General features: G+C 35.7%; 3 protein-coding genes and 2 pseudogenes across 6 annotated transcripts; 3 read left to right on the forward strand and 2 right to left on the reverse strand.

Annotated features, from left to right (window-relative positions):
- The first annotated feature begins 23,812 nt into the window (after positions 1-23,812).
- HCF136 (photosystem II stability/assembly factor, chloroplast (HCF136)) lies at positions 23,813-40,690 on the forward strand. Of its 3 annotated transcripts, none has more exons than XM_011076999.3 (9): positions 23,827-24,340; positions 24,653-24,888; positions 27,652-27,782; positions 29,515-29,647; positions 29,884-30,006; positions 33,955-34,029; positions 35,266-35,381; positions 35,699-35,783; positions 40,259-40,690. In XM_011076999.3, the coding sequence occupies exons 1-8, from the start codon at positions 24,010-24,012 to the stop codon at positions 35,763-35,765; spliced, it is 1,212 nt and encodes a 403-aa protein (XP_011075301.2). In that variant the 5' UTR covers positions 23,827-24,009; the 3' UTR covers positions 35,766-35,783; positions 40,259-40,690. The 3 variants fall into 3 exon arrangements, with proteins under 3 accessions (XP_011075302.2, XP_011075301.2, XP_011075300.2); XM_011076998.3 differs by having other exon boundaries at positions 23,828-24,340; positions 40,342-40,690; XM_011077000.3 differs by lacking the exons at positions 27,652-27,782; positions 29,515-29,647; positions 29,884-30,006; ... (2 more) ...; positions 35,699-35,783; positions 40,259-40,690 and adding an exon at positions 26,295-26,982 and having other exon boundaries at positions 23,813-24,340.
- A 1,444-nt stretch (positions 40,691-42,134) lies between these two features.
- Positions 42,135-44,127, reverse strand: LOC148788387 (uncharacterized). Its single transcript, XM_088879481.1, has 2 exons — positions 43,983-44,127; positions 42,135-43,897 (listed from the first exon to the last, which is right to left on the reverse strand). The coding sequence occupies exons 1-2, from the start codon at positions 44,113-44,115 to the stop codon at positions 42,267-42,269; spliced, it is 1,764 nt and encodes a 587-aa protein (XP_088735607.1). The 5' UTR covers positions 44,116-44,127; the 3' UTR covers positions 42,135-42,266.
- A 1,418-nt stretch (positions 44,128-45,545) lies between these two features.
- LOC148788388 (uncharacterized) lies at positions 45,546-48,119 on the forward strand. 2 transcript variants are annotated; one of them, XM_088879908.1, is made up of 4 exons: positions 45,546-46,482; positions 46,573-46,775; positions 46,857-47,300; positions 47,384-48,119. In XM_088879908.1, the coding sequence occupies exons 3-4, from the start codon at positions 46,878-46,880 to the stop codon at positions 48,002-48,004; spliced, it is 1,044 nt and encodes a 347-aa protein (XP_088736034.1). In that variant the 5' UTR covers positions 45,546-46,482; positions 46,573-46,775; positions 46,857-46,877; the 3' UTR covers positions 48,005-48,119. The 2 variants fall into 2 exon arrangements, with proteins under 2 accessions (XP_088736034.1, XP_088736035.1); XM_088879909.1 differs by lacking the exons at positions 45,546-46,482; positions 46,573-46,775 and having other exon boundaries at positions 46,838-47,300.
- Positions 48,120-59,443: 11,324 nt separating this feature from the next.
- Positions 59,444-60,063, forward strand: LOC148788389 (secreted RxLR effector protein 161 pseudogene; annotated as a pseudogene).
- A 10,984-nt stretch (positions 60,064-71,047) lies between these two features.
- Positions 71,048-71,763, reverse strand: LOC148788390 (secreted RxLR effector protein 161 pseudogene; annotated as a pseudogene).
- Positions 71,764-72,089: the final 326 nt, after the last annotated feature.

Genomic DNA, 72,089 nt, shown 5'->3' on the forward strand with positions numbered 1-72,089 from the left:
AAATTTTATGAAATTAAGGAGTTTAATGCCAATTTTAGGAGAATTATTAATTTTGATGCAAATTTAGGAAAATTTTAATTTTATACATAATATAATACAATTAATAGTTTTTAATATTATCATTTTTTAAGTTGTAGATCCATGACTATCGGTGTTCGAGAAGTACTATAAAAAACAGGAGGACAGGCAGTGGGCAGCGATGGTCGCAGTAAGTATATTATAATTATATTTTTGAATTTAAATTAATTTTTTTATTTTACTAATCAACTAATCTGTTCACAGGAACTATTTCAAGGGATGACAGAGGAACAACAAACCCAAGAACAACAAGGACCAAGCAACCTCCAACTGATTCCTTGAACAGACCAAGCAACCTCCAACTGATTCCTTGACACCAGACGACAAGGTCGACGACTGTACAGATGCTACCGATGGGGAGGCCGATTTAGATTAGTTTTTCTTAAAATTTTTTTGTATTTTATAAATACAATGTTTAAATGCTATTTTAATTTTTCTAATTATATTGTTGTTATTTTATTTTTATGTTATATGGTTTTTTATATAATGTTTCAGATTTAACAAATTCAACTATATACTTGTAAAAACAATTCAACAAATTATTATTACAAAAATAAATATTATAATAAATTAAATACAAATAAATACTATAAAAAATATATTTAGTTTGTAGGGGTTGTTGTGATGGTTGTTGGAATAGGGATCACTAGCACACAACCACGAAAGTCGTTCCAATGACCATTACAATAGGTGTTAAAACGATTATTTCACAAAGAGCGACAAAAACTGTTACAAAATAAGGCACGACCAAAAGACCGGTCGAACATGGATATACTCTCATAACTATATGTGTTACAATGGTCATTCCAACAATATATTCATCAAATTCAAATTGGCCGTTCTAAAAATAGCTCCAAACTCATTTTGTACATTTGATCAAGCGTTGAAACGACTTTTCTGACTGGTACAAAGTCCGTTACAATCTATAACGGCCAAAAAAAGATGAGCCGTTATAAATACTTTGTAACGTCTAAATAGCCATGAATGCCTATCCATTACAAAAGCCATTCCAATTATTTAAAAGCGGTAACAAAATTTTAAGTTGGTCGTTACAAAAACTGTTACAATATAATATTGTTTTGTAGTGAATCAACAACACGTTATTGAACTAACAGATTGATCTTTCTTTGATCCAAGATCAAAAAGAGAACTAGGCTTTCTGGAGAGATGTTTTGGTTGGGAGAGAGAAAGATGGCTGAAAATCTCTTTTCAAAGAGATTGAAAAAATGTGTGTGAGGTGTTGGTTAGGATAGACACATGTATATCAAAGACCTAGTCTATTGTATACATTTGATCTCATCCTATCCTCAATCTACAAACACATGGCTGAATTTTGGGACTTATTTTAAGCTAAAAGTCATCCAAAAATCTGAAAGGGCACAGTGAAGTGCGAGTGGATTGGTCCGGGAACGCGCAAGTGGAAGTGATTAAAATAAAGTGCGTAAATTAAAATGAAAACGCGATAAAATGAATGGGGCTAATGGTTGAATGAAAAATGAGAGGTACGTAAATGTAAATCAAGAATTACCTTTGATTTGATTTATTTCGAACCTTGTTCGTTTGATCCTTTCACGCAAGGCTTCAACATAGAACCCCTCTATAGTTGCGTCCACACTACACCGGAACTTGGAATTCCTCAACTCAATTTGCTAGAAACGAATTGAGGATAAAAACACACCAAGTGTACACAAAAGGGGGTTCGGCCGAGTGGAGTGATCACGAAAGATGAAATTATTTTCTTGCTTTGTTATGTATTCATTAATTATTTCAAATAACTAATATATATCTTGTATGGATGAATTAAAATATGTTTATGTTCATTTAACCATCCATAAGGTAATACGATCCTTTACTCCAAATAAAGGATCACTAACATGACACTTTCTAAAAGTGAATTTGTTAATCAATAATTTTCTTTTCTAAAGGTTTCCACCAACTTAATTAATGGGCTTGGGCCAATTTTAATTAATTTAAATACACGGCCCAATCAATTAATTAAATTCAATTTAATTAAAATCCACTTAATTGAGTCCATCATATTTAATCCAATTAAATATATGAACCAAATAAGCCTTTATTAAATAATAAGTCCAAACTTATTAAATAATAAGGGCAAGTCCAATATAAATTAATTCAATTAATTTATCCTTGGGCTTATCCATCCAATGGATCCTTCTCATATAGAAGTAATTCAATTACTTATGGAATTAATTCTCAATTAATTCCTCGTCCCTTCTCGATGATTTGTGTGCGACTCTTTAGGTTCACCTTTCAGCTAGACTTGCGCTAGTGTTCAACACTATTATTAATTAAATCTAATTTAATTAATAATTCTTGATCAATCTTTGATCAAGAAATTTTATTACCACAGGTGGCCGTCTAGCAACGGTCCATGGCATTAGAGACTAGGTGAATATCCATGTAAATTTTTAGTCTCCCGAGTCCATACGGGTATAGTGCTTCCGTCTACCATGTCCAGAACTTAGTCTAGGGCATGGAATGGGGTGTCGATTTTTATCCTGGACTAGGTGTCTATGCTTAATACTTGAGATTGAGTTACACCAAATTGGTCGATCTAGGAACTTCTTTTTCCTATTCGACCAACGATTGTGCCACAGTTTTATAGATTGTCGATGCATCTCCAAGTGCATAAGAGATACCTCTGTCACGTCTTGACAGGGGACGGATCCTCTTCTCGAAACTCACCATCATCGCTACATACTTTGACTGCACTAGGCAAGGCTTCTGATAACCATGTCTAAGAAACAATCACCTATCGCACAAATCTAAGATACAGTCATCGCATGCATGTGATTGTCGTGATTCTTCAAGTCTTAGGACTACTACTGTGCTATCGGGATCGGGAACTCAAGTCATATAGACCAAGTTTCTAAAGCTTCCATGTACAATCCCCGAGAGTCAATTCAGTCGATTCGACGCCCAGCCAATCGACCCATTAAGATCGCATCGACGTCCCATGACTGTCGCCTATGAAACATGGCACTCATCAAATGAATGCGACTCTTAATGCCACTCTCAGTAGGACTCTCAATGCCTAGTCTTAAGGTCCTTGACTTGGAACATTTCAAATCATAAATAGTTGGTTTCATGACAGCATGCGCAGTCAAACTGTTCCACGGTTGTTAAAGTGGTCTGTGGGCATCTGTTGTGATGTCCAAGTAGTGCTTGACGTAATTTGGTAAGCACGTCTGCTGAAGATGAATACTTACCTTATTCGTCAACAATACTAAAATAAAGATTGCTTGAATGGTTCTCAAAACCACCAATCCAATTGACTTTTGGTCACCTATTCCAACAATCTCCCACTTGACCTTAATGCCAATTACTCATGTTTTCAGATTAAATTGATTATGAGCAATCTGCGATATCAGTTAGGTCTTATGTGTCTACTTTTCATTTCTGCCGATGTTCTGTTGTCCAAACGCATGTTACATTTTTCTATCATCGCTCCAAGCAGATGATGGTGTCTAAGATTTTTTCTTGGCCCTGTGATGAGATCTCGGGCCTTTTACCTTGTGCCATAGCCTAGTTGTCATCCTCCAAGGTTATGCTAGGTAGCACACCAACAATTAGGCGTTGTTTTTTTCTTTTTTGGTCCTAACCGTTTTCCAATATAACTTTAAAATTGCCATACATTCAATTTTTCATGATAAGGTTCCTTGTGGTATTTCAATTGGAACCCTTCCAATGTTACCACATTATCATAAATCTAGAATGTACATTCGTTTTGAGATTAAATGTTATTGATATGATCTTGGAAGCTACTATTGCTACAGCCTTCCAGAATCAACTCTCCATTAATGTGCGTCAATGGCTCTTCTTCAATCTTATTCAGGTATTAAAGATAACCCTTCTACAGCTGTCTGTTGCCTCGTCGATACAAACTCGATATCTATTGTTATGCTAAAAAAACACAAGCAACATCGGGTTCGGTGCATAGAACAACATTCCATGCTGCTTACAACAAATACGTAGGGGATGTCAAACATCTAAGCTCCTTATTAGTCTATCACGATTGAATCTTGGACAGCTTATCCCTAGATAGGAATCCAATTCCTATTATGCAGAATCTTATGAACAACTTTCATGTTCTAAACTTCCACAATATCTTTCTATCATTCCAAGTAATCAAAGACTTTTTAACATCTAAAACACTTGGAACAGAATTGAGCTCCCACGGACGTTCCACCTTGTTCTTGACCAAGTCATGTACCTCATGATCTTGTTAAAACAAGTATGTAGGACGTTCAAAACTAGTTTGAACTCCATAACGGATTTTAGGGCTCCAAGCCATTTATCCGGATCGATGTCCTACATCGCTTCTCCTTGTCCAGTTTTACAAACTTGTACCTTTCAAGTAACCGAAGTTTCTTTATCGTCCTTTGGAGAACTTTAAATATGGTCAGTTAAAGTTTTGGTTACTAGTGATGTTTGCATTATTCTATACTTTGACGTATGCAGGACTATTCCTCATACTCAAGATTTTTGTAGGACACAAATTGTTTGCTTTATTCCATAACGAAACTGCATAAATTAGACTCGAAGCTTAATTTCTCCCACTAGTCCTTTGATGTATGCAAGACCATTCCTCATACTCAAGACTTTTGTAGGACACAGTTTCACCAATCCATATCAAATATGGTGTTTGGATTGCAACTTAAGAAAATACCACATTTTACAACTGGATTATTTTTCAATAATCCACATCCATACGGCCCAACTGGTTTAGTGAATCACCGCTCAAACCATGTTCATCGAGGTCTCAATTTCTTCCTTACCAGAGATAGTTCAACATTGTCTTTTCCGAAGGAATTTCACTGAATGAGAATTCCATTCTCATTTTGGATGCTTCAAGAACTCCCATTAAATACGCACCACCTCGATCCAATCGAAGGGTTTGTCTCCATTACTAGTTTGGTTCTCCACCTTAAGTCTAATTTATCTGAACTTCCCAGAAGTCCTTACACTTGTGAACCCTCTACTGGTATTCGCGTATTTAGTAACTTACAGATACCTATTTTGGATCCAATCCTATAGTTCATTTTTTACAAGCATTCTTTGTCCTATAAAGTGCTTTCATTGTTTATTTCCTTCTCAGAAAGGATTAATAAGTTAGTGAACTCAAATCATCTATTGCTAGACTCTTTGAGTCTACCAACCTACTCATCCTAGCTAGAGGGATATGACCCTAGCTGATGCATGTCATTCTCTATTAGTTATGTTCTTGGCCGTCCATTTTGTCATTTGTTTTGAGCATCCACAATCCAATTATGTATTATGACAATTTAATAACTCAGCAAACTTAAAAGAATCTTTTATTGATCAAGTTTGAAGTCTAATTTGTCCAATAATTGACTAACGATTTGATCATGCTTGGTTACATAATCGTATACTATTTTAACATGAATACTAACAGCTAAGTTACTTAAGCTTATTGCCTTTCCAGTAATAGACCAACCATTCTTAGCTTTAAGACTAGTTGACTTAACGTTCTATTCCTTTTTATTTCTACAAATTATTTGCAAAAATGCATTTTGACAGCAAGTGTCCAACACTTGAGAATAAGAATAGTAGTCATGTTTTCTCAACAAATACTATAGTAAGGTGAAAAGGAGTTCACGACACTCGCTCTTCTAATGCCCTTCGCAATTGTTGTTCTATTTTTCCTTTTACCCTCGCCCATCAAGGCAATAGGAGTGCTCAAAGCACTTGCAGTGACTGACTTAGCTTCATCTTTCTTTCTCATTAGGCATCCGGTTCCCTTACCTTTTGCTTTTGAGGTTGAAGCCTCCAAGTCCAATACCGACGCCGCAGATTCTTCAATCGTTGCCTCATATTGGTCCAACTATTTTATCAACTCATGACATGGTCTTCTCAAGTTTATTTAGAGTTTATGACAAATAGGTCGAAGGAGGGATGAAGGGACTTGAAGGATCACGTCAATGTACATCTCCTTTCGAGATCAACATTGAGGTTATCGAGCTCTTCGTCAAGGGATAGCATCTCAACCCCATGTTTATGTACAGACGTTCCTCAGTCATCTTGACTTCAAAAAATGCCTCCGTTCCAACATATCAATATGCCGGTTCGGTGCTGCATAAAGTTGATTTATGTGAAGCATTTATCGAATGAAGAACGTCCAGCCTGTCGTATCGCTCATGAGTGACAGAATTAGCTATAATGTTGTGGGCCTTGCGATTGTCCTTATGCCTTAATCCAGAATGTCTAACATTCCTTAAGCAAGTGCTTTCTTTCCCAAGTTCGATGGAAGTGGCTTTTCCATGACATAAGCCTAGGTTCGAAAATCAAGGATAGTCCTTTAATTTTTCGCAGTCAATTTTAATCTTTAGTGTTCCATTTAAATAAATCTCAAAATAAATAAAATTAAAAAACGGTATCTTAGACATGCATTATGAATGCAAAGCAGAAACAACAAATAGACTATACCAATATTGAGTTGAGTTAAGACTCGGTCTTTAGTCATTAACTTCTCCCACTATTTCTACAAAATCCCACCACTCTCAAGTGGGGTTTTTGGAAATCCTTTCCTAGTGGGCTTGGGATCTACAATCGAATTTACCATGCTCCGCTTTTACGATTCACATGGCAAAAGCCTCGTGGGAGGTATCCAATACCATTCTCATCCCATTAGCTTTCCAAGATCTTTTGCCTCACCTCTTCACATGATTCCGAGGACTCCAAACGAATCATGCTACTCGGTGTTAAGCCCAACCCATCAATCAAATCATATGGGACAGGAAAACAACGAGCATATTCCTTTGTTCATAACAATAATGCAGCTTGCCTACTATTCCAAATGTGCCACGACTCGTGAAACCACATTTGAATAGAGGTAGCTTCCTCATGATATTGCTATGGATGGAAGGCCTGGACATATCGAAATGCCATTTCGATCCAAGTCCATTTATGGGCTTAATATTTGCCTAGTGTTGGGCTCAACCCATCAATCAAATCACACCTCAACTGTCACGCCCCACAACTTGTGAGACAGAAAAACATTGAGTATGTTCCTTTGTTCACAATAATGGTGCAGCTAGCCTCTAATCCAAATACCACGATTCATGAGACCACATTTGGATAGTGCCAGTTTTCCATATTATTGTGGATGGAAACCTTGGACAGATCAAACCATTTTGATCCAAGTCCATGTATAGGCCTAACACTTCAACTTGGTCCAACAAAGTGAGTGTTAATTATGAGTGGTTTGACCAAGACCTCATCACATATAAAACATTGCATGTATAAATATCAAATATTTAAAGCATTTAAATAATGCATCACATGCAATGAAACCTAGAATACCCCTATTGGATGATCACGAGCCCAACCTATGCGACCCACTGAACCCGTAGTGAGTATACGCTCAGTGTAGGGTGGCTTTATGCTATTACAAAATATTTTACACATCAACATATAGATGGGCCTTGTGATATCTCTGTGGGCCCCCTTCTCTGTGGGCCTCCTCCTTTGTGGGCCTTCTTCTCCATGGGCTTGCTTAAAATAAAAAAAATCTCACCAAAGGCCTTATACTACTCTCATTAGAATTTGAATAAGAAACCCCAATAAGAAGTCAGGGGGAGTACATTGAGAGAGATAGCAAGCGTTATTATGCCAAGACTAAAAACGAGAAGGGAGGTGAAAATAAAATCAGAAGGGCACACGGGCCCACCCAACAATAATTAAAAGATCTACACGTAGTCTAGGGCTCCATGATCATCCTTTCACATTCATTCTAGCACATAATAACAATTAATCATGTTAGAAAAGAAAATAAACATCCCAAAAATATCGTGATATCCAATATCATGACAAATAATTATATGCAGAAAAGAATAATTTTAAAATTTGCAACTCATATGGATGATTAAACCTCGTGCATCTAATGCATGCAAGTAAATCAAATTAATTAAAGCATTTAATTCTAGAAAAATCCAATTTTCTCCAAAATTAATTCAGCAATAATTAATATTTTTCAGAAAATATGTAGAAATTAGAAAATCTAATTTTTCTGATAAAATGGCAAACAAAACAACCCAGTCGTCGGCCGTACATGCGCGCGCCTCACTGCCTGCGCGCACCTCCTGCGCAATGCGCACTGCTTTCCTACGGACCGGAAGCGCACGGCTACAGTGCCAGTTTTTTTTTTATTTTATTTCCACACATTAAACTGAAATTAAAATAAGGATTTTATCAAAAATTCAATTTTCGTAAAATACTTAAATCATCTAAAATTGCAAAAATTAAACAAATTAATTTTCTCATATAATTATCAAAGAATAAGCAAAAAATATATCATTCTTCAAAAGTAATAAAGAACATATTACCATACTTATTCACACAATACATAGCCTCTACATCGAACTGGGCTCTGATACCACTTAAAAGGGCACTATGAAGTGTGAGTGGATCCGCCTGGGAATGCGCAAGCGGAAGTGTTTAAAGTAAAGTGCGTAAAAAAATAAAAATGCAATAAAACTATAATTTCAAGGGGTGTACCCTTGGAGTTCCTAGCCGTTCAATGTGGTTAATAAAAATAAATGATAATAAAATTAACGGGTCTAATGGTTGAATGAAAACAAGAGGTACATAAATGTAAATCAGGAATTACCTTCGATTTGATTTATTTCAAACCTCGTTCGTTTGATTCGTTCACGCAAGGCTTCAACGTAAAAGCCCTCTAAAGTTTGCGTCCACACTACACCGGAACTTGGGATTCCTCAACTCAATTTGCTAGAAAAGAATTTAGGATAAAAAACACACCAACTGTACACAAGAGGGGGTTCGACCGAGTAGAGTGATTAAGAAAGAGGAAATTATTTTCTTGCTTTATTGTGTATTCATTAGTTATTCCTAATAACTAATATATATCTTGTATGGATGAATTAAAATATGTCTAGGTTCATTTTGAAAGAATCGGTATGGCCCGACGAAGCGTTAAATAAAATTTTAAAAACGGTTCAAAGGGGTGTTCCCTTTGAAATTTTCGGGCTTTCGGTGTTTGTCAAAAGTATAATAATAAACAAATAACAATGCTAGACAAGTGGCTAGAGGATGAAACAAAAACATAAAAACAAAATTGAAATCTTACCTTTTTTTTTCTATAGTTGAGCAGTAAAGTACATTGTTCCCTTTACGTTCTCCCGTTCACTTTAGGATCTAATTAGAACCCCTCATTTGTCCACACCACACTAAGGAAGATATATAGTTCTTGTTCTATTGCTAAATAGAATAAAAAACTAGAAGAAAAAATAACTCCAAACAAACACTATTGATTAGTGCTTTTGGAATGTTTTATGTTCTAAATTGAATCTAATTCAGTATAAAAAAAAAAGGAAAACATTTTGGAGAGAAAAAGGAGAAACATTTTGTGGCTTTTGTTGTTGGTTATGCATGATATTTGTGTAGTTTTTGTATATTACATACAATTGAATTCAAAATTCAATAACCACCAAGTATGTCCCCAAGACAACCCATACACACACATGTACATAACCTTCAACCATGATGAAAATAACCACTCCATTATTTTCATCATGGTGAGGAGTTTCAATCCCTCCTTAACTTGCTCCAACCACCCTCAAATAGGCTTGGACTTCAAATATGCATCGGGCTCGATTTAATCAAATTAAATCAAGTCCAACCAAAGTCCATTGGATAATAATTAATTAAATTAATTTTAGCCCAACTAAGTCCAAAGATTTATTTAATCAAATTAAATAAATCTAAGCTCAAACTCTAATTAATTGATCCAATTAATTAATTAAGTCAAACCAATTAAATTAATTCAATTAATTAATTCTTGAGCCATCGATCAAATGGATTATTAAATAAATGATCTAATTATTTATATATATTCTCCTTGATTTAATTTAATTCAATTAAATTAATTCGTTTCTTCTCGAATTAATTCCACCAATTCCATAGTGATTTTTGTGTGACTCTTTAGGTTCACCCTCAGCTAGACTTGGGCATTATGTCTAACACAAATAATTAATTAAATCTAATTTAATTAATTATTTTCAATTAATCATTAATCAGAAACGCCACTCACCATGGGTGGCCGTCTAGCAACGGTCTATGGCACTAGAGACTAGGTGAATGTTGGTGCGAATATTTCGGCTTTCGAGTTCCATACAGATACGGTTCTTCCATCGACCATCTCTCGGCCTTAGTCTAGGGCATGGAATTGGGCGTCAGTTCCCATCCTGGACCAGGCAACTATGCTAAATACTTGAGATGTGTTTACTCTATTGATCGACAAAGGAAATCATTTCCTATTCGTCCAATCGCTATGACCATAGACTTAGAGAGTCTAAACCATCTCAAAGCGCATAGGAGATATATCCATCATATACTGATAGGGAATGGATTCTATCTTGAAATCCACCGTCCTCAATATATAATCCCTCTACAATGGAAAAAAGATTTATAATGACCATATCGAAGACACAATCATCTCTTTTCAGATCCAAGATATAGCCATCATATGCATGCGACTGCCATGATTCCTCAAGTCCAAGGACTAATCCTGTACTATCGAAGCCGAGAATTCAAGTCATACCGACTAAGCCTCCAAGGCTTCCATATGATGATTCCCACGAATCCGTTCTATTAGCTAACAACCTTCTCAGCTAATCCACTAAAATTGTATAGACATTCCATGTCTGTCGCTAGTGAAACACGACACTCATCCAATGAATGCAATACTTAGTGCAAGTCTCTATAAGACGCTTGATGCCCAGTCCCGAGGTCCTCGACTTGGAACGTTTCAGACCAACCCTCAAAAGTTGGTTTTATAGCTATCATCCAATGTGCAGCCCAACTACATGGGTTATTCAATTGGTTTATGGGAATTTGTTGTGACGTTAAAACACCGTTCAACGTAAATAGCAAGCACAACAAAGACACGGTGCCACAAATGAATACTTACTACATTCATCAAGATAATATCACATTCATAAAAATTGCTAACTGGTTTCCAAAACCGCCAATCCAATAGCTTTCTGGTCACCATTTCTAACACATTTAACCCTCCATAAGGTAATAAGATCGTTTACTCCAAATAAAGGATCAGTCACATGACACTTCCCAAAAGTTTATTTGTTAATCAATAATTTTCTTTTCTAATCATTTTCACCAACTTAATTAATGGGCTTGGACGGATTTTAATTAATTAAAATACAAGGCCCAATCAATCTCAATTAAATTCAATTTAATTAAAGCCGACTTAATTAAGTCCATCATATATTTAATCAAATTAAATATATGAACCCAATAAGCCTTTATTAAATAATAAGTTCAACTTATTAAATATATATTTAATCAAATTAAATATATTAAATAATAATGGCAAGCCCAATATATATTAATCCAATTTATTCATCCTTGGGCTTATCTATCCAATGGATCCCTCTCATATATAAGTAATCCAATTACTTATAGAATTAATTTCTAATTAATTCTTCGTCCCTTCTTGGTTATTTGTGTGTAACTCTTTAGGTTCACCTTTCAGCTAGACTTGGGCTAGTCTCCAACACTATTATTAATTAAATTCAATTTAATTAATAATTCTTGATCAACCATTGATCAAAAAGGTCCGTCACCATGGGTGGCCATCTAACAACGGCCCATGGCACTAGAGACTAGGTAAAAATTCATATGAACTTGTAGGCTCCCGAGTCCATACAGAAACGGTCCTTTCGTCTACCCTCTCTCGACCTTAGTCTATGGCATGAAACTGGGTGTCGATTCCCATCCTGGACTAAGTGTCTATGCTTAATACTTGAGATCACGTTATGCCAAATTGCTCGACCTAGGAACCTCTTTTTTCTATTCGACCAATGAATGTGTCCACAGCTTTATAGAGCGTAAACGCATGTCCAAGTGCATAGGAGATATCTCAATCACGTCTTAACAGGGGATGAATCCTCTTCTTGGAACTCACCGTCATCGCTACATACTTTGACTGCACTATACAAGGCTTATGATGACCATGTCTGAGACACGATCACCTCTCGCATAAATCTAAAATACAGTTATCGCATACACGTGGCTGTTGTGATTCCTCAAGTCTGTGGACTACACTCGTACTATCGAAGCCAGGGACTCAAGTCATACCAACCAAACCTCCAAAGTTTCCATATGATAATCCCCACGAGTTAGTTTAGTCGAATCGGCACCTAGCCAATCAACCCATTAAGATTGCATAGACGCCCCACGTCTTTCGCCGATGAAACATGGCATTCATCAAATTAATGTGACTCTCAATGCAAGTCTAAGTAGTAATCTCGATACCTAGTCTCAAGGTCCTCGACTTGGAACATTTCAGGCCCAACCCTAAACAGTTAGTTTCATGACCGCCATCCAATATGCAGTCCAACTGTTGCACGGTTGTTAAAGTGGTCTGTGGGCATCTATTGTGACGTCCATGCAGTGTTTGACGTAATTTGATAAGCACAACAGATATGTGTGCCGAAGATGAATACTTACTATATTCGTTGAGACAATATTGCTAAAATAAAGATTGCTTGGATGGTTTTTAAAATTGTCAATCCAATTGGCTTTTGGTCACCCATTCCAACAAAATCCCCCAAAAAGAAGTCATCTTTTCTTTTGACTTAAACTAGGTCAAATTGGGTCGTGGCATGGTTTAAATGGACTAAGCCTTAGTTAATGTATCACGCCAATGTTTATGGACTTAGATTAAATTCACTTTAATTCTAAGTCCATTTAGTAAATCAATGTCTTTTAATCCAATTGAAAGACCTAAATTCACTCTCTCCCTTAATATATAAATCCAATTTATAAATTAAATCAAGCTCAATTAAGTTAATTCAATTAACTTGGAAGGTCAAATTAAAAATTAATTAATTCAATTAATTAATCTTTAGGAAAATCCAGACCATAATTTTTTTATGCAAATGATCCAAGCATTTAAACTCTTCAAGAAATTAATTTAATTCAATTAAATTAATTCCTTTCTTCATAAATTAATTCTAAAATTTAATTCTATCACATTTCAGTGATAGGTACGTGACTCTTTAGGTTCATCCTCAACTAGATTTGGGAGTGTGACCAACATAATTTAATTTAATTAATTATTTCTGATCATCCCATAATCAGAAATAGCCCGTTACCATGGGAGGCCATCTAGGAACAGTCTATTGCATGAGAGACTAGCTGAATAGTGGCATGAACATTTAGGCTCCAAATCCATACGAGTACGGTTCTTTTGTTAATCGTTTTCTGGCCTTAGTTTAGGGCATGGAATTGGGCGTTAGTTTTCATCCTTGATTAGGCAACTATGCTTAATACTCAAAATGCATTTACTCTACTGATCCGATCTAGGAAACCTAAAGACTTTTAAATTTTAAAACCATCTGAAAGCGCATAGGAGAGAAGGATTGTGTGGTACAGCCCGGGAACGCGCAAGTGGAAGCGATAAAACGAAAATGCATAATAATTAAAATTAAAGCATAAAATAACGAATCCAAGGGGTGTACCCTTAGAGTTACCTGAGCGTTTGATGTATAAAAAATAAAATAAACATACATGAGGCTGATGCAAAAATACATAAACCGAAAAAAATTAAAGAAACTAGAGATACGATACCTTCATCTTTCTAGCGTTCGGTCGAAACGTTGTTCACTTGAGGCTCCAATGTAGGAACCCTCTAATTTTTCCACACCACATTGGAATTCGGATCTCAATGCTCTCTTTGGTAGAAGAGAATAAGAGAAAAAAGATTGCTCCAAGAGCAAGAGAGAGAGGCGGCCGAGAGGTGCTAAGAGAGGAGGAGGAATTTTTTTTTTTTTTTTTTGTATATTGTGTAATAATAATCTTCCTGTAATAAAATTATGCAAAATATAATATAAATACCTTGTATAGATGTAAATGAATGTGTCTAAAAGATGGCTAAAATTGCAATTTGCTAGCCATTTATTTCCTTCCATAAAATTTTTCAATGGGCTCAAAATAATATGCTGGCCGATTTTTATCAATAAAATTACAAGCCCAATGAATTTTTACTTAAGATCAAATTTTAATAAAAATCCATCCAACTGAGCCCAATATGTATTTAATCCAATTAATACATAAGCCCTCATTGTCTTTATTAATTACTAAGGTGCAACTTAGTATATAATAAGGACAAGCCTAATATAAATTAATTCTATTAATTTATCATTGGGCCTTCCATCCAATAGAGCTTTCATTTGTAAGTATCTAATTACTTGTGAAATAAATTCTAAATTAATTCTTTGTTCCTTCACTGTGATTTGTGTGTGACTCTTTAGGTACACTTTTCAGCTAGACTTGGGCAAGTATCTAACACTAGTAATTAAATCTAATTTAATTAATAATTCTTGATTAACCCTTAATCAAGAAAACCCATCACCATAAGTGGCCGTCTAGCAACGGTCCATGGCACTAGAGACTTGGTGAATTTTCGTGTGAATATTTAGGCTCTTGAGTTCATATGGGTACGGTCCTTCCGTCTACCATCTCCCGGCCTTAGTCTACAGCATGGAATTAGGTATTGATTCTCATATTGGACTAGGTGTCTATGCTTAATACTAAAGATCGCGTTACGCCAAGTTTCTCGTCATAGGAACCTCTTTTTCCTATTCATAAAGCGTGAATGCATCTCCAAGTGCATAGGAGATAACTCTGTCACATACTGATAGGGGATAGATCCTCTTCTTGGAACCTATCGTACTCGCTACATGCTTCGACTTCACTGGACAAGACTTATGATGATCATATCTGGACACAATCACCTCTTCTTCATATCGAAGATACATTCATCGTATGCACATGACTGCCATGATTTCTCAAGCTTGAGGACTACTCTTGTCATATCGAAGCTGGGAATTTGAGTCATAACGACCAAACTTCCAATGCTTCCATATGATGACCCCCGTGAGTCAGTTCAGTTGATTCGACACCTAATCAATCAATCCACCAAGATCAAATGGACGCCCGCGTCTGTCATTGATGAAACACGATTTTAACTAATTGAATTTTTAACAAATTGAATGCGACTCTTAGTCCAAGTCTCCATAGGACTCTCGATGCCCAATCTCGAGGTTCTCGATTTTAAATATTTCAAACCCAACCTTTTTGCAGTTGGTTTCATGACCGCTATCCAATGTGCGGCCCAACTGCACGGTTGCCAATTGGTCTGTGGCTTTGTTGTGATGTACAAGCAAATGCAAACATACAGAATGAGCACAACAAAGTAAATACCATATAAGCGAATACTCATTTTATTCACTTAAAATAATATTACATAATATCGATTAATTGTTAGAATAGAATACATCCAAGCTAATCTAATTAGCTCTTTGGTCATCTACCCTAACAATCATCTACTTGAACTAAAGCTAATCACCCATTGACCTCAAAAAACATCTTATTAAGATGTTGAGTATGAGCAATTTGCGACACGGGTTCAGTAAGTGGATCTATTGTGTTTTTTGTTGAGTTGACTCAGTCCATCCATACATCACCTCTACTCATCATCTCTCTAAGTAGATGGTAGCTTCTAAGAATGTGTTTGGAACGGTGATGAGATCTCAGTTTCTTTGCTTATGTTATTCCCCCATTGCTATCACAAAAGCTAACTATCGGTTCAGCAATGCTATGCACTACACCCAACTCTTATATGTAGTTTTTCATCCAAACCGTTTACTTAGCTGCTATGTATTCAGCTTCCATGGTGGAATCCACTGTGGTAGCTCGCTTGGATCATTTCCAAGTAACCACACCACCATTTACTTGAATAAAACCTGACTGGGATTTGGCATCATCATCATCCGACTGGAAGCTAGTGTCGTTGTAGCCTTCCAGTATCAATTCTCCACCATCATAGATCAAGAACATATCTTTGATTCTTTTCAGATACTTAAGTATGGTCTTGACTGCACTCCAGTGTACTTCACCAGCGCACGCCTGATATCTGCTCGTTATGCTCAAAGCATATGCGACATCAATCCTAGTGCATTGGACAACATATTGAATACTGCCCACGGTTGAAGCATAGGGGATGTTCGACATCCATTTAAGTTCATCATTAGTCTTGGGAGACTGTTTCTTGGACAGCTTAATCCCATGCCTTATTGGAAGGAATCCTCATTTGGAGTTCTCCATCTTGAATCTCTTCAATACTTTCTCAATGTATGAGAATTAGGTTAATCCTAACATCCTTTTAGATCTATCCCTGTAGATCTTGATGCCAAGGATGTAGGAAGCTTCACCTATATCCTTCATGAAAAATTGAGTGGACAACTATACTTTTATGTTTTTCAATATCTTAACATCATTCCCATTAAGCAAGATGTCGTCAACATATAGCAAACAAGGTACGTAACTGAGCTCCCACTGATCTTCTTGTATACACAATGATTGGATTCATTCTTAATAAAATTATATCCCTATATGACTTCAATAAAACGCGTGTTCCAGCTTCAGAAAGCTTGTTTGAGGCCATAGATGGATCTTGGAGACGACAGACTTTCTGTTCTTCTCCAACAGAGGTGAAACCTTCCGGTTGATCCATGTAGACCTCTTCCTCAACGAAACCGTTTAGGAAGGCCGTTTTCATGATCATTTGTTATATTTTATAGTCATACCATGCTACTGTGGCGAGCAGTATCCGAATATACTTGGCATGGCATGGGCGAATAGGTTTCCTCAAAGTCGATCCGGGGTCATTGAGTATATCCTTTTGCCACAAGCCTAACCTTGAAGGCAATAACCTCCCCATTAGCTCCAAGCTTATGTTCGTAGACCCATTTGCAACCAACATGCTTGACGCCTTTGGGTGGGTCCACGAGGGTCCAAACTTGTTTGACCCATCTAGTCCATTTCGGATTACATGGCCTCAAGCCACTTATCCGAGTTGATGTCATACATCGCTTCTCTATATGTTCTTCTATCACCATCCAATTGGTTAGTTAAGCCTAAGAATCCATACCTATCAGGTGGTTGGGATACACTGATTGACATACGGAGAACTAGAGCACTATTACTGGGAACCGTAGGTACAGATGGCATTGCATTATCCTAATGAGGTATCTCACTTGACTCTTCAAGCAGTTCCTCATATGTCGGCTATTCGTAAGAAAACCCTTTTCCAAGAATACTGCATTTCTCGAGATAAAGACCTTTTGTTCCGATGGATCATAAAAATAGTACCTTATAGTTTCTTTCGAATATCCGACAAACCTATACAAACTAGATCATGATTCTAGTTTGTCTCCCACTAGCCTCTTGACGTATGTGGGGCTACCCCACACTCTCAAGTACTTGTAGGACGTAGGCTTGTTGTGCCATATCTCATATGGCGTTTGGGGCACAGCCTTGGACGGCGCCATGTTGAGCAACTTGGCCGCTATCTCAAGTGTGTATCCTCAAAAGAATAGGGGCAATTCGGTAAAATTCATGATGGATCGAAAAATGTCCAATAGGTTTGATTTTCTCCTGTCGGCCATGCCATTAAGCTGCAGCGTTCCAATAGGAGTCCATTGAGAGAGAATTTCATTCTCTTTTAAGTAATCCATGAATTTACCATTTAAAAACTCCCCACCTCGGTTTGACTGAAAGGTTTTGATCTTACAGCTAGTTTGATTCTCTAATTCAAGTCTGAATTCCTTAAACCTTCCAAAGGCCTCAGACTTGTACCTCATAAGGTAAACATAACCATACCGCGAGTGATCATTGGTTAAGGTTATGAAGTATGAGTATCCTCCTATAGCTGGAGTATTTAGTGGTCCACAGACGTCCATATAGATTAAGTCCAGCAGATCAGTGGCAAGTGTACTTTGTCCAACAAAAGGTTTCTTGATCATTTTTCCTTTAAGACAAGATTCGTAAGTTGATAGTTTATCCAACTCGTCTACCTCTAGACACCTTGACTCTACCAACTTCCTCATGCTCTCTATAGAGATATGACCTAACCTCGCATGCCAAATCTGTGCATTTTCATGATTATTTAATTTTTTTTATATTGGGCAATCATAATCCAATTTGACTGTTGGATAATGTAAAGACCATTTATTAATGTACCAAGCATATGAATGTTATTATCAATCATCAAATAAAAACTATTTTTATCGATCTTAAAATTATAACCATCATTGTCTAAAACAGGAATGAAAGTAATATTTTTTTATCATGCTCGGTACATAATAACAGTTCTTTAATTCTATCCAAATATGATCACTAATAGCTAAGTTGAGAGATCCCAGGGCTTTCGCAAACGACCTTGCCATCACTAAGCCTTAGGACCATCTCGTCCTTACTTAGCTTTCTGATTCTTTCCAGCACCTGCAAATTATTGCAGATGTGAGCTCCACAGCCAGCATCCAATACCCAAGAAGCCGAATTAGTTATTATATTTTCTTCAATCACAAACATTCTTGGGTTAGAGAGGAGTTGCGGGCACTCCTTCCAATGCCGTTTTCCACAACAATAAATGCAGACATCATTTTTCCTTGACAACTGTGAACCGCCATTCTTCCCTTTCCCTTTCCCCTTGCCCTTGACAACTGCAACAGGGGCGCTTGGAGCGCTAGCAGTGGCTGCGACAACTTTTTCCTTCCCCTTCTTCCTCTTCCAGCATCCAACCCTCTTGCCTTTTGTCTTGGAGGTCGAAGCCTCTCCTATCAATACCGCAGGCGCAGACTTGTGGATCGTTTCCTCATATTAGACCAGCATATTAATTGACTCATGAATAGACTTCTCAAATCTGTTGATGTTGTAGTTAAGGATAAATGGTTCATAGGAGGGAAGAAGTGATTGGAGAATCACAACGATGTACGTGTCTTTGTCAAGCCCAACTTTGAGGTCTTCGAGCTTCTCTATGAGTGACAGCATCTTGGTCCCCAAAAATACTTTTGTAGTGGCATATCTAATATGCCTATTAGGGATCACATAAACTTCTTTCATGCAAAGCATTATTGATCGAACATCTCCAGCCTATCATATTGCTTCTGAATGCCGTTGGTCATAGAAGCCAATATGATACTGCGAACCTTGCAGTTGTTCTCATGCCACTTTTTGAACATCGCACGTTCTTCAGGCCCCTTTCGGTAAGGTTGTTGGAAGTAGCTTGTCTAAGATATAGCCTTGGTTCTCGAAATCTAGGACAATCCTTAGATTCTACAGCCAATCGTTGTAATTCGTGCATTAAATTTATTAGTCTCCATTATCAGGTTAAGGGGTTCTTAGACATTTTCTACATAATAGAATTAAACAGAAAATCAGCAGAAGATAGTAATATATTGATAAGTTCAAGACATGGCCTTTAGTCTTTAACTCTACCACTATTTATACGAAACTCCAAAACTCAAGCGAAATTTTAGAAAACTATTTCCTAGTGGGCTTGGGGTCCACAAGAACAGTTTACCATGCCCTGCTATTACTATTCACATGGAAATAGCCTTGTAGGAGGCAACCGGTGTCATTCTCATTCCATGAGATTTTCAAGATATTTTGCTTCACCACTTTACATCCCGAGGACTCCAAGCGAATCATGTTACTCAGTGTTAGGCCCCACCCATCAATCAAATGACACTTCCGTCATCGCCCCCACCGACTCGTGAGATAGGAGAACGCTGAACGTGCTCTATGTTCATAATGGTGCAGCTTTCCTCTATTCCAAGTGCGCCACGACTATTGAGACCACACTTCGGTAGTGGTAGCTTCCTCACCATATTATTGTGGATGGAAGGCTTGGACAGATCCAAACAATCTTGATCAAAGTCCATCTTGGGCGTAATATTTAACTTGGTCCAACCAAGTGAGAGTTATGTTTGAGTGTTTGACCGAGACCTCATCACATAATTATATTGCATGCATAGACATCAAATGCTAAAGTAATGAAGAAATCATTTCATGCAACATAGTCTAGCATACCCCTATGGGATGATCACGAGCCCAACCTATGCGACTCACTGAGCCCGCAGTAAGTCTATGGTCAGTCTGAGATGGACCTATGCTATTATAAAAGTAATTTACCTATCAAATGTAGATGGGCCTTGTAATTTCTTCGTGGGCCTCCTTCTCCTTGGACCTTCTTCTCCATCGGATTGCTTTAAAATAAAAATCTTACCAAATATCCCACACTACTCTCATTACAACTAAAAAGAAACCCCGATGAGAAGTCGGGGAGAGTACATAATGAGGGAGATAGCAAATCTTATTATTTCAAGGCAAAAAACGAGAGGAAGAGAGAAAAAAAAATTACAAGGGCATACGAGCCCAACCATAAACATAAACATACAAGAGGTCGTTGGCTCCGTGATCATCAGTCCATACATCACATAATATACAATCCCATGTAATATCATAATCCGTGATATTCGATATCATAAATTAATTATACGAAGAAAACACAAGCTCGAAATTTGCAATCAAAAGGATGATTGAAAATATATACATCCAATGAACATATAAATCCAATTAACTATGAATTTTTAATTATAGAAAAAAATTCAATTTTATCCTAAAAACTTAAAACAACATAATTAACAATTGAGAAAATTCCAATATCAAACTTTCATAAAAATAACAAAAAAGGGCCCGGTGTCGACCGTTGGCCTGCAGCACGCGCAGCCGTTCCTGCCCACGCACGCGCTGGCCCCTGCCAATACACATGCGCAAGTGCTCTCCCTCTGCCAACATGCACGTGTGCGCCCGCTCCCGACTGCGCGCACACTGTGCGCCAACAGCAGTAGTGCTGCTGCAGTTTCACCTTTTTTTGTGTGTGTCTATTATGAAACAACAAAAACAAGCACCATATACAAAATTTTAAATTTTTACATGCTTGAATCATCCAATTAATTATAAAAATCAGAATAGCTATTTTCATCATATAATTAGCAAACGAAAAGAGATAAAACATGCTTCAAAAGCCGTAAAAAAGCACGTGAACATGCTAATATCACATAACCATCAGCTCCTACATCGAACCTAGCTCTGATACCACTTGAAGGATTGTGTGGTACGGCCCTGGAACGCAAGCAGAAGCAATAGAACAAAAATGCATAATAATTAAAATTAAAGCATAAAATAACGAGTCTAAGGGGTGTACCCTTGGAATTCTCGGGCGTTTGATGTATAAAGAAATAAAATAAAAATATATGGAGCTGAGAGATAAACCGAAAAAAATAAAGAAACTAGAAATACCATACGTTCGTTTTTCTAGCGTTTGGTTGAAACGTTGTTCAGTTGAGACTCCAAAGCAGGAACTCTCTAATTTGTCCACACCACATCGAAATCCAAATCTCGATGCTCTCTTTACTAGAAGAGAACAAGAGAAAAAAAAAATTGCTCCAAGAGCAAGAGAGAAGAGCAAGAGAGAGAGAGGCTGCCGAGAGGTGCTAACAGAGGAGGACTGTTTTTTTTGGTATATTGTGTAATAATAATCTTTTCTTGATAAAATTATAAACAATATAATATATATACCTTGTATAGATATAAACTTATACACAATATAATATATATACCTTGCAATTTGCTAGCCATTTATTTCCTTCAATAGAATTTTTCAAAGGGCTCAAAATATTATGTTGGCCAATTTTTATCAGATAAGAATACAAACTCAATACATTTTTATTTAAATTCAATTTTCACAAAAATCCATCCAATTGAGCCTAATGTGTATTTTAATCCAATTAAATACATAAGCCCTCATTGTCTTTATTAATTAAGAAGGTCCAACTTATTAAATAACAAGGACAAGCCCAACATAAATTAATTCTATTAATTTATCCTTAGACCTTCTGTCCAATAGAACTCTCATTTGTAAGTAATCTAATTAGTTGTGGAATTAATTTCAATTTAATTCCTTGTTCCTTTCCGGTGATTTGTGTGTGACTCTTTAGGTTCACCTTTCAACTAGATTTGGGCTACTGTCTAACACTATTATTAATTAAATCTAATTTAATTAATAATTCTTGATTATTCTTAATCAAGAATGACTGTCACCATGAGTGACTGTCTAGCAACAGTCTGTGGCACTAGAGGCTAGATAAATTTCTATGTGAATATTTAGGCTCTCAAGTCCATATAGGTACGGTCCTTCCGTCTATCGTCTTCTGGCCTTAGTTTAGGGCATAGAATTAGGTCTCGATTCCCATCCTGGACTAGGTATCTATGCTTAATACTTGAGATCGCGTTACACCAAGTTTGTTGTCATAGAAGATACCTCAGTCACATACTAACAAGGAACGAATTCTTTTCTTGGAACTCACCGTCTTTGCTACATGATCCGACTGCAATTGATAAATTTTATGATGATCATGTGTGTGACACAATCACCTCTCGCGCAAATTCAAGATACAGTCATCTTATGCACGTGATTGTCGTGATTCCTCAAATCTAAGGACTATTCCCGTACTATAAAAGTTTGAAAACTATTCCCGTACTAATTTTTATTTGTAGCTTTACGTAAGAGAATAAAAGATTCATAAAATATAATTTTTAAAGATAAAATAAAATAAAATATTATTTTATTTTTCTGGATAAACATGAATGTGTCCAAGTACAAAGTGCCAAGTGAATTTGTATATTAAATAATATATATATATATATATATATATACCTACAAAATTTTGTCTTTTCTTAATTATTTCCTCCAATTTTCATTTTACGCTTTAAATTGAATAACTCTTTATTAAGCATTTGAAACTTATTTAATCCTTCCATATGGAGCATGGAATCTTTATATGCAAGTTATCCAATAGAGCATTCATCATCATATTGTGTCTAATTCAACAGAATAGTGTCTGTTGATATGTTCTTCGATTGAAATAATATGTTTATTATAGTGAAATGATGTATCAATTCGGATGGAAAGTAATAATCTTTTACAAGCATATTTTTTTATTTGACATGTCTATTCAAATGTACATTTTCAACTTTTATAAATAGTCCCCCTCCCATTTTATTTCATTAAATCAATTTGAGTATATTAGAGCATTCCAAAGTATTTTGCAATTTTGCATTTTATTTTTTATTAAGAGTATTTCAAAATTCATCGTTTTACAAAATTTGTAGTTTTGTAACTTTGCGATTATAAGTCATTGTATTTAAGAAGATAATTTTCACCATTGTTAGTACCACAGTGAGACAATAATTATTTTAAAAATAAAAAAATTAACTTTTATCTGGACTTCCTAAAACACAACTATCGTATATCCTTCGTTTTAACAACATATATATATGAATTGGTGTAACGTATTCTTGTTCAATACGTGCAAAAAAAGTAAATAAATCTATGGCTAGATAACATAAATTATATATTCTCCATTTATCCCAAGTTTAAAACTCAAATTTCCTCTTAGAAATATTTTAAAATAATATTTTAATTTTATAATGGATTTATCTCTTAATTAAAACAATAATGTGAGAGTACTAACTCTTAAAAGATAGGTAAAAACAATAATATAAACAATATATTTTGGGTTGAATGCAATTTATTTCTTGTAATATTGTAAACCGATAAATTTTCTAAAAAAGTAACATTTTATTCTTCTGTACTTTTTAAAATAAAACAATTTAGCCTATTGTCTAAGGAGGTAAATTAGTATTTTTTAGAGGAAAGGCATTGCATTTGACCTTTTAAAAAAATATTAATTGAGTTTGGAAGGGCGTAAAAGTATATTATTCCGGGTATGGATTGGAGCCAACCGTTGAGATAACGTAAAGGCAACCGCATTTCAGAATTACACTTCGGATAAGACATACCCGCTGTGTGTGCTGCGTGCAATATAGAGTGAGAGAGAAAGCTCGAGAGAGTGAGAGAGAGAGCGATTGACAGAACGAGAAACACATCGTCGCCATCACCCAGCCTTCGCTGCAGCGAAAAGAACCTATACAAATAATATGGCATCTCTTCAGCATCTCTCTTCCTCCATTATCACTCCCCCGCCATCACAACTTCGCTCTCGTTTCCATTCCCGCCGCCGCCGTGCTCTCCTTCCGTCAGCCTCCGCCAATCGTGAGTCTCCTTGTCCCCAACAAATAAACATTGCCATTAGCCGCCGGCAATTGATAGGTGGCTTCCATGCTGCCGCCGCAGTTTCACTTTCGCCGCTCGGCAGCAAGGCTTTGGCTGCGGATGAGCCGCTCTCTGAGTGGGAAAGAGTTTACCTCCCCATTGACCCAGGCGTGGTCCTTCTTGACATTGCTTTTGTTCCGGACGACCCCTCTCACGGTTCGGCTTGAATTTCCTCTTCATTACTGATGGTCCTCCTTATCTTATCTACTATTTGACCATGGTTTTGTATAATTGCGATCACTTTAGTCAAGTCAATTTGAAAACGCTGGGACTAGTGTTATCCTGTTAAAAGCTCTTAGAACACTACGGTTATGGGATAATTGGTATTATTAGTTAGTTATAAGTAGATAAATTAACTTTGAGATATAGCAATAACCATATTCGTGAAGAAGATAGGACATAATAACTAATGAAGCTGTGCGCCCATGCACCATAGTAAGAAACCCTTTGAATTGTTTGGTTTGCCAGGTTTTCTATTAGGGACTAGACAAACTATTCTGGAGACAAAAGATGGAGGAAACACTTGGGCTCCACGCTCCATACCCTCTGCTGAAGATGAGGATTTTAACTATAGATTCAACTCCATCAGCTTTAAAGGAAAGGAAGGTTGGATTATAGGCAAACCAGCTATTCTGCTGTATACTGCGGATGCAGGAGATACCTGGCAACGGATACCTTTAAGTGCTCAACTTCCTGGTGATATGGTAACCACCATCTACCTTGTTTGCTTCACTCTGTTGCTTTTCATGTGTCGGGAATTTTAGCCTTAATGTCTGACAAGGTTTTTGTTGCACCACTGGTAGTTCAGAGATGGAACAATGTTACAAACACATGTTTCATGTTGGAATTTAAGGTTCTAAAGAGCAATGACCTTTTTGTAGCTTGCTCTACATTTCTTGCGTCCTTGAAGACACTGCTTTGTCATGTTCTGGAGTAGAATTCATCTGCATTTTGGAATTCCTGAGTCATAAAAATCATTCCCCTTATTCAGTACTTTGAATCCTTAGACCATACACAAAGATTGGTTGATTCAGCAATTGTCTTGAACATCATATCGCTTCTGCAACTATTAGTCTTCAGAGAGCACGCTATGACTTTGTAGTGCTTTAACTGTTCTTGGACATTGTCCCGGGTGACATAATCATCAAATAGTAGTACTTCATGAGTAGGTAAGCTCTGTGCCTCAGGGTTTGTAGTACTTCTTATTTTGTTACCTTTTCCGCGTTAAGCAGCTATCTTTATGCAGCATATGATCCTCAATCCCTCGCTTGTTGGCACATGTATCACCATCAGTTACCTCCAACAAGTTATGTATGACTTGGATAATTACAAGAATCCTGGACAAGCTTCTTTCACTTCAGTGGCATCAGCAACAAAGTAGTTCTTCTCCATCTTTGTCTTCTTGTTCCTCCTCTTCCACTCTGTCATCGGTTGTTTTCAACCGAAGCTTCTCCATATTTTCCCAAACTTTCTTTAAAATTATTTCAGTTAATTGAGGTTGATATAAATCTAGAAGTATATTGAACTTGAGGTTGCCAAAATTCTTTGGGATTTACAATTTTTTGCTGCAAATATCTGATCCCAATTTTCATAAAATTTCACTAAGTTTCTAGATTTCGCTATTTTGAATTAAGTACTTTCTTTGTCCTGACCTTATTAGCATTTCTAATTTTATGTATACTTGTACTGCTTTATACTGCATATAGACATCCCAATTTGCTTACTGGTTGCTGTTTTGCGTCTTGTCCTGAGTTTGTTAGAAGTGGAACTTTTTGTATATATATTGCATGCGTAAATCTATTTGCTATTTGTGCTTAGTGCCCATGGGGGCTTGGCCTAAGTTCCTACACTTAAAAAAGTGGTATTTTCATTTGGAGAATTGGCTGTTCCCAGTTATCATTAGAGGAGATGTCAATCGAACAGTAATACATATGGTGGGGGATCTAAGGGATTTTAATTTCTCTACCTAAATTTATGTTCTAAATCTGAACTTCCGTCCCATTCTACACTCTCTTCAACACCTGCAAAGACATCCAAAAGACAAATGAAAAGAAGAATAAAACATGTGCACGCATGCACAGGCAGATGATCTGTACTCTCTTAAACTCAGCATCATCGCAGCAGCATCAGAAGCAGATACAATGAGAGACCTAGATTCTTTGACTCAAAAGCTAAGAGAATATGCTGGGAAAAGGCTGAAGTGGTCCCAGGTCGAGATCCTGAGAGATGGCGAATAGATGCAGCTGGCAACATTGTCTGTAAAGGTCTCCACACCTGTAATGGCTGCCTCTGCTATGAGTATGATCATATAATCCCTTTCTCCAAAGGTGGAGAATCAGTGGCAGAGAATTGTCAAATTCTTCAAACCAGGGTGAATAGACTGAAGTCCGACAAGAATGGCCTTGACCAAGGACTGTTGAAAACTTACTCCTGTGAAATTAAGTTCAGTGATGAAGAACTTGACATAATTGAAATGGCTGTTTATGGCAGTGTTATCCGGCAGGGGAAACGATGTGTTGTTGGGAGTATTAGTGCATTACTTGGGAATTACAACTCAAGAGATCACATGGCCACATGCAACTAGCACAACAGTGATTGGAACCTCATAACCGTGATGGATTTGATCAATAAGTTGTAGCCTATTCAACAATAGTGTTTGTAGGATTGGAAGTTTAACATGTCATTTTCTGTATGACATTCTTATTGTTTTGTATTTTGACTATCGCTTTCATCAAACATGCTTACTTTGTGTACTATTATGATATTTTAAATCTATGTTCATTTGCATTTACTAGGTATATGTTTGTCTAGACATGTTTGGTCACTTGTTAATTCACTTCAGGTCTTTCTATTAATTTCCATATATTTATGAGATGCGGAAAAAGACTTTCTTGTGAAGACCATTTATTGTGCCTGTATTGATTGAAAGATGGAGGCATAACGAATATCCATTGGTGTAGAGGCAACTTGAAGTTAAAAACCATATCTAAAACTGAGAACTCCTTGAAACCAAATATGTCTCTCCATCCCTCTTCTCCTCCCTTCCACCCAGACCTGTAAGTCAAAGCAGGAAGACTCTGAAAGAGTAAGTGAGAAATGGAACGTCAAGTTGGGACAGTTTATAAAAGAACTAGATTTCTGAAAGCGTATGGATCAATCAGTTCTTATGTCAATTCGAGGAGAGTGCACTACCGACAGATGCAGGCAGGGATTAATCTATATTTCTTGCTAAAGATAGCATTTTGTTCAATTTTGAATTATTTCTAGAAAAGTTTAAGAAATAGGGGTTCCATTGAATTCTCATAAATCTTATGAAATGTTATAGTGTTCTGCAATCCCCATCATCGCCTTTTATTCTTTTCTTGTATATTGCAAAACTTTGAAAAGAAAATGTATACAAGAACTATATTCAAATGACCAGGAAAGCCATTCTAAACAAGATCGATATTATTGTTATGATATTTCAGGTATATATACAAGCCACTGGAGCCAAGGGTGCAGAAATGGTAACCGATCAAGGTGCAATATATATAACATCTAATGGTGGATACAACTGGAAGGCTGCTGTCCAAGAGACTGTTTCAGCAACTTTAAACAGGTTAGTTTCCGCTGAGGTCTTAGATCATGTGTTCTAGTAGAAGGTTTTTCCCATATGTTCCGAGGGAAAAGTGCGTCAACTATGAAAGGAATATGATGTGTTATCATGTCAATATCTAGTGTTCTAGAATTGAGATGGACCAATCCTTTGTTATGTAGGTGGGTGCTTGAACAAAGCTTGGAATGGGCCTCACTATAGAGATGAGCCCTTCTTGGGTTTAATCTTTTACCACAAAAGGTTAAACTACCCGTCACCTTACATTTATGCCTTTCCTTTTTTGCCTTTCCGATCCACTGGGGGATATTTGCTTTCTTCAATTTTTTTCTTTTCCATTCACTTGTGGCTTATTCTCAACACTTCCCACAAGTCCAACTGGACTAACGTAGTTATGACTATTCTTCAGCCTGGACTTGTGTTCTTCATGAGCTTCAGGCTTGTAGTTTCCTTTTCCCTCTCTCTTTTTTTTGAAGCTACTAAATGTTTTTCCTCACTGAAAATTGCATATTTGTTGGTTATAGTCAAGGATCTTTGAATCTAAATATCTTGTTTTTTTCTTTAATTTCTTAATTTTTTTACTAGCCTACCACCCTCTTGTAATTTTTCAATGCATTCAACTGTCCACTATAATTTTTCAATTTATTCAACTACCACTTACAATTTTCAATCTAGGGTTAAATATACTTATCCCCTGAATTATTCTTAAGTTAGCATTTAGCCCCCTAAACTAACAAATGTAATACTTACCATCCTTAAATTGATTTTTTGGAGAAAATTGCCCCCATGCCATGTATAATTATATAGGTTAAAATGTATTTGTGTATTTTTGTACATTTAAATCATCACAAAATCATTTTCTAACTAGAAAACAATATTTTTAATAACATTATATGAAGTATCTAATAGTTGAAGAATTTAAATTAAAAGTAAAGCAATAAATTAATAAAGGATACTCCACAATACTAAACATAAAAAACTTATCTTACTTATTTTAATTAAAAAAAATTTATTGACTAACTAAGCAGATGAGATACGTCTCTTTCCGATAATTGTACCCTCAACAACTCGTACATGCTTTGAAAAGAAAACAAATTGATAGAATATGCTTAACCAAAACTTGAAATGCTTTATAAAAAAATGAACAAATGTATTGTTGTTATATTTGAAGAACATGTATGTATTTACTCATTTTTATCAAAAAATCTAAATTAAACTAATAACTTAATTTTAAATACCAAATTAATAATAGCGCCTTATATGGGATAACTGTGTTTATTTATTATACTCATTCATTACTTAATTTTCAGTTTTAATATTTGAACTAGTTAACTTACTAACTTGCTAATTTATTATATGTAAAATGTATGTTTTTCTAATTAAGAATGCAAAATTTTAAAAAAACCTTTGTACTATGAATACATGTATAATGTAAGGACAATCTTGTCCAAATATTTGATCTTTGGGATAAGTGTTACACTTATTAGTTTAGGGGGGTCAGCTACCTCAGAAATAGTTGAAGGAGCAAAGTGTATTTAGCCCTTCAATCTATTGAATTACCCAGTTTTTCGCTCCAGTTCTTCACTCCATTGATATTACAAAGTAATATTTTTTACAATAACTTCTGTATGAATGAGCTTACAGAATAGTTTCTACTTGTATTAGCTTTCCAAGATTCTTGCCTTCATTTTTAGTTCTATGCATAATAATTACTTCTGTGTACCTGTTGCTGTTGCAGAACAGTTTCCAGTGGCATCAGTGGTGCCAGCTACTATACAGGCACTTTTAGCACTGTGAATCGGTCACCTGAAGGAAACTATGTTGCTGTTTCTAGTCGTGGTAACTTCTATTTGACGTGGGAACCAGGTCAGGTGAGATTGTCATGCTGTGTTAGGTACATTTGTTGATTCTCTAACTAATATGATTTTTCAGAGTCTCTTTAGCTATTTGATGCTCCTAAGGTGTCTTTCTGATCTTTGTTTTCTTCCTTTCCAAGTTTATGAAGTATGATCTGTTTTCTTTTCTTCTATAGAATACATGTTTAAATTATGGTTCAGAAAGATACAGGAGAATTTATGATATTTTGAATGTGTATGCAATACCTCAGCCATTCTGGCAGCCACATAACAGGGCTGTCGCAAGAAGAATCCAGAACATGGGCTGGAGAGCTGATGGTGGTCTTTGGCTTCTAGTGCGTGGTGGGGGACTTTACCTCAGTAAGGGCACTGGGGTAAGTGACTTTCAGTCATTAAAGTGGTCTATGCTAATTAAAGTAAATGTGCAAACATCCAAGGAAAATAGTTCCAAGCTATGTGCTATAAAGATGATCAACCTTCTCTAATTTCATATTTTTTCATTCCTATTGTTATGGACCAATATTATGTATTTGTTTGTATTACTTGTGAAATACTCCATATTCATGCATTTCATCTGACTATCTCTAGTTTCCCATGCTAATCATCATTGAGCCTATCAACACAACTTAACAGATTGAAGGAAAGTTAAGCATTGAATCACTGACAATACATTATATTATTATTCCTATCAAGTTTTGGAGAGATTGCATACCCCATGTGGCTGATTCCTTGTCTTTAATTCTTCTTCGTTATATCCACTTAAATACTTTCTATTTTTTTGTGGCTAATTGTTCTTTTTTGTTACACATCCCGAGTTGATCTGTTCTTTCTGTTGAAAGCATCATCTCGGCTAGAGTTGAGTCCCAAAATGCAATGACTGTATATTTATTTGATTCTTTTTGTACGAACTCGATTTTTTCAGTTTCTTTTACCTGATTGCTGCTGTGTTCCTCTTGAGTCCCTCTCTTGCTCTGTACTCTCTTCTCTTACAAATTGTCTTGCCTCTTTGAGATATATCTTATTCACAAGGTTGTCGAGTCTTCCTTTTTGGTATATGAAGATCCTTTGCCTCTTCTTTTTGGCTGATATATTGTATGTTGTAGGAACATAAAGTGGCAAGTACTATCCATTCTGCCAGCAGTTTGGATCAGCACTTTTCTAATCTTTAATATTAATCTCAATTAGCTTACTTGTATACCTGTGGGGTTTAGTTCTAATCCTTTCATGTGAAGACATTTCTTATGAATATTTTATGTCAATCATGATTAAATGCTTGCTTCTATGGAAATGATTTTTGGCAGTCATTCACACACTTGAGCTAGATTACATAGAAAATATCCCTTTCATATAAATAATTCATGGGAGTTCTTATTGGCTTATGGAGCCACCTTTGAATAGATTGATTGCTATGGTTAATTGCTCAATTTAGACTACGGATAATTGTGCTGATACCTCCGTAAAAATAGTCAAAATAAACAATGTTAGTCAAAAACTTGGCTGGAAAGAGGTAAATGACTTATTTGCTCCTCCCGTCAAAAGCCAAAATATAAAAAATTTGACCAAAAATTAATAAAAAAAAGTGCATATATTTTACCCCCATCTTTAAAATTTTCAAAAACAATTGTACCACTTTTTAATTCTCTCTGCAACATGTTTTCATGTTGTCTCCTATCTCACACACACATATATATATATATCCTACGCCAAACGTCAACAAACCCACATGTACATGCATATTGTGCATACACACGCATATATATATACATGTATGTATACATATATATATAGATATATAGATATAATCATACACACAACTACATATCCTCATAAATACATAAAAAAATAAGCACCAACATACAACTAATCCATATATATGATATTGTATCCTTCCTCTCACATACGCATATCTATACGTATATATATCATACAAACAAAAACAATCCACATTATGTATGCCACACACAGACACATACACAAACACAAACAAAAATACACAAAAATACACCAAATCCACTTTACACACCATAAATCTACATGAAGATACACACATTCTACGCACACATATATATATGTATATATCTTACAAAAAGTACAAATATACACATCTACACCAAACACACAGGCCTGCACACACATACACAAAATATAAATTCTCACAAACATATATATTTACACACACCATTACACAAACATATATACATACGCATACACATACACAAGCATGAACACAGTAGGAAGATTGGTTGTTGGAGTTAGAGGGAGATATATGGCTGAATACAGGGTAATATGTGTTGGAGAGGATGTGGTGTGGATTTCTGGATAGGTGGAGTTAGTTGACTTGAAAGGAGAAAGAAGATGGACCAAAAAAATAAGGGAAAAGTTAATAACGAAAAGAAACCGGAACCATTTTAAAAATTATTACTTGATTGATAATCTTAATTAATGAAATAAAAAAGGAAGACGAATATGGACACAATAAAATTAGATGAAAAGATCATTGATTTCTTAGCCTAGTAGTTATGTCTAAAACTGACGTCCCATGAACAAGTTTGATATCATGGTTTCGAGCCCCACCACATGTGTGTTATTTGTCTTGCTGTATGTGAGTTATTATAATTAAAGATGGAAAAGAGAAAAGAAACTGGAACGCATTTTAAAAATTATTAATTAATTGATAATCTTAGTTAATAAAATAAGATATATTGAAATTGTATTTTGTTGAACTAAAATTGATTAGATTTCACATTAAAATGAGAAGAAAAACTTATAGGAAGATAAAATATAAGAAAAATAAAAGAATCAAATAATCTTTTGTTAATTTGAAAGAATCAAATAAATGAAATTTTCCAAATTGGTTAAAGTATAATTTAGTAATCAGTCTGATCTTTTAGAAAAAGGATTTTAAATAAGAAAACATTAAATACTAAACCACTCTGGTGTATTAATATTCGAGAATCGAAAAGATTACTTTGATACCCTTTATAAGATTTATTAATTATGTATGCACTCGCAGGTCAATTAGGTAAAATACATTGAATATCCTATTTTACCCTTATTGGCCTAATTAACAATGATGCCAGCATTTCTCACGCCAAAATCCCTCACAAGATTGATAGTGTTAGACAAATAACAATCTAGGGTAGGTTAGTGAAATTCTCGATAATACAGGGTTAATTGAGTATTTTGACTGTTTTTTAGGAGATGCAATTGTAATTATCACTTAAACTAAAGTGGTAAATTTTTTGTTTAGCCTAAAGTAGTAGCCTAAAATTTGGTTTGACGAATCTAGTATCGGTTTGTGGAAAGAATTTATGGTGTTTGAGGATAGGAAACAAATGTTCTTCTTTGTTTAGGGCATTGATAGGAAACTTTTGCATGGTCCATATGCCATACCTATGCTAAAGGTATGTCACTGACCTGCAAATGTTCTTCTGTTGAAAGGGTTACGAGCTATATCCATCCACCGGGTCAAGGAGTGTGGGGAGAATTCCACTTTCCCCTCTTAAGCTACTACTTATTACAAAAACCACATTTATATTCTTTATGATACTAGAAGTGCTTTCGTGCATTTTGAGCTTCCTTCAACAATTCATATGCAAGATTTTAATATCTTTGCATCCAATGTATTAATTAATTCAAGTGTAGGGTTGCCGTTTTATTCTTTCCTGTTGTTTGTATTGCTGTGTTTTATTAAGTGTGTAACAATTTGGATGATACTAAGAAAGTAAATTCTTGCATGTTTAGGTCCACTAATAGTGTCCATTACATGTTAGTGAGTTTTTGTGAAGTGTAGACTTTTTGAGATTATAACATCTCCTATCTATGTATTTTGTATAATTGATACGTTACAATGAATCGATAAATAGATACAAGAAATAATAGTTCCTATCTTGAAAAGCCAACAAGATAGCTAATACCAAATCAAAAAGAGTAGTAAGTACAAAGAAATCCTAGAGATTAGGAGGATCAAAGAAACTTTTTCCCTTCTTACATACAAAAACAAAGAGCTTATTTGATCATCTTTTTACTTGGATAAAATATAAATCAGATCTAGAAAGATCTGGTATGATTATCGGGTTTCCACATTTAACAATAAATTAATTTAATTGTGGCTAATTGGAAGTTATAATGTACAAGTGGTATTTTCCTTTCCCTTATGCGTACGATGTTGCCCAAATCTTTGTACCTGCTTACTTCTTTTGAATAAATATTTGGTTCTTACTTCTGTTGTCTCTTGATAAACACTACTTCTTGCTATTGGTTAATATATTGTTAACTTTGATTCAACCTTTGCTTTTAACACTTGCATGCAATATTTTTAGATAACTGAGGAATTTGAGGAAATTCCGGTACAAAGTCGTGGATTTGGGATTCTTGATGTTGGGTACCGGTCACAGGTATGTGTAAAATCTTTAACATTGTATTTGGATTGTAGAGTTAAAATTGGGGGTTTTAAATCTCTAATAACAAATGTATTTGGATTGTAGAGTTAAAATTGGGGGTTTTAAATCTCTAATAACAAATATTTGGTTTCTTTGAATAATTCCATATTGTACAGGATGTCACATTACTTACCTCTTTTTGAACTATCTTTCGTGGAATATTGATAGATTTCAACTGCCCCCCCCCCCCTTTTTGGAATGGGGTTTTTAATCATTCCCCAAATTGTTCACTCAAATCCAATTCTTTCCTACCAATATAGCCTAAGAGGTTTTTGATTGGTTGTTCCCAATATTTAGAAAAGGGTAAATTCATAGGCAACAAGGTTAGTTATTGATGGTGATTTTAGTGAAAGGATTACTGTAGTCTAGGTTAGAAAAAATGCTCATGGTAATTTAACAAGCCTGTGATGACTATAGGAAATTTCCCCAAATTTGAGCTTAAGTATATCAACAAACTTAAGCTCAATCAACATTGAAGTGAAACTTGCTTTACGTTGTGAAGTCTGTACTCTTGCAGTGCATTTCTGGAAAGCCTGAACATTCTTCTATAGACCTGAAATTACTGTAAGGGAACTTGAAGGATTAAAATTGCTAGAACAGCGAGTAACAATATGACTAATCAACGGATCTTGGAAATTTTGCTTAATGACTAATATTTTAAATTTTAGGGTATGATTAATTTATTTTGAATCTACCTCTTGGTTTCAAGTGTAGGGTCTGAGTCATTGTTTTAAAATTTTATCATACATATGTTTTGCCTCACATGTTCCATCCTCCATTTCTGTTTTTTGTTTGAGCTCATCATGGAGAAGGCCTTCCACATCTTGAAAAATAAAATACTAATGATTGTTGCTTGAGTGTAAACTCAACCAATTGTTACGGGATTGTGTTATGTCAAACGACTAATGACATAAAACTAATTGTGAGTTCCATGTTCAAAGTGTATGGTCTGGAACTCACTTGCTTTTAAGTGTGTTCATATAACTGTTTCCCTTGTCATTTTTCCCATCGCTCCTCTATGTTTTACTTTTAGTTCATTCATGGAAAAGTGATCAACATATTTGCAAGTGGCTAAAGAACTCTATAAATTGATTCATCAAGCAAAATACTGACTTCTATTTACTCCGTTCGCCGATATAGATCATGAATGTCTCCTTTTGTTGATCATTATCTAGCTAATGCTACTTGCAGGATGAGGCATGGGCTGCTGGTGGCAGTGGTATCCTTTTGAAAACCACAAACAGTGGGAAGACCTGGATCCGCGACAAAGCAGCTGACAACATTGCTGCCAATCTGTATTCTGTAAAGTGAGCTCGAGTCTTAGTTACTGATGTATTCATTAATTTGTTATGCACTGGGAGTATAAACACCTTACGCTAAGTATGTTGTTTGAAATAGTTGAGACTGATGAGGGCAGGAAGAAGGCAGTAAAAACTGGAAGAATTGTCAAAAGAGTGGAAAATCTCCAGTAGCTTTAGCTGGAGTTCCTAAAATGATGATGGGAGTGGGGGGTGCGCTGGGGGAGGGGGGATGATTTTCATAGATCAATTACTACTAACGTTTTGTTCATTTTTGTGCTTGGATTAGTTTTCAAGTTCAAGACTTGCTAATTGAATTGATGCAGGTTTGTAAATGACAAACAAGGATTTGTGCTAGGGAATGATGGTGTGTTGCTAAAGTATCTCGGATGAATCAGCACTTTGATGATGGTATGTAATTTGATATATTGTTTCATTTGTGTTAGTCCATGTCTCCATGATCATGTTTTTATCTATAACTAGCAAAAAGTACGTTGTTGTACGTAAAAGCATTCTTATGGGAGAGAAACTTGACAATAGAAAATAATGGAGAATATTTCAGTTTTAACTTGACATGATTGCATATAATTTATCAATTTTTCACATTTCGTTTGATAAAATTTAAGTCACATTTCAAATAGATGACCTACTGGTAATAGTTGTTAGCAAATCATGGTGCAAAAGTTATAATTAGATAAGTTCACAGTTGTGTAAGCTATCTCATGCTTGCAGTGGAGCTCCATATTTCGAGATGTTCGTTTTCTGTTTGATTGGATTTTGTGTATCTTTCTTCATATTTCTGCTATCTTCAAAATTCAAAATTTCATTAGACTATTTTGATCACTTTCCTTAATAAAAATAAATTCTCATATATTAAAGACTTAATAAATATAAGAAAAAGAAATAAATTGCTGTGAAAGAATCTACAATATAATTTCATATTATTAACTACTAGCATATTTTCTTTTCACTAATTAGTATTCTTTCTTATAATGTACTCGTACACAAGTATAGTAAAATTTAATAATACTTGAGCAAATTTTGAATGTTATATTGTTTTTATAATATTCAAGATTAATTGAAATTTAATTTATATAACTGTAAAACATACCCGGAACGAACAGTTTCTATTATTCTAGTCCATTTTAAGTATTTCCACCATGTGATCAATTTGCTTGAAAGGTATTTTGAGAGATTAACCTATAAAGCGACATGGTCCAACTCAAAAGAATTTATGAAATTGATCATACTAATATCATGAAAATTGAGTTGTAGTACACATTAAAACATCAAAACAAAGTAAAAAGTAGGCATTAATGAAATTAGCGTAGAATAAACGCTTTGTACACAAAGCATAGACTAAACTAGAGAAACTTAATTATAAAGGAGAATGTTGTTTCCTGTTTTTATTTTTGAGTGTCTTTATTAGTTATTTAAATTTATGATTAATTTGATACGTTCTCCTTTTATTTGGTTTTATATAATTATTTTCAATTTCCTTGTATTTAACCAAGAAAACATTTTGTATTTTCAATTAATTTGTATTTAACTAAGAAAATATTGTTATACAATCATGAAAAATGGAATATTCATAATTTTGTGTTGCTATCTACTTTAAAAGTTTGATGTCAAATCAACAAAAAACTGATGTTTCAAATAAACAACCTAGTAGCTTGATGATTAAAGCTATATATGTTTGGAAATGTTGACCTATGTAGCATTGGAAAACTTGTCAATTGGCTTTTATAGCTCAGAGGAATTTATAAATACTTTATAGTTATGATTGATATATGATACTCAATGTAAGATTTTTCAAGTTTAGTGTTTATAATTTATTGAGGTTTTCAAATAATTTTTCAAGAATTTTTCATAACTATGGAAGAATATAGATTATACTAATATATATGTGTGTATATCTTAAAATGATATCTCAAATTTTAATATTCATGCTTAACAAAGTTTTATGGCTTCCATTGAGAAAGAAAAAAAAAAAAGAAGAAACATCACAAACTAGGTTTATTTTGACTAAATAAACATATTATATATATTTTGGATTAAATATTTTACACTCTACTCGTAGATTATTTTATCTAGAATAGTTTTAGTTTTAATCTTCAAAATCACAAGTATATAAATTTAAATTATTGTACTCAATTGATGTAGTATTTTTGTTCAGATTTTTTTTCTTTTGAAAAATACTGTTGTAAATAAATTATAAAGGTTTGAATTTTTTTCATATATATGTAATGTTGATATTTTTCATATATAATCAATTGAACATACAAAAGATTCACAAAGCCGGACACATTTTTATTCAAGTGTATTGAAGTGATAATCTCATTTGTATTTTATGTGATTGCAGTATTTAACATTTAAGTAATAAATTATCATGTTTTTTTAAAATTGTAATTATTTTTTTTATATAAGCACTAAAGCAACATCATATATATTTGTATTTAATTCATTAGTGTAAAAAATTACTAATGAATTAATAATTTATAAAACAACAAGTTTGTAAGGTGAATGGACAAAATAATCAATGTTCTTCAACATCATATGATATCTATAAAAGTACGTGATTGTTATTGAATACTCAATGTTTAAGTACTTATACACATGAACAGTTCACGTATGTATCTCAATATAATACTTTGCATTTCAAGTTAATTACTAAAAAATAAGTATGATAAAAAGATCAAAATGTAATGGTAGAAGAATGATTATGATTTTTAAAAAAGGTATAGTTTGAACACAAATTTCACATATTGAGCATTGATTAATAATCTTTTAATTGGTAGCGAGAAACTTCTTTTTTTTTTAAATCAGAATATTCATATTTAATAAATAGATTAATTAGAAAATAAATGATTGTCACATTTAACAAGAAAATCGTAAAGTAAACTATATCAAAGTTTCTTCAAAACAAGCATAACACTAAGATATTTATCATCATTATTACTTATATATAAAGTTTAATTATGTCCATCTTACCTATTTCTTTTATCTTGTTCCCTTTTTTTTTGGTGTTCTCGTCCTGAATTTAATGAACTTGTACTAATGCTTTCACTTTTTTTATTTTTGATATAGAGTTCTTTTTCTATTACTCATAGAATTACAAAGATAAGATTATTGGTGAGAACATGAAAAAAGTAAAGAAATTGTCAACCATGATTATGAATAAGAATTCGTATTAAATAATTACCTCTCTTTTCAACAATTATCTATTGGAGCCCATGAGTTATTGTCTTAAAGGCCCAAGTTCTTAATTTTACATGAAGCTAGGTTTAGTTAAATTTCAAAGTACTCAAATAATTGAAAAACGTCGAAAGTGTAGGTTTAAGGAGAAGATTTTGAGAAGAAACCAAAAGTTTGTTGCTATGTCCACACCACCATATCCATTACACTTAGGTATCAATTACTTTTTTGCGCTATCATGAAGATAAAATAAATATATGCAGTTAGGAATCTAAAGTGTAAGGATAAGATAAGCAGAAATGGCTTTTTCTCTTTCATGAATGTGTGAAATTCAGAGAATATTTTGTAGGTTGAAGTGAGAGGCTGAAAAAGATTTATATAATACAACAAATAATTACATTTGAAATCTATGTAGAGTAGTTTAATATTGAAATATAATTATAGAAAAACATCATAAACTATAGATTCTTTTGATATTAAGGCCTCGTTTACTTTATTGAAGGTGATAAATGAGTGATAGAATAACCCGAGATTAAATGTAGGATAAGATAACTCGGGATTAATTGCATGTTGTTTACTTCGTTTGATAAAAATATTAGGATATATATTGTCCCTACTGGGCTCGTCCGAAGTTGTGGGATAATTCAACCGCACTACACTAATTTATAATGGGCGTGAATTTTGTCACAGGCCTGTATCAGAAGAAGTAAATCGGATGGATTGGGCTTATCCTTTTTTCTTAGAGATATTAATAAAAGAATAGCAAAAGAGAAACTATATAGGCACAGCTGATTGTTGAGTTTGTTCTTGAACAGATTAGGTTAGAAATTATGATCGAAGAGCTTAGAGTAAGCTTGCAAGCCTTGGTTTTATATAGGCTTTAGGGTATAGCTTGGCTTTAAATGGGCTGTAACAGATGCTGGGTTATTACTCATTTGCACAGGTTCTAATCGGGCTAGATCCGAGGAAACAGCATTACTGTACTCTTTGTGCTTTTTTTCTTTACTTGATATAAGGTTGGATAAGATTTTTAGTACAACCTAGTAGATCGTTTACTTCGCGGTGTGGGGGCCGGTTTGGAGTGAGGGCTGAGATCTTATAATTGGTAAGGACAGTTTAGTCTTCTAACAATACTAAGAAAAATAAACATTCCTAATTATAAGTAATTTTACAATAGTATGAATGTACATGTACATAAATAAATAAACAAAAATAAAAATATATAAAATACAATATGATGTAATAAATTATATGGAGATATATCCAAATACATGTATGAAGTATTAATGATCGACAGAATAACTAATATTCAATTAGCCAATATGTAATTAGTCATAAGAATCCTATAGGATTTGTATACATAAATATAAATATGTTTCACAAAAACTAATTAATTACAATTTCAATTTGCTTAATCCATTAAAAATATTATTGTATGGAAAGGCAATGGTGATATTATAGTTTAAACAAACAACTCAAAAAAATACTGACAGTTTTGCAAAAGAGACAAAGAAGAATGATAGAGTTAGCATTGTAGATGTACACAATGTTAAATGAATCTTGTTGGGTTTTCTTTTTCTCTTTGCCCTTTTGATCCTCATTTCGCTGCTTTAACCACAATATATGTTCTCCTTTGTTGATTAGATTTATAAAAATGTAATACTCCCGTAACGTATTTGCTCTTCGTGAAGGTCTTGAAAATGACACCATGATTTTTGCACCTCATTCGATGTACATTACATATGGTAAATCGTCAGAGTCTTGTTTGTTGTAGGTAATTTTGCCAGATGCTGTGACATATACAGGTCAGAGTCTTGTTTGTTGTAGGTAATTTTGCCAGATGCTGTGACATATACAGGTTCCGAACCCATACTTCCAGTTCGCTTCTCGTAATGATGGATCTGTGTTATGTATGTATAATATTATCTGTTACTCTCTGTTGCATTATAAATGTCCGGCAAGATTCAGTGTGCCAACTTCTATTATCGGCTGCTAAACGATTTTAAGTGGATAATGGCATCAAATTTGTTAGAGATCAACAGTTTTCAGCATTTTTGTAACACCATAAAATGTCACATGGTATATTCAAGTTTAAAAGTAATAAATCTGTGTTTTACTGGCAAGATGTCCAAAGATGGTCCCATGAAATGACTTCTTTATATTCTGTTCCTCACTATAGAGGTAGCTCATAATTCGAGTTGCTAGAAATTTATTCAAACTGAATTCAGGTCCTCCTAGTCTTGATTCACAAGCTTTTCTTGATTTCATATGCTATGTATTTAAGTCTTCAATTCATAAGTTGGTGACTGCTCTAAATTTTGGTTATGTTTTGTAAGGTTTTTATATTATATAGTCAAACGTGTCATTTCAATGATCAATAAAATTACCCATTTTACTGCCAATATATTTGAACTTGCAACTAAAACAGCTTCTATGAATCTACTAACATTATGAGCTCTGAAGTAATTGATGAACTAGTTTTGTTAGTCCATTATCTTTAGGTTGCCTTTTGCTTCCACCCTTTTTACAGTGCACCATTGTTGAGGTTATTCTACAATTTGTAAACACACATTGCCCTTGGTATTCATTGAAATAGGAAATTCTTGTCCTATCCGATTGATGATCAAGTTAAAAGAAATTACTATAGTGTGTGAAATATATTTACTACATAAGATAATTGATCGATTGTTTAACCAATATGGTAAAACTTGATAATATGATCAGATGAGATCAGTTCGTTAACCACTTGGTTTTCACAAGAACTCTTATGGGCAAAATCTGTTACGTCAATAGAATTTAATTATAAGAATTTTATTTATAATTGACAAACTAATTAGTAATCATTAAAAAATTTTAATATAATTATAAATAAATTATAAATTGAAATTAGAATATATTAAAATTTTAATGGAGTAAATTGAAGTTTAGTATAATATTTTAAAATAAATTATATTAATTAAAAAATTATGTAGGAGTAATGAGTAATTTTAAAAAAAAATTAAACTGAATGAATAAATATAATAAAATAAATAAATAAATAGGATATATATATATATATAGAGAGAGAGAGAGAGAGAGAGAGAGGGAGTTGAGCACATGACATGTGTGCACCATCACAGCCCGCCGCCTCAACCCCACTATATGTACATGTATATAGAGAGAGAGAGAGTTGAGCACATGGCATGTGGGAGTTAATTATTTTTTTATTATAAAAAAAAAAATTATTTTATCATAATTATTTTTAAAAGAATAACAAAAACATGACGAGTCGCGATTTAAAATTATTTTTAAAAGAATAACAAAAACATGACGAGTCGCGATTTCAAATCGCGACTCGTCATTAAATATTCAAAAAAATAGGCAAAATTTCCCAAGTCGGGAAACAAAATCCCGACTTCAAGTCGGGATCCGAAATCCCGACTTGAAGTCGGGATTTTGTTTCCCGACTTGGCAATTTTGCTTTTTTTTTTTTTTCGTTTAAATTATTATTATATAATTTAATTTATATATAATTAATTTTAACAATATACTAAAATCCAAAATTAATAAAATTAACATTGCATTAACTTAAAAAATTACAATTAAGGGTACAAATGTAATAGTTATTTATTTTGTATAATTGTAAAAAATTACATTAAATATATAAATGTAAAAGTGTATATTTTTGTACAATTGTAAAAAATACAAAAAAATATACAATTAATCATGGCTACCCGGTACTGGCACATCCGATTGTGTTGAAGAATTTCTTTGTTGTGCTTGTTGTCGTGCACGCCTTTGCGCCCAATCCATCTCGTTGTGAATACGTGTTGTTTGATTTCGACCAGGGCGCGAAGAGATGCGAATAGTAGGATCGTGGACCAACTCAAATCCCGGTACATCCCAATAATCTTCGGAATGTACAGGTTCAAATGACTTAGAATATGTATTCTTATAAGTCATTATATCATAATAATCCTTCACCATTGATGCAGCATTAATCATGAATGCAGCGCATACCTTTTGAGCGTGACTGCAAGGTATACCAAATTGAGTCCATTTGCCGCAAGAACATTCTTGGTTCGCAATTTTGACAACATGGGTGTTGACTCCATGTCCACCGTGACGTCTTGTAACAACCGAGGCGGACTGTTGGAACTGATGGTATTTGGTGACGGTATGTTCAACAGAATTTTGATGCCAACGTGTGAACATCTTATATGCAAAATCCGTCCACAGTTGGTTGTTGGTCAACATTACAGTACTTCTTGCTAACCTCTCACGGAAATAATGGACACTTCGCTGAAACGTCATCTCAGCAATTGCTGTCAACGGTAGGCGGCGAGCCCCTTTCAATACTCCATTTATGCATTCCGACATATTTGTCGTCAGAATTCCGCATCGCCATCCACCGTCATGTGATGCTGTCCATTTTTTCTTGTCGATCCTATCTAACCACTGAAACGCCTCGAGGGACTGTTTCTTTATTTCCTCCATAGTGCGATTGAATTTTCTGATCTGATATTCAGAGCCAGCTCTCCAACAAAGATCCTTCAACACAACATTTTTGTATTTACTGTTGAAATTGGAACACACGTGCCGCAAGCAATATCGGTGCACGCCGTTAGGTGGCACGAAATCCGGACATTCACGTACAGCTCTTGTGATACCAGCATGGCGGTCAGAAATAAGGCAGATACCCCGTCGCCCTCGTATAATGTGTCTGCTCAATTGTCTAAGAAACCACTTCCAAGATAAAAGTGATTCTTCATCGACAACAGCAAAAGCAAGAGGAAGTACCTGTTGATTTCCATCCATGGCAGCAGCAATCAACATCTTGTGCTTGTACTTTGTGTATAGATGGGTCCCATCTACACTGATAAGGTTGCGACAGTGTTGGAACCCTTCAATGCACGGCTTGAACGCCCAGAATACGTACCCTATCACATATGCACCGGATGATGTGTCGCGGGCTTTATGTTGCCATTCAACAATCGTTCCTGGATTATATTTTTGGAGAGCTCCCAAGTATTTGGGTAGCTTTTGAACGGAGCTCTCCCATGTGCCATAAACCATCTCACGTGCCATTTTCAAACTGTACCATGCCTTTTGATATGCTATATCGTATCCGGTATGGTCTTTCACAGTCTGGATGACATGCTTGATTCCGTACGACGGGTTGCATTTTACATGTCCTAACAATAAAGAAGCAACATATACTCTATCTAAATTACCGTGTTCGAGGGACATTTGATTCAATATACATGTATGGTCCCCTCCGTATTTTGTTATTGTCCACCTTCCCATTTTTGGTTTGTAAATGCCTCGCAGCTCCCATCTACACCGCATAGCTGCAAAAAATAAACACGAATCAGTCGAATAATTTTGTATGTTTAGACATATACGACAAAAAAAAATATATATATATATATATACCTTCGGTGGTATGCCTACACAATACTTTCCACTTGGTCTTTGAACTCTCAGGTACCCAATACTCGCGTCGGGCATATCGTATTGAGTGATCTTTCACCGCCTCGATTAAAGCTTCTTTATTTTTGAAAAGCATTCCCACATCAAGTCTGCCTTCGTTTTTGTCATAAAATTTTGCATACCTTAAGTTCGGTACATCAATGGAATCCACTGGTACCTCCGGGAATGTTTGTTCAAAAAAAGGTATGGAGCGGTAAAATGTTTCCTGAGAAGTTCGTTGTGCCGTAACCGGCTGAGAGGATGTTGACGTACCTTGTGCAACATTTTCGGCGACAACATTTATGTCAACATCTTCGTTTCCATCCTCAGGTGGAATTGGATAATCCACTTCATCCGGTTCGGAAGCTGCATCTGATTCATTAGCCAGGCTATCCGCAATAGGGTCTTCTGGCTCAGCAATGTGTTGTGCAGAAGTTGGTATAAAATGAGAGGTGGATGGAGTATGTGAGTGGGTGGGCTCTGTGTAATTAAGTTCAATATTATCGAGCCCTTGTGTGACAGACACCACATTCGAAGTATAACAATCTGTATCATAATGTGATGTGCCTGCACCAAAATCGGGGTTAGAAGTACCTGCATCGAAATTAGAGTTATAGGTACCAGTGAAATTTTCATAGTTGGAGGATGACGGAAATCCTTGGCTCGATAACATCGCCATGTATTCCCCCCATTGTTGACTCATTTGTGAGTTGTCATCCACCAACTGCCGGGAATCGAAAGCTCCCCAACCTCGACCAATTTGTGGAGCATCATCGTGCTGGATTTCCACCGTTTCGACGAATATTTCCATTAGTGGAAATCCAGCTGTAGGATCAGTAAAGAATGACAATGTATCGTCATCCTTTATTGGTATCAGTGTTTCCTTAATTCGCCCTAGGTATTGGCACGAATGTTTTGCAGAAACATTCAACGAAAATCGGGAGCTATCAACACCAATTTTTTTGTAGATTTTTGATAAAAATTGATCATAACTGGATGAACGGGGGATCCTCATTGCTGCAATGGGCGTCTGATCATATGTAACAGACCATCCATCGCTCGATAATTCACCACCAAAATACAGAAAAATCTCAATGCGAGAAGATGAAGAAGCCATTTTGTTGCAAGTTTCTACGTAAAAATGAGGAACAAGATATGAATATGTTGTAAGAAAAATCTCAATGCTAGATGACAGACACCACAAGGGATGTACGCATATATATAGGCGGGTAGTAATGCATTTATTCAGGTAGGTCGCGACCTATAAAGGATTCAAAGGCTGGTACGTACCAGCCTGATTCAAAGGCTGGTACGTACCAGCCTTTAAAGAGCTATATATATGTACATATAATATATATATATATATTAAAGGGGGCTGGCCCCCTTTAATGAGGGCTGGCGCTGCCAGCCCTCCATAATGGAGGGTTGGCCCGCGCGGCCAGCCCTCTTTAATGAGGGCTGGCAGCGGCCAGCCCTCATTAAGGCTGGCGCTGCCAGCCATTGATTAAGGCTGGCCGCGGCCAGCCTTTAAATTTTTTTAAAATTTTTTTTTTAAAAATTAACATTTCCCCCCACCCTCATCCACCATTATAAATTGGACGGATGAAGGTGGGTGGAAATTCACTTCATCCACCAGCAAAAATTTTCAAATTTTCACCCACCTTCATCTTGTACCGTGAGTTTGTCTTCAATTTTTTTTTCCTCACAAATGGATAGACGATCAGTCTACGGTCCTCGTGATAGTACTGTATTATCTCAACAAGCCCAACATAGGTCTGACGATATTCCAGATGGTGACCTAGACGCCGTACTCATTTCACGGCGTGCGGATGGTACCTTTTGGAGCTACTTTAACCAAAATAATATGTCCGAGCGTGTACAAGAAATCCTACACCAAATAGGATTTTATGGAGTTTATAGGTGCGGACGCCTTCAATTAAATCAACACCTCATCACTGCATTAGTGGAGAGGTGGCGATCGGAGACGCACACTTTCCATTTTCGTGTAGGGGAAGCCACAATTACCCTACAAGATGTACAAATAATTTGGGCACTCCCAATAGACGGCGAGCCGGTGACTGGAATTGATTTCGACCGCACAACACAACAATGGCAAGAATATTGCCTGACTTACATAGGCTTTAGCCCGGATGCAAATGTGTTGAAGGGCTCGAGATTACAGACATCGGCAATTACATCTCATTTGGCGGCGGTCGAAATTACTTATAATACTCCCCAGGCTGTCGTCGTCCAGTACGCACGTGCCGTTGCGTTACTTTTATTTGGGGGATTGATGTGCCCAGATTCCTCAGGTAACTATGTCTCATTTTCAAAATTAGAAGATATAGAAACCGCGAGGAACTACAGTTGGGGGAGTGCTGTGCTGGCATTTTTATATCGCGAATTGTGCAATGCCAGCACAAAAGGCAAAGCGGCAATTGGTGGAGCGCTGCAATTGCTACAGGTAAAATTGACTTAAAAAGTCTTACACATTTTTTTTTTTTTTTTTGCTATTGATATTCATTAATAACACATATTTGTATTGTTCGTGTAGATTTGGGCGTGGTCACGGATTACGCCACTTTGTCCTGGACTTGGTGCCCAACGACTATTTATGGGCCAAGTGCAAATGGACAATAATCGCTGGCTTCCAGCAGCACCATATGGTGCTACTTGGAATTGTGCACTTTCACCACTACAGTTCGGGGAACTGTACGAGTAATACGAGAAATTTTGGATGAGATGCAGGCGGATCAGGTAACTAAATTTTAATATTATTCGTATATTTATACCGTTTCCTTAAATTCATATTAATTTACATCTTTGTTTTTATTACAGTTCATATGACAGCCGTATGACATGGACTCGGATGTCATTATGGCTTATGCCGATGAATTGAACCCCCAGTTGTGGAGGTCATCTGTTCCGTTAATATTCTACGCAATAGTTGAAATGCATCGTTCCGGACGAGTTGTTCGCCAATTCGGGATGAGGCAGAATGTACCAGAATCGACGGATACCCGTGATATGAGCCTCCATCAGATTTCCCGTAAAAATCACACGGGCGCAGATTGGTCTCTGCAACACATACAATACATCAATAGATGGCAAAGACGATATGACACGGTTGTACATAGGCCACTCATTTCTAATAGAAGGGAAACAGAACGAGGTTATTGGGAGTGGTACTACAACATAACAAGAAATTTCGTGTCGTCATCTACTGATAGACGTGTGGAAAGCGGGTACCAACCTGGAGAAGCACCTATGTTGCAAGTTGTGGTACGTTATTATATAATATTACATGTTTTATTTTATATATATTTTTAACAACACAAGGCTAATTATTTTTCTACACTTTTCAGGCAAATGAGGTGAATGCCCTTGAAACTTTATGTCGATCTAGACCACCAAATATCGAAGGATATAGTCAATTGGTGGATAGATTTGAACATGGGTTACATATTATCAGGGAGGCTATAACCCAACAGCCACAACAAATTGCTTCTCCATCCGATGATGCTCCCACAATATCCCACAGGCAAAGAAGAAGTTCTAGCCGAATGTCAACTGGTTCAGTTGAACGTCGTGATATTGAGGTGGATATAGCTGGTCCTTCTACAGTATATCCACCTCAAGATTATTACGTACCTCAACCGCCTCAAGATTATTATATGCCTCAACCATCTCAAGGTGATTGGTTTCAATCGACTCCATATATGTCAAATCAAACACAAGATTTTTCTCTTGACCTTGGTCTTGGTTTTAATCAACCATATACACAAGGATATAATATTTCACCAGTTCCATTTCCATCATTTGGTGCATATCGTGACAATGTGGAGTCAAGTTCTGAAACATCAAGTCGGTTTGTTGGTGAAGAAAATGAGGTGCAAAATGAGCCAGTTCAAAATGTGGGCGAGGAAATTAGAAGACCACGACGTCAACGCCACAGACGACATTGTGGAACGGGTGGACATTTTTGATATTTGTAATTGTATATCTTTAATGTAATTTTTTACAATTGTACAAAATAAATAACTATTACATTTGTACCCTTAATTGTAATTTTTTAAGTTAATGCAATGTTAATTTTATTAATTTTGGATTTTAGTATATTGTTAAAATTAATTATATATAAATTAAATTATATAATAATAATTTAAACGAAAAAAAAAAAAAAGCAAATTTCCCAAGTCGGGAAACAAAATCCCGACTTCAAGTCGGGATTCAGGATCCCGACTTGAAGTCGGGTTTTAAGATCCCGACTCCAAGTCGGGATTCAAAATCCCGACTTGAAGTCGGGATTTTGTTTCCCGACTTGGGAAATTTTGCCTATTTTTTTGAATATTTAATGACGATTCAAATCGCGACTCGTCATGTTTTTGTTATTCTTTTAAAAATAATTATGATAAAATAATTTTTTTTTTTATAATAAAAAAATAATTAACTCTGGCATGTGGGCTATCACACCTCAACCCACTAAACATATACATATATATATATTTATGTATTGAAAAACTTCAATTAAAATTTGTAAAGAGTGCAGCTTGAAACAGAAATAAAAAACTGGAAATGCAGGAAGGGAGGTGGGAAAATGGAAGAAGAGAGCAGATGAGGGAGAAGAATTCTTCATTCATAAAAAACATAACGTTCCCATTACAACCATCATCTCCTTTTACAAGTTTGCAGCAAGGAAAACAACAAAAATAAGACTGAAACTTCATTAAAAATCCTGACAAAAAGGCAAACATTGTCCTCCCCTTCAAGTTCGCCATTGGTGGTTGTCCTTTGTCTGGAACCCAGACCAAAAAGCTCGTCCAACGGCCTGCTGCTAGGTCGAGCCCCCAGACACTGCCACGTGTCCTCCTGTCTGTCCAATTTGGGCAGCTGAAACCAACGAGGAAATCCCCAATTCTTCTTTCTGTCAATGTTGCCCTAACTGCTTCAAAACGACGCCGCTTGGCACGCCCTCTTTTAATTTATAGAGAGAGAATTGAGAACATGGCATGTGGGCTATCACACTTCACCGCCTCAACCCACTTAACAAATATATATATTTATGTATTAAAAAACTTCAATTCAAATTCCAAAGTCCTCAAAATCCAAAATCACTGTAGGTTCTTCCCCTTCAATTCAACCAAAGAATCTCACCCAATTAGCTTATATAGTTTATATATATATATATATATATATATATATCTCAATAGATAGAGTACATATCCTCACACACGCACATTTATATTTACACACACATTCTGCTGCGACGAAAATAGGTACGGAAATCTTATATTTTAATTTATATTAGTTTTATAAATTATATTTTTAATTAATTCATTTACTAAATGTAATTTATATTGACTAATATAATATTTAATAGGAAAATTTTATGAGTTTGACTATTTAAACTAGGGTTGAATCAAATATCCCATTTAATTTAAAAATATTATAATTGGTTAATTAAATTACTAGATTCGTTAGATTTAATTATTATTATAGTTAATTTATTCAATTCCATTGGGTTTATTAACCAAATGCATAATTACACATCTTCTTATTTAATAAAATTATAAAACAACGAGAAATTGATAGAAAACTTATAGAAATCTTTGAAAAGTGTATTTAAGAAATATTAGGATAGAATATTTGAGAAATATTATAGCTATCGAAATAAAATATGAGACTTTTATAATAATTTAAGCTAGAAATTTTATTGAAAATGGTAGTTATAATAATACGAGGGGTTTGATAAAACAAACTCTGGTGAACAAATAGATGAGTTAAATATATACTTGAAAAACTTATAAAGTCTAGTTATTTAAAAGAGGATGGAACGGTGGGTCGAATTTCGATATAAAAAGAATATTAAAAAATTGGTGAAAAATATAGAAATATTAATTAAATATATTTTATTCAAAATTTATGATACGTACAATGTATTAATTCTGAATATAGTAATCTACTATAGGATGCGAGGATAAAAAAGAGAGTTGAGTTGCTCCGCTCCCTCTATTAATGTAACCACTTGAATTTGAGGTAAGTATAGTCTATTTGATTTATATGTATGGATAATATATATAAATATTTGTATATTTATATATTTGTGTTGTATATTTGATCGTGAACCATTGTTTATTTGTCTGGATTGTCTTGTTGTTATATGGAGTTATCGTTATATGTTTATATGAGGTTATAGTGCAAGAAAATAGATATATATGGATATATGTATGTACTTGTATTATATACTTGATCGTTAATCGTCGGTTATTTGTTGGGTTATATCGTTATTCTATGAAGTTTTCGTTATGCGTTATTTGCGATTATGTGTAAAATAAAGATTGATGGATTATTGTGTTATATTATATTGATTGTTGAACGGATTGAGTGATAACCCATCAATGAAAAAATAATTATTGGATCAAATTAAATGCTGAAAATATTGTTGAATTGTGGTGAAAAGATGGCTTACCTAACAGAGGCATATTCAATGGTTTAAGATGATTTAATTGATAATAAGTTGTCGGCTGTCATGAAAATGTGAATGATGACGTGATATATAATATTGAAAAAAAGATATAAAGCTAGGTGCCAAGGCACGAGGGTATCGGTGTAGTCTCGTGTAGTGGGAATATCCTGTGCTGATAGCTATACACTGAGGTGGTGTGGCGATACTATATTCATTATAATATCCTGTGTTGGTATTGCTACACAGTGGAGTGGTGTGGAAATATCACATTTGACGGGTATTCTATGTTGTATATTATATGATATTGATTGAGATTTTGATGGTCGACAAAATCATTGAATGATGTACCCTAGCTTAGGTAAGCAGGGCCCTAAGAATATAAACGATAAGTCTTATGTGATGTCGTGGACTAATATATGATAATGAGTATGTGTTACTTCTATATCTGTTGTTATTGTATGACGAATATTTATTTGATGGTGTGGTTGTATTTTACTTTACGTACTGCATCTCTATCTATAGACTAATTAACTATACTTACTGAGTTGGCAGCTCACCCCTCACCATGCATTTTTTTTTAGAGGATAGGCCATAGTGACTAGACGATCATTAGTATTAATACGAATTATAGTTCTATTATGCTTCATTTTTAATTTACGTACTTTTATATTACTGCTTCCCCTTGCGCGTTCCCGGGCCGATCCACTCGTATTTTGCGTTGCTTTCAGTTTCGAGGTCTTTGACTTGGAACATTTCAGACTAACCCTCAGAAGTTGGTTTCATAGCCGCCATTCAATGCGCAGCCTAACTGCATGGGTTATCTGTTGTGACGTCAAAACAGTGCTTGATGTAATTTGGTAAGCACAATAGATATATGAACCAAAGACGAATACTTACCATATCTGTCGGGATAACATCGCTTAAATAATGATTACTTGAATGGTTCTCAAAACTACCAATCTAATTGGCTTTTGATCACCTATTCCCGCATAAAAATAGCCATGCCCATTATTTTAAGTCCATTGAAAATTCCATGGAACGGAATAAATGGCTAGCGAATTGTATCTTTGTAAAGCGCACTTCTAGCCATTTCGGAGATCTCTTTATTTGGAATAAAGAGAAATATGCCTTGTAGATAATAGAACGTATTTAGAAAAATTCTTAATTATCAAAGAAGGTATATTTATATGAAATATAATTACTTGGAAAATAATTATGATTATTATTACACAAAAAAATCCCCTCTTCTTTTTCTTTTGCACTCGGCCGCCCCTTCTCTCTCTAGCATTAGGTGCGTTTTTCTCTTCTTTGCTAGAAATGGTGGCTAGAAAGCCAATTGGATTGGCAGCTTTGGAAACCATTTAGCAATCTTTATGAATGTGATATTATCTTGATGAATGTAGTAAGCATTCATCTGTGGCACCATGTGTTTGTTATGCTTACTATTTACGTTAAACGGTGTTTTAAAGTTACAACAAATGCCCACAGACCAATTGAATAACCCATGTAGTTGGGCTGCGGATTGGATGGCAGCTACAAAACAAACTTTTGAGGGTTGGTCTGAAACGTTCCAAGTCGAGGACCTTGAGATTGGGCATCGAGAGTCCTATAGACACTTGCACTAAGTATTGCATTCATTGGATAAGTGCCGTATTTCATCGACGACAAATATGGGATGTCTATGCAATTTTAGTGGATTAGTTAACAAAGTTGTTAGCTGATTGAACTGACTCGCGGGAATCATCATATGGAAGCTTTGGAGGCTTGGTCGGTATGACTTGAATTCCCGACTACAATAGTGCAGGATTAGTCCTTGGACTTGAGGAATCATGGCAGTTGCATGCATATGATGGTTATATCTTGGATCTAACAAGAGATGACTGTGTCTTCGATGTGGTTATTATAAGCTTTTTTCCAGCGTAGTTGGATTATGTATTGAGGATGGTGGATTTCAAGATAGAATCTGTCCCCTATCAGTATATGATGGATATATCTCCTATGCGCTTTGAAATTATTTAGACTCTCTAAATCTATGTCCATAGTGATTGGTCGAAGAGAAAATAATTTTTTTTGTCGATCAATAGAGTAAAAGCATCTCAAGTATTCAACATAGTTGTTTGGTCCAAGATGAAAACCCACGCCCAATTTTATACCCTAGACTAAGGCCGAGAGATGGTTGACGAAAGGACCGTACCTGTATGGAACTCGAGAGCCTAAATGTTCACGCCAACATTCATCTAGTCTCTAGTGTTATGGACCATTGCTAGACGACCACCATGGTCACGGGCATTTCTGATTAATGGTTAATTAGAAATAATTAATTAAATTAGATTTAATTAATTATTTGTGTTGGACACAATGTCCAAGTCTAGCTGAGGGTGAATCTAAAGAGTCACGCACAAATCACTACGGAATTGGTGGAATTAATTTTGAATTAATTGGAGAAGAAACGAATTAATTTAGTTGGATTAAATTAATTCAAGTAGAATATATATAAATGATTGGATCATTTATTTAATAATCCATTTGATGAATTGCTTAAGAGTTAATTAATTTTAGGTTTAACACCTTTAAATTAATTAGATTAGTTTATTTGGTTTGACTTAATTAATTGATCAATCAATTAATTAGAGTTTGAGCTTAGATTTATTTAATTGGATCAAATAAATCTATAGACTTAGTTGGGCTAGAATTGATTTAATTAATTATTGTCCAATGGACTTTGGTTGGGCTTAATTTAATTTAATTAAATCAACCCGATTCATACTTGAAGTCCGAGCCCATTTGAGGGAGGTTGGAGCAAGTTAAGAAGGAGTTGAAATTACTCACCATGATGAAGATAATGGAGTGGTTATTTCATAACAATTGAAGTTTATATGCATGTGTGTGTATAGGTTGTCTTGGAGGAAAACTTGGTAGTTATTGAATTTTGAATTCAATTGTATGTAATATACAAAACTGCACACATATCATCTATAACCAATAACCTATGCCACGAAATTTGCTCTCTTTTCTCTCCAAAAATATTCTCATTTCTATTCTATATTGAATTGAATTCAATTTAGAACATAAAACATTCCAAAAGCACTAATCAATAGTGTTAGTTTGGAGTTATTTTTCTTTTTGTTCTTTTTTCTATCTAGCAATAGAAAAAGAACTATATCTCTTCCTTACTGTAGTGTGGACAAATTAGAGGGGTTCTAATTTGGATTCAAAAGTGAACGGAACAGGAGAATTGTAAAGAGAACAATGCACGTTGCTGCTCAACCATAGAAACAAAAAGGTAAAGTTTAATTTTTTGTTTCTCTGCTTTTTGTTTCATCCTCTAGCCACTTGTCTAGCATGTTTATTTATTCATTATTATGCTTTTGACAAACACCGATCGCCCGAAAATTTCAAAGGGGGCACCCCTTTGATTCGTTTTAAATAATTTTTTGTTTCACGCTTCCGCCGCGTTACCCGGCCATACCAATTCTTTCATTCTTCTCTTCTAGCAAAGAGGCTGTAGAGATCCCGACTCTAGTATGGTGCAGACGAATTAGAGGGCTGCGACATTGGAGCCTCAAGTGATAGTGAAAAATGAAGGTATCATTTTTTCCTTTTTTTTTTTTTGGTTTTGGTGATATTACATTAGCCCCATGTTCGTTTTTATTTTAGTACATTGAACGCCTGGGAACTCCAAAGGTACACCCCTTCGATTTGTTTAACTTTTCCATTTAATTTTCATTTTTATGCGTTTTCATTTATTGTTTCCACTAGTGTGTTCCTGGACCGTACCATGTGATCCCTTTACCTTATTCAGTACAGTTGGAGTATGCAGCGAGGACAGTGAGTTCCAAAAAAAGGATCTGTCCCTTGACAGTATATGACTGAGGTATCTACTACAAACTTGGAGATGCGTTCACGTTGTATGAATTTGTGGCCACAGTCGTTGATCGAATAGGAAAGGAGGTTCATATGTCGAGAAACTTGGCATAACGCTATCTCAATTATTAAGCATAGACACTTAGTCCAGGATGGGAACCGACACCTAATTCCATGCGTTAGACTAAGGCCGGGAGAGGATAGACGGAAGGACCGGACCCGTATGGACTCGAGAGCCTAAATGTTCACACGGCAATTAACCTAGTCTCTAGTGCCATGGACAGTTGCTAGACAGCCACACATAGTGACAGGCTTTCTTGATTAAGGGTTAATAAAGAATTATTAATTAAATTAAATTTAATTAATAATGGTGTTAGACACTAGTCCAAGTCTAACTGAAAAGTGAACATAAAAAGTCACACACAAATCACCGAAAAGAAACAAGGAATTAATTTGAAATTAATTCCTCAAATAATTGGATTACTTACAATGAGAGATCCATTGGATGGAAAAAGGTTCAAAAATAAATTAATGGCATTAATTTATATTGAGCTTGTCCTTATAATTTAATAAGTTGGATCTTATTAAATAATAAAGATAATTTGCGCATATGTATGTAATTGGATGAAAAACAAGTTGGGCTTGATTAAATTGGATTTAAATAAAAATTCATTAGGCTTGTATTTTTAAGAGTAAAAATCCCCCAAGCTCAATTGTTTTGAGCCCATGAAAAATTCTATGGAAGAAAATAAGTGACTAGCAAATTGCAATTTTGAAAAGTGCAATTCTAGCCAATTTCAGGGATCTCTTTATTTGGAATAAAGAGAAATGTACCTTGTAGATAATAGAATGTATTTAAAAATATTCTTAATTATCTAAATAAAATACACATATATATAATATAATTCTTTGGGAAATAATTATGATCATCATTACACAACAAAAATGTCCCCTCTCTTCCTATTGCACTCGGCCGCCCCTCTCTCTTGCACTAGGTGCAATTTTCTTCTCTTAGCATAGAGGATGTAGAGATCCCGACTACGGTGTGGTGTGGACGAAGTAGAGGGTTGTTGTGTTGGAGTCTTAGGTGAAATCATTTTGTAATAGCATAGAGCAACCTTAAATTGACCATTGACTCACTACGGGTTCAGTGAGTCGCATAGGTTGGGCTCGTGATCATCCCACAGGGGTACACTTAACTACATTGCATGCGGTGATTTATTTATTGCTTTAGCATTTGATGTTATGCATGCAACATAATTATGTGATGAGGTCTCGGTCTAACAACTCAAACATTAACTCTCACTTGGTTGGACCAAGTTAAATAGTAGGCCCAAAATGGACTTGGATCAAGATTGTCTTGATCTGTCCATGCCTTCCTTCCACAGCAATGTGGTGAAGGAGCTACATTATTCAAGTGTGGTCTCACGAGTCGTGGCATACTTGGAATAAAGGAAAGCTGAACCATTGTTGTAAACAAAGCACATGTTCAGTATTTTCCTGTCTCATGAGTCGTAGGGTGCGACGACTGAAGTGTAATTTGATTTATGGGTCGCGCCTAACATTGAGTAATATAATTTGCTTGGAGTCCTCGGGATCATGTGAAGGGTGAGGCCAAAATATCTTAGGAATCTCATGGAATGAGAATGACATTGGTTGCCTCCCACAAGGCCTTTTCCATGTAAATCGTAAAAGTGGGGCATGGTAAACTGTTCTTGTGGATCCCAAGTCCCGAAGCCCCACTTGAGAGTGGTGGGCTTTCGTATAAATAGTGGAAGAGTTAAAGACTAAAGATCATGTCTTCAACTTGTCAATATTATTACTATCGTCTGCTGATTTCTGTTTTAATTCTATCGTGTAGAATAATTTCTAAGAACCCCTTAAACTTGATAATGGAGATGAATAAATTTAATGGAACGAACTACAAGGATTGGTTTTGAAATCAAAGGATTGTCCTACATTTTGAGAACCAAGGCTATGTATTGGTCAAGCCGCTCCCAGCGACCTTGTCGGAAGGGTCCTTGCCTGAAGAACGTGTGACGTTTGAGAAGTGGCATGAGGACAACCATAAGGCCGCAACATCATATAAGCTTCGATCACCAATGACATCTAAAAGCAATATGATAGGCTGGAAGACGTTCCCTTGATAATGCTTCGCATGAAGGAAGTTTATACGATTCCTGATAGGCATATTAGATATGACGCTACTAAAGCATTTTTCGGGACAAAAATGACTGAAGGATCTTTTGTGCAAAGTCATGGGTCAAGATGCTATCCCTCATGGAGAAGCTCGAAGACCTCAAAGTTGGGCTTAACAATGGCACGAAAATTGATGTGATCCTCCAGTCACTTTCTCCCTCCTATGACCCGTTGAACATTAACTACAACATGAATGGACTTGAGAAGTCTATTCATGAGTTAATTAATATGCTAGTCCAATACGAGGCAATGACCCACAAGTCTGTGCCTGTAGTATTGATAGGAGAGGCTTCAACCTCCAAGATGGAAGGCAAGAGGACCAGATGCTGGAAGGCAAGAGGACTAGAGGCTAGAAGTGGAAGAAGAGAAAAGGGAAGGTCGTCGCAGCCACTGCTACACTCCAAGCGCCCTTGTTGCACAGGTGGGAAAGGGAAAAGGGAAAGGGAAGAATGATTCATAGCGGTTGAGGGCAGATGATGTTTGCATTCATTGTCGTGAAAAGGGGCATTGAAAGAGGGAGTGTCCACAACTCCTCTCCAACCCAGCTACATTTGTGATTGAAGTAAATTAACTAATTCTCCTTCTTGGTATTGGATACGGGCTATGGAGCTTACATCTGCATTAACTTGCAGGTATTGGAAAGAAGCAGAAGACTACGTAACGATGAGATGGTCCTAAGGCTCGGTGATGGCAAGGCCGTTGCTGTAGAAGCCGTGGGAACCTTCAACTTAGCTATTAGTATCATATTTGGATAGAATTAAAGAACTGTTACTATGTATCGAACATGATCAAAAATATTATTTCCATTCCTGTTTTAGACACTGAAGATTATGTGTTTAAGATCAATAAAAATAATTCTTATTTGATGATTGATGATAATTTTCATCTATTTGGTACATTAATGAATGGGTTTTACATTCTCTAATAGTCAAATTGGGCTAATGACTGCCCAACATAAATGAAAATTAGATTATCTTGAAAAACGCACAGATTTGCATGCAAGGTTAAGTCATATATCCATAGAAAGAATGAGGAAGTTGGTAGAATCAAGAGTAGATGACTTGGGCAAACTATCAACTTGTGAGTCTTGTCTAAAAGGAAAAATAACCAAGAAAACTTTTGTTGAAGAAAGCGTGCTTGCCACTAGTATGTTGGACGTAATCCACATAGACGTCTATAATCCACTAAATACTCTGGCTAAAGGAGGATACTCGTACTTCATAACCATTACCGACGATCACTCACGGTATGATTATTTTTACCTTATGAGGTACAAGTCTGAGGCCTTTGGGAGGTTCAAAGAATCCAGACTTGAAGTAGAGAATCAAACTAGCCGTAAGAGCAAAGCCCATCGGTCAGACCGAGGTGGGGAATATTTAAGTGGCGAATTCATGAATTATCTAAAAAAAGTAGAATTCTCTCTCAATGGACTCCTTCTAGAATGTTACAGCTTAACATCATGGCAGAAAGGAGGAATTGAACACTGTTGGACATGGTTCAATCTATGATGAGTTTTACCGAATTGCCCTTATCCTTCGGGGGATACGCTTTTGAGGCAGTAGCCAAATTGCTCAACATGGTGCCGTCCAGAGTTGTGCCCCAGAGGCCATATGAGATACGGCAAGCCTGCTTCCTACAAGTACTTGAGAGTATTGGGTAGCCTTGCATACGTCAAGAGGCTAGTGGGAGACAAACTAGAATCAAGATCTACTCCGTGCAATTTTATCAGTTATCCGAAAGAAACTGCACGGTATTATTTTTATGACCTATCGGATCAAAAAATATTTATCTCGAGGAACGCAGTATTCTGGGAAAAGGGCTTTCCCATAGATAGCCGACGTGATGAGGAAATGCTTGAAGAGTCAAGTGAGATACCTCATCAAAATAATGCAACACCATCTATACCTACGGTTCCCAATACTACTGCTCCAATTCTCCGTAGGTCAACTAGGATATCGCAACCTCCCGATAGGTAAGGATTCTTAGGTTTGACTCGCCAATTGGATGGTGATCTAAGAACGTACGAAGAAATGATGTCTGACATCGACTCGGATAAGTGGCTTGAGGCCATGAAATCAGAAATGTACTCGATGGGTTCAAATCAAGTTTGGACCCTCATGGATCCACCTGAAGGCGTTAAGCCAGTTAGTTGCAAATGGGTCTACAAACGTAAGCTTGGAGCTAACGGGAAGTTACTGCCTTCAAGGCTAGGCTCGTGGCAAAAGGATACACCCAACGACCTGGGGTCGACTTTGAGAAAACTATTCGCCTGTGGCAATGGCCAAGTCGATTTGGATACTGCTCGCCATAGCAATATGGTATGACTATGAAATATGGCAAATGGACTTGAAACGGCCTTCCTGAATGGTTTTGTTAAGGAAGACATCTATAAGGATCAGCCAAAAGGTTTCACCTCGCGAGAGAAGAGCAGAAAGTCTATCGTCTCCGAAGGTCCATCTATGGCCTCAAACAAGCTTCTGAAAGCTGGAACACACGTTTTGATGAAGTCATACGGGGATATGATTTCACCAAAAATGAATCTGATCCTTGTGTATACAAAAAGATAAGTGGGAGCTCAGTTACATTCCTTGTACTTTATGTTGATTATATCTTGCTCATTGGGAATGAAGTCAAGATATTGGAGAACATAAAAAGCATGGTTGTTGCACTCAATTTTCCATGAAGTATATGGGTGACGCTTCCTACATCCTTGGCATCAAAATCTACAGGGATAGATCCAAAAGGATGTTAGGATTAACCCAATCCTCGTACATTGAGAAAGTCTTGAAGAGATTCCAGTTGGATAACTAAAAGAAAACGAGGATTCCTTCCAATGAGGCATGGGATTAAGATGTCAAAGAAACAATCTCCTAAGACTGATGAGGAACTCAAACGGATGTCGGACATCCCATATGCTTCAGCCATGGGCAGTATTCAGTATGTTGTCCAATGCACTAGGCCTGATGTTGCATACGCTTTAAGCGTAACGAGCAGATATCAGGCATGTGCTGATGAAGCACACTGGAGTGCGGTCAAGACCATACTTAAGTACCTAAAAAGGACTAAAGATATGTTCTTGATCTACGATGGTGGAGAATTTATAATGGAAGGCTACAACGACACTATCTTTCAATCGGGCGATGATGATGCCATGTCTCAATCAGGTTTTGTATTCAAGTTAAATGGTGGTATGGTCACATGGAAAAGTTCCAAGAAAACTACCATAGCGAATTCCACTACGGTAGCTGAATACATAGCAGCTTCAGAAGCAGCTATGGGAGCAGTTTGTATAAAAAATTACATTCAAGAGTTGGGTGTAGTGCCTAGCATTACCCATCCGATAGTTATCTTTTGTGATAACAACGGGGCAATAAACAGGCAAAGGAACCGAGATCTCATCATCGTTCTAAACACATTCTTATATGCCACCATTTACTTAGAGAGATGGTAAGCCGAGGTGACGTGTGGATGGACCGAGTGAACTCAGTAGAAAACACAACAAGATCCACTGACTAAACCAGTGTCGCAAATTGCTCATACTCAACATCTTGATAAGAGGGGTTTGAAGATGATGGGTGATTGGATTTAGGTCAAGTGGAAGATTATTAGAATAAATTACTACAAGATAATCAGATTGCCTAAGATATATTTTATTCTGACAAATTAATTGATATCATGTAATATTATTTCAAGTGAATAAAATGAGTATTCTCTTATTTTGGCATCCACTTTGTTGGACTCATTTTGTATGTTTACTTTTTTACTTAAATATCACAACAAAGCCCACAGATCGATTGACAATCGTGCAGTTGGGTAGCGAATTAGATGGTGGTCATGAAATCAACTGCCACAAGATGTCTGAAATATTCCAAGTTGAGGACCTCGAGAATGGACATCATGAGTTCTTTAGAGACTTGCACTAAGAGTCGCATTTAATTGAAGAGCACCGTGTTTCATCGGTGACAGACGCGGTGCGTCTATGCAATCTTGGGGGGTTGATTTACTAGGTATCGAATCAACTGAACTGACTCGCAGGGATCATCATATGGAAGTTTTGGAAGCTTGGTCGGTATGACTTGAATTCCTGGCTTCAATATTACGGAGTAGTAAAGAATCGGTATGGCCCAGGAACGCGGCGGAAGCATAAAATAAAATAAAGTATTTAAAACGGTTCAAAGGGGTGTTCCCTTTAAAATTTTTGGGTGTTCGGTGTTCATGAAAAGCATAATAATAAATGAAATAAGCATGCTATACTTGTGGCTAAAGGATGAAAAAAAGCATAGAAATACAACATGTAACTTTACCTTGTGTTTCTATAGTTGAGCAGTAACATGTGTTTTTCCCTTTACGTTCTCCCGTTCACTATAGGATCCAAATTAGAACCCCTCTAATTTGTCCTCACCACACTAAGAAATAGATATAGTTCTTTTTCTAGCTAGATAAAACAAAGAACAAGAAGAAAAAATAACTCCAAGCTAACACTATTGTTTAGTGCTTTTGGAATGTTTTATGTTCTAACTTGAATCCAATTCAATGTAGAACAAAAAGGAGAACATTTTTGGAGAGAAAAGAGAGCAAATTTCGTGGCTTAGGTGGTGGTTATCAATGATATGTGTGTAGTTTTGTATATTACATACAATTGAATTCAAAATTCAATAACTATCAAGTTTTCCTCCAAGGCAACCTATGCACACACATGCATATAACCTTCAACCATGATAAAATAACCACTCAATTATCTTCATCATCGTCAGGAGTTTCAACTCCTTCTTAACTTACTCCAGCCCCTCAAATGGGCTTGGACTTCAGGTATGGACAGGGCTTGATTTAATCAAATTAAATTAAGCCCAACCAAAGTCCATTGGACAATAATTAACTAAATTATTTTTAGCCTAACTAAGTCCAATGATTCATAATCCAATTAAATAAGTTTAAGCCCAAACGCTAATTAATTAAGCCAAACCAAATAAATTAATATAATTAATTTAAAGGTGTTAAGCCGAAAATTAATTAATTCAATTAATGAATTCTTGAGCCATCCATCAAATGGATTATTAAATAAATTATCCAATCATTTATATATTCTCCTTCAACTAATTTAATTAAATTAATTCATTTCTTCTCGAATTAATTCCAAATTAATTTCACCAATTCCAAAGTGATTTGTATGTGACTCTTTAGGTTCACCCTCAGTTAGACTTGGGTATTGTGTCCAACACAAATAATTAATTAAATCTAATTTAATTAATTATTTTCAATTAACCATTAATAAAAAATGCCCGTCATTATAGGTGGTCGTCTAGCAATGGTCCATGAAACTAGAGACTAGGTGAATGTTAGCGAGAACGTTTAGGCTCTCAAGCTCCATACTGGTACAGTCCTTCCGTCACCATCTCCTACCATTTGTCTAGGGCATGGAATTAAGAGTCGGTTCCCATTTTGTACCAGGCAACTATGCTGAGTACTTGAGATGTACTATTGATCGACAAAGAAAATCATTTCCTATTCGACCAATCGCTATGCCCATAGACTTAGAGAGTCTAAACCATCTCAAAGCGCATAGGAGATATATCCATCATATACTGATAGGGCATGAATTCTATCTTGAAATCCAGCATCCTCAATACATAATCCGACGACACTGGACAAGGCTTATAATGATCATATAGAAGACACAGTCATCTCTCGCTAGATCCAAAATATAGCCATCATATGCATGCTACTGTCATGATTTTTCAAGTCCAAGGACTAATCCCTGTACTATCGGAGCCGGAAATTCAAATCATACCCACCAAGCCTCCAAGGCTTCCATATGACGATTCCCGCAAGTCAGTTCAATCAGCTTACAATCTTGTCAACTAATCCACTAAAATTTCATAGACATCCTATGTCTGTCGTCGATGAAACACGACACTCATTCAATGAAACACGACACTCATTCAATGAATGCAATACTTAGTGCAAATCTCTATAGGACTCTAGATGCCAGTCTCGAGATCCTCGACTTGGAATGTTTCAGACCAATCCTCAGAAGTTGGTTTCATAACTGCCATCCAATATGAAACATAACTACATGGGTTATTCAATTGGTCTGTGGGCATTTGTTGTGACGTTAAAACACCGTTCAACATAAATAGTAAGCACAACAAACACATGGTGCCATAGATGAATGCTTACTACATTCATCAAGATAATATCACATTAAAAAAGATTGTTAAATGGTTCCCAAAACCGCCAATTCAATTTGCTTTATGGTCATCATTTCTAACAAGTAGTCCTCAGGCTTAAGGAAATACGGCAGTCACGTGCATACAATGGTTGTATCTTGGATTTACGAGAGAGGTGGCTGTCTCGTAGACACGATCATCATAAGCCTTATCCAGTTTAGTCGGAGTATGTAGTAAGGACGGTGAGTTCCAACAAGAGGATCCATCCCCTATAAGTGTATGACAGGAGTATCTCCTATGCACTTGGAGATGCGTTCATGCTGTATGAATCTGTGGCTACAGTCGTTGATCGTTTTCTATATCGAGAAACTTGGCATAAGCGATCTCAAGTATTAAGCATAGACTCCTAGTTTAGGATGAAAATCGACACCTAATTCCATGCCCTAGAATAAGGCTGGGAGACGGTTGCTGGTAGGATCGTATCTATATGGATTCGAGAGTCTAAATGTTCACACGGCAATTCACCTAATCTCTAGTACCATGTACCGTTGGTAGATGGACACCCTTGGTGATGGGCTTTCTTGATTAATGGTTAATCAAGAATTATTAATTAAACTGGATTTTATTAATAATGGTGTTAGACACTAGCCCAGGTCTAGCTTAAAGGTGAACCTAAAGTATCACACACAAATCACCTGAAAGGAACAAGGAATTAATTTGAAATTAATTCCACAGGTAATTGGATTACTTATAAAGAGAGATCCATTGAATGGAAAAAGGCCCAAGAATAAATTAATGGCATTAATTTATATTGAATTTATCTTTATAATTTAATCAGTTGGATCTTATTAAATAATATGGATAATTTGGGCATATGTATTTAATTAGATTAAATACAAGTTGGGCATAATTAAATTGGATTTTTATTAAATTGAATTTAAATAAAAATTCATTGGGCTTGTATTTTTAAGGGTAAAAATCGGCCAAGACCAAGTATTTTGAGCCCATGGAAAATTCCATGGATGAAAATAAATGGCTAGAATTGCAATTTTGGAAAGTGCAATTCTAGCCATTTTTGGGATCTCTTTAGTTGTAATAAAGCAAAATATAACTTGTAGATAATAGAATGTATTTAGAAACATTATGAATTATCTAAACAAGATATATATATATATATATGAAATATATTTATTTGAAAAATAATTATGATCATCATTACACAACAAAATTTTTCCCTCTCTACCTATTACACTGTCACTCGGCCGCCCCTCTCTCTTGCACTAGGTGTAATTTTCTTCTCTTCTAGCAAAGAGGACGTAGAGATCCTGACTTCAGTGTGTGGACAAATTAGAGGGTTGTTGCGTTGGAGTCTTAGGTGAAGAGCATTTCAAATGATCGTGAAAAACGAAGGTCTCATTTTTCACTCCTTTTATTTTTGATTTTTTACAATTTCAACATCAGCCCCATGTTCGCTTTATTTTATAGTTCATCGAATGCCCAGGAACTCCAATGGTACACCTCTTGGATTCATTATTTTCGCGTTTAATTTGTGTTATTATGCCTTTTATCTACCGCATTCGCTAGCTCATTCCCAGGCCGTACCACGCGACCCCCCTTTCATTCCTGCCTTCAAGTCCTCAGGTCTCTCCACAAAGGATAGCATTTAAATGCAGTGATCGTGAACCGACGATCCTTCAGCCATCTTAGTGCCAAAGAATGCTTTAGTCGCGGCATACCATATATGTTGATTAGGCACTATGTATAAATCTCACAGGCGCACCATGATTAAACTAGCATGATCCAGTCTACCATAGTATTTTCAGAGTTCATTTTTGTTATATACGCTAGTATGGTACTTCGAACCTTCCAATCATTATCATGCTATTTCTTGAACGTCACACGTTCTTCAATATTAGAGTCTTCTGGGGGACTGATTCAGAACATAGGTCTGGATCTCAAAGTCCAAAATAATTTTTAAGCTCCTCAGCCAGTGTTTGTAATTGTTTCCATTCAGTTTGTTAGCCATAAAAATAAAAGTAAGTGGATTCTTAGACATGATTTGATCTACATCAAAATAAAAGCAGAAATTAACAAATCTTTCTTATTATTGAATATAAGTTATGACATGGTCTTTAGTTATAGACTACTCCTACTATTTCTTCAAAATCCCATCACACTCAAATTGGGTATTTCGAATATGGTTTCCTAATGGGCTTGAGGTCTACGACAATAATTATCCATGCCCTACTTTTACGATTCACACGAAAATTACCTCATGGGAGGTAACATTTACCATTCTCATCATATGAGATCCCCAAGATATTTTGCCTCTCTTTTTTCATGATTCCAAGGACTCCAAGTGAATCACACTATTCCACGTTTGGCCCAACCATTCAACCAAGTGAATTATTTCTATTATCACCCCCACAACTCGTGAGACAGGAAAAGAGGAAAATAATTCTCTCGTTCATAACAAAAGTGTAGCTTTCCTTCACTCCAAACGTGCCAAGACACGTGTGACCACGATAAGAGATGAAAGTATCATCCATACCACAATGTTATGGATGGATGGCTTGGACTTACTAAACCTTTTAATATTTCCATTATGGGCCTAATATTATACTTGGACAATCCAAGTAAGAGTTTAATTATCTTTAGACCAAGACCTCACCACATTAGTATTTTGCCTGCTTGTTGTTTCAAAAACAATAAATCATGTATAGCATCACATGTAATAAACCTAGCATGCCCCTGTTAGTATGATCACAAGCCCGTTCCTGTGCAACTCACTTAGTCCATAGTGCATCATTGGTCTTTCTAATGGTAGGTCTTATGCTATTACAGATTATTATAACCCATTACACTTAATGGGCCTTCTTGGACCCCATCTCCATGGACGACCTTTCTTACAAGTCATTTTACAATGAAATAAAATGTCTTACCTCCCTAAGCTACTTTCATTACAATTGAAATTATAGAAACCCCAATAATAAGTTGGGGGGAGGTACATAAGAGGGAGAAAGAATGCCTTATGATTTCTAAGCTACAAAACGAGAAAGGAGAAGAATAAGAGGCACGTAGGCTCAAGCCCAAATAGAATGCAATACCAATCACATGGTTCAATGGGCTTTGTGATCATCCTTTAATTCATTTATCACTAAACAAATAAAACACATTTCATCATATCACATGTTATAAAATTGTGCATCACAAGTGTCAAGAGATATCTAATATCATATAAGCTATAATTATGCAATAAAAATACATGTTGCTCCTTCACAAGGAATTGCATTTAATAATGAAAACGAACACCTTTTATTTCCAGCAAACACCTTAATCCAGTTAAAGTTTTCCAAAAATAATCTTGACTAAATTCAAGTTTTGGACACTCCAAAATAATTAAATCAAAATCATAGAAATATTTTTCATAAAATTAATAAATGTCATTTTGCAAGGAAAAATCATATTTAACCAAAATTGGAAAATAAAAAAAATAATTTTAATGATTTAGAAAATCCAAAAAAATTGCAAAAATCACAATTTTCAAAGTTATACCGCGTTACCAAAACGATTTCGGGCACGCTGTCGGGCGCACTGGCCTTGCTGCAAAAACGCACCAGCAACTACGGCACCCAGGTTTTGAATCTGGGTCATAGGAGTGGAGGAAGTTAGGCCACAAAGATTTTTGTTTATCCTTCCTTTGCTTTTATTATTTGAATAAAAAAATATTGAATCATAAAAAATGCCTTAAAACATTTTTAGAACATCACATGATATCCAAAAATTAAAATACAACACAACATATTTTCTATACATGATACATAAAAAAAAAATATGTAAATCATGCTTTCATCAAAATTAAAATAACTTGAAAGAATTGGTATGGCCCGGGAACGCGGCGGAAGCGTGAAATAAAAAATTATTTAAAACGGTTCAAAGGGGTGTTCCCTTTGAAATTCTCCGGCTTCGTTATTTGTGAAAAGCATAACAATAAACCAATAACAGTGCTAGACAAGTGGCTGGAGGATGAAACAAAAAACATAGAACAAAATTGAAACCTTACCTATTGTTTTTATAGTTGAGCAGCAACATGCATTGTTCCCTTTACGTTCTCCCCTTCAATTTAGGATCCAAATTAGAACCCCTCTAATTTGTCCACACCACACTAGGAAAAAGATATATTTTTTATTTTATTGCTAGATAGAATAAAGAACTAGAAGAAAAAACAACTCCAAACAAACACTATTGATTAGTGCTTTTAGAATGTTTTATGTTCCAAATTGAATCCAATTCAATATAGAACAAAAGGAGAACATTTTTGGAGAGAAAAAGGGAGCAAAATTTCGTGGCTTTTGTTGTTGGTTTTGCATGATATGCGTGTAGTTGTTGTATATTACATACAATTGAATTCAAAATTCAATAACCACCAAGTTTGCCTCCAAAACAACCTACACACACACACATGCACATAACCTTCAGCCATGATGAAAATAACTACTCCATTATCTTCATCATGTTGAGGAGTTTCAACTCCTCCTTAACTTGCTCCAACCATCCTCAAATGGGCTTGGACTCCGAATATGCACCGGGCTTGATTTGATCAAATTAAATTAAGCCCAACCAAAATTCATTGGACAATAATTAATGAAATTAATTTTAGCCCACGTAAGTCTAAAGATTTATTGAATCCAATTAAAGAAATCTAGCTCAAACTAATTAATTGATCCAATTAATTAATTAAGCCAAATCAAATAAATTAATTCAATTAATTTAAAGATGTCAAGCTCAAAAAATTAATTAATTCTTGAGCCATCCATCAAATGGATTATTAAATAAATGATCCAGTCATTTATATATATTTTTCTTGAATTAATTTAATTCAATAAAATTAATTCATTTCTTCTCGAATTAATTCCACCAATTCCATAGTGATTTGTGTGTGACTCTTTAGGTTCACCCTCATCTAGACGTGGGCATTGTGTCCAACACAAATATTTAATTAAATCTAATTTAATTAATTATTTTCAATTAACCATTAATCAGAAATGCCCGTCAACATGGGTAGTCGTCTAGTAACGGTCCATGGCACTAGAGACTATGTGAATGTTGACATGAATATTTAGGTTCTCGAGTTCTATACAGGTACGGTCCTTCCATCGATCATCTCCCGGCCTTAGTCTAGGGCATGTAATTGGATGTCGGTTCCCATCCAAGACCAGACAACTATGGTGAATACTTGAGATGTATTTACTCTATTGATCGACACAGTAAATCATTTCCTATTCGACCAATCGCTATGGCTGTAGACTTCGAGAGTCTAAACCATCTCAAAGCGTATAGGAGATATATCCATCATATACTGATAGAGGACAGATTATATCTTGAAAATCCACTGTCCTCAATAAATAATCCAACTACATTGGTAAAAGCTTCTAATGACCACATCGAAGATACAATCATCTCTCTCCAAATCCAATATATAACCATCATATGGATGCTACTGTCATGATTCCTCAAATCCAAGGACAAATCTTGTACTATCGGAGCCGAAAATTCAAGTCATACCGATCAAGCCTTCAAGGCTTCCATATGACGATTCCCGTTAGTCATTTCAATCAGCTAACAACTTTGTTAACTAATCCACTAAACCTTCAAGGCTCCTCTAGCGTTCGGCCCCTTTGCCTTTTGCTTGTGAGGTCAAAGCCTCCCCTACCTTTCAATCATTGCCTCATACTGGAAAATATGTTTGTCAACTCATGAAGGTCTTCGTCAAGCCCATTCATGTTATAGTTCACGATAAACGGGCCAAAGAAGGGAGGAAGAGACTAAAGGATCACATCAATGTACGTCTCTTTTTCAAGATCAGCCTTAAGGCCTTTGAGCTTCTCCACAAGGAAAACCATCTTAACCCTATGCAGTACAGAAGACCCTTCAATCATCTCGACACTGAAAAATGCTTTTATCACAGCATATCTAATATGCCAATCCAAAATTGCATAAACCTGGCTCATGCGGAGCATTATTGATTGGACATCATCCTGCCTATCGTACTTTTTTTGGATGTCATTGGTCATTGATGCCAGTACGATATTGTGAACCTTCCAATTATTCTCATGCCACTTCTCGAACGTCAGACGTTTTTCGCATGTAGACCCTTTCAGCAATGCCCGAGGAAGAGACCTATCCAGAACATAGGTCTAGTTCTCACAATCTAGGACAATCTTAAGATTTCGTAGCCAATCATTGTAGCTTGTTCCACTGAATTTATTAGTCTCAAGAATTGCAGTGAGTGGATTCTTAGACAACTACATCAAATGTAAACAGAAATTTAGTAGATTATTGTAATATTAAATATCAAGTTTATGACCCGTCCCACTATTTATTGAAAAAACCCAGCATTCTCAAGTGAGGATTTTGGAAAATCATTTCCTAGTAGGCTTGGATTCTACAAATACAATTCTCCATGCCCCGCTTTTACGATTCACATGGAAAAAGACTTTATGGGAGGTAACCTATACCATTCTTTGTTAGAAATGGTGACCAGAAAGCTAATTGGATTGGCAGTTTTGAGAACCATTTACTAAACTTTATAAATATGATATTATCTTGATGAATGTAGCAAGCGTTCATCTGTGGAACCATGTGTTTGTTGTGCTTACTATTTACATTGAACGGGATTTTAACATCATAACAAATGCCCACAGACCAATTGAATAACCCATGTAGTTGTATTGCGCATTGGATGGCAGTGATGAAACCAAGTTATGAAGTTTGGTCTGAAATGTTTCAAATCGAGGACCTCGAGATTGGGCATCGAGAGTCCAATAAAGACTTGCACTAAGTATTGCTTTCATTGGATGAGTGTCGTGTTTCATCGAAAACAGACATGGGATATCTATGCAATTTTAGTGCATTAGTTGACAAGGTTGTTAACTAATTGAACTGACTCGCAGGAATTTTCATATGGAAGCCTTCGAGGCTTGGTCGATATGACTTGAATTTTCAGCTCCAATAGTGCAGGATTAGTCCTTAGACTTGAGCAATCATGGTAGTCGCATGCATAGGATGGCTATATCTTGGATCTAGCGAGAGATGACTGTGTCTTCGATGTGGTCATTTTAAGCTTTTTCCAATGTCGTCGAATTATGTATTGAGGACGGTGGATTTCAAGATAGATTTCGTCCCCTATCAATATATGATGGATATATCTCCTTTGCGCTCTGAGATGGTTTAGACTCTCTAAGTCTATGGCCATAGAAATTGGTCGAATAGGAAATGGTTTCCGTTGTCTATCAATAGAGTAAACGTATCTCAAGTATTCAGCATAGTTGCTAGGTCCAAAATGAGAACCGATGCCCAATTTCATAACCTAGAGTAAGGCTGAGAAATGGTCGCCCTATCTTTTAGGCTCTCAAGTCCATATGGGTTCGGTCCTTCCATCTACCGTCTCCCGGCCTTAGTCTAGTGTACAAATTGGATGTTGATGTTTATCCTAGATTAGGCGTCTATCTTAATACTTGAGATCGCATTACACCAAATTGCTCGACATAGGAACTCTTTTTTCCTATTCGACCAATGACTGTGGCCACAGGTTTATAGAGCGCAAACGCATCTCCAAGTACGTAGGAGATACCTCTGTCACGTTTTGACAGGGGACTGATCCTCTTCTTGAAACTCATAGTTCCCGATACATGCTTTGAGTGCACTGGACAAGACTTATGATGACCATGTCTAGGATACGATCACCTCTTGCACAAATTCAAGATAGAGTTATCACATGCATGTGACTGCCATGATTCCTCAAATCTGAGGACTACCTTCGTACTGTTAGAGTTGGAATTTGAATCGTACCGATCAAGCCTCCAAGGCTTCAATATGACGATCCCCGTGAGTCAGTTTAGTCAATTTGACACCTAGCCAATCGACCCACTAAGATCGCATAAACGTCCCACATTTGTCGCTGATGAAACACGACACTCGTCAAATGAATGCGACTGTTAATTCAAGTCTCCATAGGACACTCGATGCCCACACTCTATTTCCTCGAATTGAAACATTTCACACCAACTCTTTGATAGTTGGTTTCATGACCGCCATCCAATGAGTAGTCCAATTGTTGCACGGATGTTAAAGTGGTCTCTGGGATTTATTGTGATGATTGAAATAAATGCAAACATAAATATAATGAGCACAACAAATGAAATGCCAATAGCGAATACTCATTTTATTCACTAAATAATATTACATAAAATCGAGTTACTGTCAGGTTAGATTACAACTATACTAATCTAATTGGCTTTTTGGTCACTTATTCGAACAATCTTCCACTCGACCTAAAGCCAATCACCCATTGACCTCAAACCCATCTTATCCAGATGCTGAGCATGGGCCATTTGCGACATGGACTTAGTAAGTGGATTCGCTATGTTTTCTATTGAGCTGACTCGGTCCATCCTTACTACACCTCTCCTCACCATCACTCTAAGCATATGGTAGCGTCTAAGAATATGTTTGGAACGATGATGAAATCTCGGTTCTTTTGCTTGTTCTATCGCCCCATTGTTATCGCAGAACATAACTACAAGCTCAACAAGCTATGCACCACACCCAACTCTTGGATGTAGTTTTTCATCCAAACTGCTTCCTTAGTTGCTTCCGAAACCGCTATGTATTCAGCTTTCGTGCTGGAATCCGCTATGGTATCCTATTTGGATATTTTCCAACCAACCACACCACCATTCAACTTGAATACAAAACCTGATTAAGACTTGACATCATCATCGTCCGACTGGAAGCTAGTGTCGCTATAGCCTTCCAGTATCAATTCTCCACCACTGTAAATCAAGAACATATCTTTAGTCCTTTTCAGGTACTTAAGTATTATCTTGATTGCACTCTAGTGCGCTTCCCCAGCACATGCCTGATATTTGCTCGTCACGCTTAAAGCATACGCGACATCGGGCCTGGTGCACTGGATAGCATACTGAATGCTTCCTATGGCTAAAGCATAGAGGATGTCCGACATCCTTTTAACTTCCTCATCAGTCTTGGGAGACTGCTTCTTGGACATCTTAATCCCATGCCACATGGGAAAGAATCTTCGTTTTGAGTTCTCCATCTTGAATCTCTTCAAGACTTTCTCAATCTACAAAGATTGGGTCAAACCTAACATCCTTCTAGATCTATCCCTATAGATCTTGATGCCAAGGATGTAAGAGGCCTCATCCATATCATTCATGGAAAATTGTGTGGACAACCATGCTGTAACATCACCCAACATCTTGACATCATTCCCAATGAGCAAGATGTCGTCTACATAAAGCACAAGGTATGCAATCGCACTCCCACTGATCTTCTTGTATACACAAGGATCGA

Source organism: Sesamum indicum, linkage group LG4 (genome assembly GCF_026168435.1).
Source record: "Sesamum indicum cultivar Baizhima isolate 11 linkage group LG4, ASM2616843v1, whole genome shotgun sequence".
Lineage (NCBI taxonomy): Eukaryota > Viridiplantae > Streptophyta > Magnoliopsida > Lamiales > Pedaliaceae > Sesamum > Sesamum indicum.

Bases quoted from the DNA above. Each gene is read 5' to 3' on its own strand.
- HCF136 (XM_011076999.3), top strand. From the start codon at position 24,010: ATGGCATCTCTTCAGCATCTCTCTTCCTCCATTATCACTCCCCCGCCA. The intron at 30,007-33,954 runs GTAAGTGACTTT...CAATATTTTTAG, and splicing joins ACCTCAGTAAGGGCACTGGG to ATAACTGAGGAATTTGAGGA. The intron at 35,382-35,698 runs GTGAGCTCGAGT...GAATTGATGCAG, and splicing joins GCCAATCTGTATTCTGTAAA to GTTTGTAAATGACAAACAAG.
- LOC148788387 (XM_088879481.1), bottom strand. From the start codon at position 44,115: ATGCTTTTCAAAAATAAAGAAGCTTTAATCGAGGCGGTGAAAGATCAC. The intron at 43,898-43,982 runs GTATATATATAT...TATTTTTTGCAG, and splicing joins GTGTAGGCATACCACCGAAG to CTATGCGGTGTAGATGGGAG.
- LOC148788388 (XM_088879908.1), top strand. From the start codon at position 46,878: ATGGACTCGGATGTCATTATGGCTTATGCCGATGAATTGAACCCCCAG. The intron at 47,301-47,383 runs GTACGTTATTAT...TACACTTTTCAG, and splicing joins CACCTATGTTGCAAGTTGTG to GCAAATGAGGTGAATGCCCT.